Source organism: Lepisma saccharinum, chromosome 9, assembly GCF_977018435.1.
Source record: "Lepisma saccharinum chromosome 9, izLepSacc3.1, whole genome shotgun sequence".
NCBI lineage: Eukaryota > Metazoa > Arthropoda > Insecta > Zygentoma > Lepismatidae > Lepisma > Lepisma saccharinum.
The window spans coordinates 80699164-80771252 of NC_139237.1; positions in this window are offsets into that span (position 1 = coordinate 80699164).

A 72089-nucleotide genomic window follows, 5' to 3' on the forward strand; every position below is an offset into this window, starting at 1 on the left:
GTTGTTAAGCTGGTCTGTATATTTATGCTTGCGCGTGATTTGTTGAAGTTAAATGAGAATTTATACAAGAAGGTAAAAACAGCGCGCAGGTCGCGCGGGCCGTTGTTAACATATTGTTCGTAGAAATTGCTCCCAACTCTTGCATTTTGGGATTGTTTGTACTCATACAAATGTATCTAAGTGGAACCATGAATATATCTATTTGTTAATTGAATTGTGGGGTAACTTAATTTTTATTTGTTATATATTCTAAACAGTAAGACCCGCATGACCGAAAGTTGGTCGCAAGCTAAATTGAAGTTAACGTAAAAAAAGCGGATATTGAGAACATATGTTTATAATAGTTAGGGGAGGAGAAAGGAGATCACGTTGGTAGAATACCACCATTAAATTTTCGTTACAGTGGAGAAGGCATATATTGCTATTCATTGTCGGACCCTTCGAAACTTTTTGTGTACGTTTGCGTAATTTACAAGTTTCTTTATTTCAGGGCTTTTGTCTCGTGCTTCTTGTGCGTGCCGCCCGTAAACTCCTGCAGCACCGTGCAGGAAGTACGACACAAAAATACAACTTGTAACATAAAGTGTGTTAAATTTCCTTTTGCATATGTGATTGCCGTAGGCCGTTTCCAGTTAATTACTTCGTGCGATCACGTTTGACCTCACTGTTACGTTACACTCTGCTCACTCGATTTCCTTCCCTTCTCTGCCTCTATGCGCAGTGTTGCTTCAGAGATAGCCAAGACAGAGTATAGCTGTAGCAACCTTTTCTCCTCCATGCACTCGCGGGTCCGATTCCTGGTGTAGTCATATAATGGTTTGGATTCCACTTTCAATTGTACGTCCAGTCGTAAGTAACCTCTTGTGCATAAAGTGGCCTTAAAACAAAACCCCATGCACTCACTCCCCCCTCTCACGTGTGGTCGAGCCCTTTCGAGTCACTATACCCTGTCCCATATAACTGTGGAGCAAGGCCACGCATTGCGTCAGAGAAGAGAAGGAAATCTATTGGCCAAAGCAAAGCAGCAGACACTGATGGGCAGGCTGGTAACTTCAGTCGCTTTCCCCCACTCCACGTAGCCCCGTTCCTCTCACGTGTTTTCGTTTGACAGCTCCACGGTTAGCTGGGACGGAGTATACTTGCGCAGAGGACACTTATGCTTGCTGGCGACCTCCGTGGCTGATTGGTTTTCACAGTGCGCAGTGGTCCCGGGTTTGAATCCCTGTTTACGTATGGGTGTTCTTTGCGACTGTCCCGTCATACATGATAACAAGGGCTAGGATTTGTATGACCTAAATATCACCAAAATATGCAAAATAAAATATGCTCTTATGACCTAAAATTTTACAAAATATGCACCATAATTTGAAAAATATGCCCTCATAACTGGATTGTTTCAAACACGAATATCTAAATGCTGAGATATTTTCACATACGTACTATTTTTAGTTCACTGTAAGGGGCCCTGAATTGCAATGCACAATTAATACTTTCTCTAAAGATTTTGCTACAGTTTTAAAAAAAAACCTCTCGAGTAAACATGGGAGTAAGGACGAATCCACTTAGAAAATGACTGTTTCTTGAAAATGCAAAAATATGCTGAATATGACCGAAGAATGCTATAGGCATATCACGCAAAAATGGCCAAATATGCCAAAATATGCCCTTAAAAAGCGCCTTAACTTAATTAGTTTCTTCATAATATGAATTTCAATATGTTTGGGGAACACATCGCAGTTACAAAAAAAAAACATGCTAAGTCATGAAAATCATATCCCTAATGATAACTAATCCTCATCGTCGCGATTGCCCAAAAGTGGCACTAAAGCAAAGCAAAATAAACCAAATCGATCATTGACTCGAAAGAGTGTGGTGTTTTTCGTCCCAAGTGATTTCATGAAACGTAAAATGCACAGAGTGAATAAAAATGTGTATATTTGGAGTGTTGACGGATTCATATAGGTATGCTAAAATTGCATATTTGTATTGGTTTAGCTAAACCTTCAAATACTACCAGTCATCGCCTGGTAATCAACGGGTCCCGTGTTCGATATCAGAATGGGGAACATAGTGGTTAGGATCCCACTTTCAATTCTAGGTCCATTCCCGATTTGTCTTTCTGTGCATAAAGTGGACTTAGAAACAAAAACTCAAATCAAATCAAGTACCACTCGTAAGCAGGGTTGTTAAATGTTCAAATTCAATTCCGGTCCAGGAGAGAAAATCAGCAAGCGTTAATGGGTTCTGGACCGTAAAGAACCTTTTTATCTGTAACGTATTTCAACTCGGTCCAGGAACCTTTTTTCAGGATCAATTTAAATTCGGTCCTGGAACCTTTATTCCCGAATCAGTTTAAATAGGGTCCAAGTTCCGTATTGAAATGAAACAAATACGCAACTTGGATCGACTACGGACCTGACGATAAACAAATATCCACTTGTGAGCATGAAGGAATAATCCAGGTGCTGGCTGCCTCGAGAATCTAAGGTACAAGGTAGAAATGGGCGAAGCGCAAACGCTGCAGTCACGTTACCCCTCTCCATGTAGCCCCATTCTCTCGCGCGTGTTGCTTCACTTGGTTGTAGCAACACCTCTGGCAACACTACCTGTCCCTGTTGTGATATCTAATGGGCGGCTCCTATTGGCTGCAGTTCCTGGATCGGATGCCGGAGCAACACGTAACGGGTTGGTTTGAGATCAATGTGACGTCACGCTAATATAGTTCATTGCGTTATGTACAGCAACTCTTCGACAAGGGAGTTTTTGAACCTGGCCCACGAGAGAACAACAGCGTTATTATTTATTCCCTGTGCTACGCTTTCTACAGCAGCAGCGTGACATTACAATGTAAAACGTACTCGCGGACATTTTTAGAAGGCAACTTTTAATCGGTCAACCCTGGTCCAGGAATTGTAAATAAATTCAATCCCGGATTGGGTGACAAAATCAGCAAACGTAAATGAGTTCTAGACCGTGTATAACCTTTTCATATTTAAAGCATTTCAATTCGGTCCAGGAACCTTTTTTCCGGAATGAATTTCAATTCGGTCCAGGAACCTTTTTTCCGGAATGAATTTCAATTCGGTCCAGGAACCTTTTTTCCGGAATGAATTTCAATTCGGTCCAGGAACCTTTTTTCCGGAATGAATTTCAATTAGGTCCAGGAACCTTTTTTTCCGGAATGAATTTCAATTCGGTCCAGGAACCTTTTTTCCGGAATGAATTTCAATTAGGTCCAGGAACCTTTTTTTCCGGAATGAATTTCAATTAGGTCCAGGAACCTTTTTTTCCGGAATGAATTTCAATTCGGTCCAGGAACCTTTTTTCCGGAATGAATTTCAATTAGGTCCAGGAACCTTTTTTTCCGGAATGAATTTCAATTCGGTCCAGGAACCTTTTTTCCGGAATGAATTTCAATTAGGTCCAGGAACCTTTTTTTCCGGAATGAATTTCAATTAGGTCCAGGAACCTTTTTTTCCGGAATGAATTTCAATTCGGTCCAGGAACCTTTTTCCCGGAGTGAATTTCAATTCGGTCCAGGAACCTTTTTTTCCGGAATGAATTTCAATTCGGTCCAGGAACCTTTTTTCCGGAATGAATTTCAATTAGGTCCAGGAACCTTTTTTTCCGGAATGAATTTCAATTCGGTCCAGGAACCTTTTTTCCGGAATGAATTTCAATTCGGTCCAGGAACCTTTTTTCCGGAATGAATTTCAATTAGGTCCAGGAACCTTTTTTTCCGGAATGAATTTCAATTCGGTCCAGGAACCTTTTTTCCGGAATGAATTTCAATTAGGTCCAGGAACCTTTTTTTCCGGAATGAATTTCAATTCGGTCCAGGAACCTTTTTTCCGGAATGAATTTCAATTAGGTCCAGGAACCTTTTTTTCCGGAATGAATTTCAATTCGGTCCAGGAACCTTTTTTCCGGAATGAATTTCAATTAGGTCCAGGAACCTTTTTTTCCGGAATGAATTTCAATTCGGTCCAGGAACCTTTTTTCCGGAATGAATTTCAATTAGGTCCAGGAACCTTTTTTTCCGGAATGAATTTCAATTAGGTCCAGGAACCTTTTTTCCGGAATGAATTTCAATTAGGTCCAGGAACCTTTTTTTCCGGAATGAATTTCAATTCGGTCCAGGAACCTTTTTTCCGGAATGAATTTCAATTAGGTCCAGGAACCTTTTTTCCGGAATGAATTTCAATTAGGTCCAGGAACCTTTTTTCCGGAATGAATTTCAATTCGGTCCAGGAACCTTTTTTCCGGAATGAATTTCAATTAGGTCCAGGAACCTTTTTTTCCGGAATGAATTTCAATTCGGTCCAGGAACCTTTTTTCCGGAATGAATTTCAATTAGGTCCAGGAACCTTTTTTTCCGGAATGAATTTCAATTCGGTCCAGGAACCTTTTTTCCGGAATGAATTTCAATTCGGTCCAGGAACCTTTTTTCCGGAATGAATTTCAATTAGGTCCAGGAACCTTTTTTCCGGAATGAATTTCAATTCGGTCCAGGAACCTTTTTTCCGGAATGAATTTCAATTAGGTCCAGGAACCTTTTTTTCCGGAATGAATTTCAATTCGGTCCAGGAACCTTTTTTCCGGAATGAATTTCAATTAGGTCCAGGAACCTTTTTTCCGGAATGAATTTCAATTCGGTCCAGGAACCTTTTTCCCGGAGTGAATTTCAATTAGGTCCAGGAACGTTTTTTTCCGGAATGAATTTCAATTAGGTCCAGGAACCTTTTTTTCCGGAGTGAATTTCAATTCTGTCCAGGAACCTTTTTCACCACATCAATTTAAATACGGTCCAGGATCTTTTTTTCAATGTAACAATACGCAACTTGGACCGAATTTAAATTGTGTGCGAAAAAGAAGGTTCCGGTCCTGTACCGGAACCCAGTAGAACCCATTAGAATGTGTGGGTTGCTGGACGTGTAACTACCCTACTCGTAAGTCTCAAACGATACAGACAGCCTTGTAAACTACGTCTTGTCTCACATTGACAAGTCTCTTAGGCTCTGATCTGCTTCTCATCTCGACTCTCAGGAAGCTTTCGATCTAGTCTTGGTTACGACCCGCACATATTTCAGTTAGTGCATACAAAAAATGCAACAAGCCAGCCCCCGTGGCGTAGTGGTTAGCACATCGCGCTACGACGCCAGGGGTCCCGGTTTCGAATCTCGGCCTGGGCATGGATGTTTGTGAGTGTCCATTCATCAATTTCATCATATCATCATCACTCATCCCCATCTTCGCAAATTAGCCAAAAGTGGCACAAAAAGCGAAGTAAAATAAATCAAATACAAGTGTTAGAACTCACTGAGAGTGGTTAATACTATATCGTTTTCTAATCAGACTTTGAATCTCTTTTGCATTGTTTATATCCCACTTCAAACTCCGTTAAAATTTGGAGTATAAACTTCGGCATTGGTTTTTTTTAACTTTCATTGCAGAATAATGGCAAATAAGTTTTTCTTGTGAGAGTTAGAAATTCCAAAGAAACTTCGGATGGTTTCGAATTTTATAACGAATGCAGATCGTACTCTGGTTTTGAAATAAAGAGAAATAAAGCAGTTTCCGTGAGCTTTGCGACACAGATTCAGTCCTTGGCCTTCCTCGAGAGGCAAGATGGAGAAGGCTGTTTCCTTCAGCACTGAAATAAGTGCACGCGCCAGAACATAGTTCGTAGGCGTTATAATGTAAGATGCTCGCAGGCTGGACACAGGCGACTGCGCAACCGGGCAAATCTCCAAGCGTCTTTTGAAAATCTGGCATCATTTCAAAGGAACAAGTTTGTTCCTATTTTTCGTTTCCTAGAACTATTGCTGCCTTAATATAACGGTTGTGACTATTTTCTAGCACGTCATTTGTTCCGTTCCCCGCCGTTGGTCCGTCGGCTCGTCCGTATCTCCGAAACCAAAAGAAAGTCACAGTTTGAACAGTGGCGGAACGTATTACGTAGTATCTCCCTACAATACTAGAGATCTAAAGTGTGAATTCAAGATAAATCAGCGATTGCGTTTATTCTTACATTAGTACAGCGCGGATCGAATCCCACCGTGGGTATTCTTTGCGTTTTCATCAATTGCATCACTCATACTCATCTTCGAAATTACTCAATATTTACATGTGTTACGTTTGACTGATTGATTGTTATTTTACGTCGCTATTCTGCCACTTTTCGCTAATGGCGACGATGGGGAAGAATAGTAATATGATGGGATGGATGAAGGAACAACAACAAGCAATTCCTACAGAGGATTAACCTATGGTTGGAGATATAGCCACCAGAGCCTCGTTAGTCTGCAAAATGCAGTCCAGGGGATATTATGTGGAAGACAGGTTGACATTTGGGTGATTTGAAAAGGGACACCCCTTAAATCCCTTATAGTGGGGTCGGAACGCCGGAAAATATTTCACTTCCGGCGGAGAACGTGCCCTTTGGGGGCCGGATACTACATTAATTACCGAACCTTAAACGCCCCAGACACCAAGTTTTTAAGCCCTCGTTTGTCTGTAATAGCGTCTTCAAAATGGCGGCCATAACAAATATTCTATACCTGAAACCGTTAGTTTATTGCAGTTATTTATCAATATGTCCACGAAAAGTCTAAAAATAACCTTTTCAGCTATTTGATCATGCTTTGGATGTGCCAGAACTCAACGGTAGCATCCAAAATAGTGTCAGATTAAGACCATGAAATAATAATACTTCCATTTTTGACAATCTGTACATGTACAGGGTGTTTCAAAAGTCTAATACCATAGGACAACTGCGTTATTAGTGCAGATGGCGAGAAATGGAAAGAGGGGAAAGTTGTTGGAAATATGAGGTTTGCTTGCATTTTCAACGTAGCATGCACCGTTGAGGCTGTTCGCTAGTACGAACCTCAATGAGAAATGACATTGTCTTGTTGCCACATGCTTCGTAATTAAGGGGGCATTTACGTTATCGCAACACTGTATTGTTCTCGGTAAATTGAGAATGATGACGCAATATTAGAGGCAAAGTAAGGTGTGTGTGTGCAGACACGCACACACACGCACAAACATACAACTACAAAATTTGTAATTGTGGTTAATGTTATCTGAAATTGAGGTTGTTCATTAGGGGATAGTGATAGGAACAAAGGATAACATTTCGAAACGAAAGGGATTTTAATTTTTTCCTTTATAATCAGGGTAGATCATCACTAAAATATATTTGCGCTCAGACAACATCTTTTGTTGGCGCAAATCAGAAATGACAACAATAATGACGATTAAGAGGGTAACGGTTCACGCAGACTTCGCCTTCGGTGCCCTAGGTTCGCCGTATAGAGTAGCCTGTGTCTCTCAATGAATAAGAAAATATATCTGGTATCGTTCATCAAAAGGAAGGAAGCAGTGAAATGGACCAAAACCAGCAGGAAAAAATATTAAGAATGTAATTATTCGTGTGTTAGGGTTGCTTGCTGTCTTGCGTCATCACGCTGCTTCTCCTCCAGACGCCTCTGGCACACAGACAAAGGGCCAGTGGCACGCATGGAGGGCGTCGATGTCCATATCCAACTTTAGTCCCATTTTTTGAGATACTCTGGACAAATGGGGACCTTCACCTATGCTGGTTACACTGTCATTCCTTGTCACCGCACCTTGCTTCTCTGAACAACCTTCGAGGAGTCCTCTGCCCTCACTGTCTGGTGGTTCTGTAGGGCTGCTGTCACGACGGCTACTGTGGCTATGTTGCCGATGCAGTATATATATATATATGTATATATATATATATATACAGCGTGTCCACAATGAGACTCCAACATTTTGAAAGTCTATAACTTTTTCATTTTAAATTGTACAGCTGTGATTCCGGAAGCAGCAGAAGCAGAAACTCAAAAAGTTTATGTGGTAACGTTTTAGTGCGCGCAATAGCCGTAGTGGCGCTGCAGCACTGGATTGTTTGAAAATGGAGATTCCAAACGAGCGTGCACAGATTCATTCGAAAGGAGTCCACAGATGTCAGTAAGACAAGCAGTGAAGAACTGTGTGAACTGTCGACCGTTTCATACCAAGTTCTCTCGCTGCTTGTCTTACTGACGTCTGTGGACTCCTTTCGAATGACCTCCGCACATTTTCTACAACCTGTTCCTGGATTCTGGGTTTACCACCACAGTGTCCTTTCAAAACATTGCCGGTCGCCAAAAACTGATCACACCACTTCTTTATAGTCGTGAATGTCGGAGGATCCTTATTGTACACACGACGAAAGTTTCGTTGCACTTGAATAAGTGATTTCGTTTCTGCACACCACCACACAACCTGTGCACGCTCGTTTGGAATCTCAATTTTCAAACAATCGATTGCTGCAGCGCCACTACGGCTATTGCGCGCACTAAAACGTTACCACATAAACTTTTTGAGTTTCTGCTTCTGCTGCTTCCGGAATCATAGCTGTACAATTTAAAATGAAAAAGTTATAGACTTTCAAAATGTTGGAGTCTCATTGTGGACACGCTGTATATATAAGTGTGTGTGTGTGTGTGTGTGTGTGTGTGTGTGCGCGCGCGCGCCCTCAGCCATTTGTGGAGGAGATTTGATCAGCACCACGCCACAGGCTCCTTTACTCACCAGAATTGCCTTCAGATAACCATATTTCAATATAGTCTTTTTACCGCCATATTGCTTATTCATGGTGGAGGCACAATTGCTCCACTTACATACAGTCCTGATTTTGACTCCCTGATCATAAACTGGACATTAACTTTGGAATTATTGTCGCCGGCAACACTACAATCTATGTCCGGAACCTGTGGAGCAATTCCCCGAATAACGGCAGAGAAGAGGAGAAAGCGAATATGCGGAGCAAAGCAGTGCGCGCTGCTGCAAACTGCTGTTAGCTGCAGCCGTGTTTTCCCCATCCGCTCTCATGCCTTCGTTGATCGTGCCCCCTGACGTCTTAATTACGCAGAGGACTTGTTCTCATTCGGCAGCTCCGCAGATTCTCGGAACAGATTGTAGTCATGCTACTGAGCGAAGTCTCATCATCGAGCGGGCCAGGTTCGAATCCCGTTATTTTATCAATTTACTTTAATTTCACTTTCTTCAAAGCCTACTTTATGCACGGAAAGGATAATCAAGGCTGGACCTAGAGCTTAAAGTGAGATCGGAACCCCTATGTGCCTCCATCGGGTATCGAACCACAGACCTCTTGATTACAATTCGACGACTGTATCACTGTGCCATTGGAAAGGCCTCATTGTTGAAACTAACCTACAGGGAATGAAAAGCAACGTAGAATAATAACAAAATAAGTTATTCCTTATTCACCGTAAATATACATTTACACAAAATTATTCCGGATTTAACACAGTGACGTCATTTTCCAGAGTATCCCAGGCATGGCGGGCGACCCATTCTGCATTTCGTGAATTTTGTTCAAATCAAAATTTACGTCACTAACATCCAGCGGGTTACTGGAAACAATGATATGTTCCTGTATATATTATACATGGAAATATCCCTGTGTTCATCTACGAGTAAACAGTTATGCGCGTAAGCTGGTAAAACTCGTGGAAATGGACGAGAAATGCAAAGCTCTATAATTCCCCATTATTCGTTTGTTTGTTTGGCTCGACAACAATGCGTTTATTTCCTCCGGGACGGAATTCGAGAGAGAATTTCTATGTAAAATGATGTGCGTAATGGGAAACGGAATATATCCTGTGAATAATTCCTAGAAGCAAGAATAAAGGAGGGGGGATATTTTTCTATTTTTTTTTCTCACAAATAAAAATCAGGATAACTGATATCTGTACAGTGATATACCATCATAACGAATAAAATGATATGCGGATAGCCCTCAAAACGAATAAATGATAAAATTGTACTCTTTCGGATATGCGGATATTTTGGATAATCTAATTATCCGGATATCGGATATCTGGATAATTAGGATAATTCGTATATTTGATATTCGGATAATTTAGATATAGGATATTCGATTAATTCGGATATCAGAATATCCGGTTTCGACTTCGTGGCGGAGTGGTTAGAACATCGCGCTACGACGGCGGAGGTCCCGGATTAGAATCCCGGCCTGGGCATGGATGTTTGTGAGTGTCCATTCATCAATTTCATTGTATCGTTTCGTACCCAAGCTGTTGGGTAGAAGTGAAAAGTCTGCTATTATCCTTAACATAGCAGGAAGCAGAGAAAGAAATGCTGAATAAGTAATTAGGCAAATGTTAGGTTATTGACTTGAGAGGCTGCTGTTGAATGCTAGGTGGAATCGACAGAGAGGGGGACAGTTGGCGAGTGAACGAGATGGAGTAATGAGCAGGCATTCAGAGGGCAAGGAAGTGGGGGATGTGAACAGAGTCAATTCTGATAGGTAGGTCAGACATGTGACAATTGAGAGAACAATTTGTGAAAATATCCTTCATCCAATTGTGAGGCAAGTAATATCCTTTTCTTAACAATGTCCATATTAGTTCAGTCGTGGAGAGTACAAAAACCATTTATTGTACACGTACTGTATATTCTTTTGCCATTCCTTTGAACGTAACCTCTTGCATATCTCACATTTAGGCCAAGCGAGTGATAACTTTCAGGAGATGACTGATGAATAGCTACACCACACAAGAGGCAACTCAGGGTTTCAGGTTCGATCCAAACGCAGTATCAGTGGCGCAACCACAGGGGGGGCAGGGGCGCATTACCCCCCAAATTGGACTGAAATGAGTTCTAGGGGGGGAAGGGAGGCAAACATTGCCGGCCAAGTGTACCTGCAGGGTGCAATTACCGCCCGCAACTTAAATTTATGTAAATAAATATACTTTTCGTAAACTTTTGTTGCTCGCTTCGCTCGCAGTAACTCTTCTTCTTAGTCTTATCAAGTTCAGAACCGTACCTAGGGGGGGGGAGTCGGCCCTGTGTGCCGAAGAATCTAAATGAAAACAAGTTGTAAGATTGATTTTAAGTCCACTTTGCGCACTGAAAGGCTAATCGGGACTGGACCTACAGTTTAAAGTGGCATCCGAACCCCTGTGCCATGTGCCTCCACCGGGTATCGAACCCGGGACCCCTTCATTACAAGGCGACGATCTTACCACTTCATCATCGGCGAGGTACAAAAGTTGTACAAGGGTGAATCCATTGGCGTCTCGTGAAATTATTTGCGTCCTAGTAAATCAATATTGATTACATCCTGCAAAAAAATTGGATCCAAAAGTTTTCTTGCTCGCTTCGATCGCAATATATCATTCTTCTCTGTAATGCATTCTAAATTTCCATGTTGCATATATGTGAGACATATATCGTGCATGAAAGTTATACATGTTAATGTATTTGGAATGCATTTATCAAGCATTTTCTGTCTTTCAAAAATAGTTTGTGTGCTTGTTTTCCACTATTAATGTGAAATTGAACGTGTTAAAATAATATTTCAAATTGTTTGTTGGAACACAAATGCTTTAGTACAAACTTCTACCCCCTTTTTGCATAATTTACGAGGGTAATAACGTCTTTGATACTACTACTGCTACTACTAATAATAATGTTGGTCCCGGGTTCGAATCCCGGCTTGTTTGTGAGTGTCCATTCATCAATTTCATCATATCATCACTCATCCCCATCTTCGCAAATTAGCCAAAAGTAGCACAAGAAGTGAAGTAAACTAAAGCAAATCAATAATAATAACATTATTATTATTAAATTTTTATCATTATTACTCTTGTTGTTATTATTATTATTATTATTATTATTAGTGGTACGTCTATCCTGGTACTTGCTCCACCCCAGACAAACATTCGTGGTTGCTCCTCTGAGCAGTATTAACATTGCGTTACGGTATCATCACTCATCCCCATCTTCGCAAATTAGCCAAGAGTGGCACCGAAACGAGGTAAAATAAAGTAAATCAATCAATCAGAATATTCGGTATCTAGTTATTTGAAATCCAGATAAAAAATTAATCCTATCCAGGTTTAGAGCTCTTAGAATTTACTTTTGGCGTTCGGTGGAGGCTGGGTGTGCCCTACACCAGACCCGTTCGACTATTTAAGCCAATAACCTTTTTGCCATTTTCGAAATTAAGCTACGTTGAATAGTAGAATACAAACTGACATTTGGAAAAACTAAACATTTATTGTACATGTTTCAGACTCGAATCCTTCACTTCTCCCTTGAACGTCCTAGGGTTTCTGTTTGGAATGGAAGGGGGAAAGAAATGAAAAACATGATTCTCATTCGCTGAGAAAGAAGGAACCGCGCATTTGTGCCAGTTCCCAGACTCTGCTCCAGCGATTCGATTATCTTTGGTTCCTCTGGAACAAGTAGACCCCGCAAACAGTACAAACCTCATTCCATTCCGTAAGCGAAATCCACCCAGCGAGCCATTAATCTTCCGAGGCACCCGCGAGAACGAGCCTCTGTCTTAGCCAGGCAACGGAGCAGCGTCGCCATTGAAGACTTGTTCAGCCACGCGAGAGGACGCTTTCCATGCAGGCTCTTTGTTGCCGCCGGTGGAAAGAGATTCTTTGGGATACTTGAGGAGATATCAGACTTGTCTCGCGGTTTTGTCCTTGCAGATTAGTGGACGCTAAATATCGTCAACGGAATGAAAATATTTCTCAAGGATTCGTTAAAAAAAAAAAATTGAAAAATATTGTCAATATGTCTTAACGTTTTTTGGAAGGTTGTAGGTCGAGATCTTTGGGGGTAATTGAAAGTTGATCACTTGAGGGAGTTGGGAGATTGATCACTTGAGGGAGTTGGGAGATTGAGCACTTGAGGGAGTTGGAAGATTGAGGATTTGGTGGGGAGTTGGAAGATTGAGGATTTGGTGGGGAGTTGGAAGATTGAGTATTTGGTGGAGAGTTGGAAGATTGAGGATTTGGTGGAGAGTTGGAAGATTGAGGATTTGGTGGAGAGTTGGAAGATTGAGGATTTGGCAGGGAGTTGGAAGATTGAAGATTTGGTGGAGAGTTGGAAGATTGAAGATTTGGCGTGGAGTTGGACGATTGAGGACTTGGTGGGGAGTTGGAAGGCTGGAAACTTGGTGGGGGGAGTTGTAAGATTGAAGACTTGGTGCGGGGGGTTTGAGGACTTGGGGGAGTTGGCAGATTGAAGACGGAGTAACTTGGATGATTGATTGAGCACTAGAGCGGACTCTCAAGTTGAACTTATTCCAATAGGTATCATGCTTATATTCCAAAATGAAGAAAACCACAGTGTTACACTTAAAATAATGCCTGTCGGTTATTAAAGGAATTAAGTAGGAAAGGTAAAACTTTAAATGTTCCAATTATTGAAGTATGAAGACTTTCTAATAACATTTTGCTACTTCAGATCTTGTTTTGGCGTTACTAGCCCTCGAAAAACATTAATCGCTGCCACTGGCTTCTTTTTGTGTCATTAATAATACGTTAGTACCCTATGGAGTAGCCATGCTACCAGAGAAACCGAAACATCAATGTAGGCCAATTTCCTTTTTCATTCTAGTGTGATCAAGTTTGGACACGAAATGAATGTGTATAAAAGATTGGATAAGAGAACGGCTGGAAAAGAATGGCTATGAGGAGGATAGACTGGACATAAACAGAAGAAGGAAGAAAAGTGGCAGGGGAGAATTGGAAGAGAAAGATAGGAGGTTTGGAATATGGAATATGGGGAAGACCACAAAAAAGATACGCAAAGTGCTTAGGAAAGCGGGCATTAAAACGTACAGGAAGGGAGGGAGAAGCATCTTAGGAATAGCGAAGAATGCAAACAAGAAAATGGAAAACGGAGAAGAGGAAGAGGAAGGGATTATCTACGAAGTGAAATGTAAAAAATGCCAGAGTGTTTACATAGGAGAAACTAAAAAGAGGCTGAAAGACAGGTTGAAACAACATAGGGATGATGTACGGCTTAAGAGAGAGAGAAATGCGATATTTAAACACATGAGAGAAACAGGACATGACATAGAGTTGGATGAGGATAAGCAGATAGGAAGGGAGAAGAGAATACTAGTGAGAAAATGGAAGGAGGCCAAGGAAACAGAGAAGAAAGGTGAAGAAGATACAATGAACTGGAGTGAGGGACTGAAGTTAAATAAAGAATGGAAGAAGGTGTTAGAAAGAGTGGAAACGACAAGAAAGAAAGAGGAGACAAGAAGGAAGAAGAATGAAGGGAAAAGAGCGTGAGATAAAAGAGTCCAACCACATTCTAGATGGAAGTAAATATGTTTAGCCTTTTAGGTGAAAGTACAGTTGACAAGGAAAAGCCACCTGCTAGAATGTTCCAGAACAACTTCTAATAGTGTGGAGGGGAGCAATGTTTGTGTATATACACTATGTGGAAGAAAGTCATTGGACACCACATGTCAGCGGATACCATCAGTTTTCTTGCAATCAATAGGTGGTCGGTCCGCCTTTGGCAGCGATAACAGCAGCCACTTGTCGTGGTAAACTTGGCACAAAGTTTGTGTAGTACATCGAGTGGGATATTCCGCCATTACTCCTACAGTACAGTCACCAACCCTGGAAGTGTACAAGGGCGAGGCGATCGCGACCTCAATCGGCGCTCCAGTTCGTCCCATAGATCTTCGATAGGGTTGAGGTCAGGACACTGAGCAGGCCAATCCAGTCGGGTGACATTATTTTCTGCATACCACTCTATGTGTCCAATGACTTTCTTCCACATAGTGTATATCGTCCTGTTTTTGTACCTTGTTACATTCGTACTTGGTGCAGAGTCTGAAGAAGACCTTGCTAGAAGGTTGAAACGTTACGTTTAGTTTATGTCTTATAATAAAATAAATTACTGCCTTGATCAGCATATTGAGTTTTTCATATCATGGAAACAAGACTTAAGCCCCTATCACACGGAACTGGATTTCTAGTTGGAATGCCCTAGTTGGCGATGAACTGACTTTCTGGGTAGTAATCATGGCCGCCTGGCTGACTGCTTGACTGGTTTTGAGGAATAGGACATGTTCTAATTGCTACTAACTTCTTCGACTAGATTCTGTTGAACAGCCAATCAGAGCAAAGTTTGGCCACGTGAAGATATTCTGTGAATTTGTAAAGTAGCCTTTTTTTGTCTGTGGCTTCCGAGTGCATACAACACGAAAGGCAAGTTTACAATTGAAAAAGCTAAAATATTCTTCCATACGTGTATAGTAAACGTTGTAAAGTACGTATTTTATCAGCGCCGTTCTTCTCTACCTAAAACCATTTAATGCGATGCGATATTCCTCTCGGTTGGATAGTTATCGTATTTTAAAAGTATGAAGTGATACGTTGTTTACATCTCGCGCGGCCGCCATTATGGGAACGAAAGACTATCGACAAGTACGGTATAACAAGTCCCGTGTGAGGCGAAAACTAGCAAATGGGTAGCCAGTCCAGCGTCAACTAGAGCATTCCAAATAGAAATCCAGTTCCGTGTGATAGGGGCTTTAATGGTGTTATAATTGGATAATATTATATTTCGGAAAAGGCCTGTGCGGTGGTATTCGTCGCACGTCGCTAATGACTGATGGAAATCATAAATTGCAGTAAATAACGTCTTATGAAGTAATAAAACGCAGCTCCAAAAGAGCTCTTGGTAGCACTTCATTCTATCAATGATAAGGAATGGGTGAGAATGTTTGAGGGTACAGAAATCGAAGACTTCTTCCTTCCCCATTAGGTCCGCTGATCCCTCAACTCGGGAAAGGCTTCTCAGAAATCCTGGGTTGTTGTTGGGAGGAAAGCACTTTAATGGGTTTACCCAGAGGATTACACCGACCGGCTCTGTAAACACGTGCAACACAAGGAGAGTTAGTTGCCTTCCACCAAGAAGAGCCACACCGATATTTCTAACCACTCTTTTCAATTCTCTTGTGACACCATTTGCAGCAGGAGGGTGTTCTTCACTGTTGTGTTGCAAGCGCCCGCATAAGTGGTGACGTCGCAGCAGACGACAAAACAGGATTTGAGTCTAAGCAACGGACAAACGTGTTTTCTTCCTATCCAAATCAATGGGATTTCGGGTAGCTTTAATTATTGTGACAGCAGTTATGAAACAAAATTATGATGCGTATTGTACATCAATGTAAAGATGACAGTTCGGAGAATACGACTATATATCACACATATCTTACAGAGGATAAGGTAAAGAATAACCGGAAAAAGAAAATCATGCATTTTTAAACGAAAGTTGAACGTTCCAGTTCCGAGCACAGCCGAAGCCGACCCGAACTCACCCGATCTGAAGTCGGCCACGCTGCCGCTATGGATGCTGGGAAACCAGCAGCCTCAGGCGATTGAACCGACGACGCCCATTGGCTGAGATTTCTTTTGGAGCATTCGCTTTACTCTATTTCCTACTCCATTTATTCTTTACATTCTCACCTGTAAGGTATATATTATATATAGACGTATTCTCCGAAATCTCATCTTTATATTGATGTACGATGCGCATCACATGTTTATTTCGTAACTGCTGTCACTATTCTTAAAGTTACTCTTTGCAATGAGAAACTCAATGGAGTTGGATAGGGAAAAGAACACTTTTTTTTTGTTTAGACTCAGTTCCAGCTCGTCGTCTGCCGGGACGTCACATTAATACGGCAGCAGCGATCTCCATAAGAGGCATCAGAGGCGTGCCCAGAACGGCTCAACCACCTTCACCTCACTGATCTACCTCACCCTCGCATGCCCTTACGGCTCGACTTTACTCTCAGCCTCAGTGGCCCCTTCTCCACCTTGCCCTCATGTAGATGTGTTTACCATCCAGAGGGCGACCCTCATCAGGGAAAAACCTCACCCCTCATCCTCCGGAAGACTTGTGAGGGTAAGAGAGGTTGATTTAAAATGGCCACTACTGCCTTCATTATCACATGCCGACGTTGGCCTTGTCCTCGCACATCCGCACAGGTTAAAATCATTGAAAAGGTAACACAGTACGCCATCTTGGAGTGCCATTGAAAGTAAATTACTTTTTTGCTATACTTAACTTGGAAAGGGGGGTTATTGGATCTCATCCCTCTCTTAGCTGCCTACTGTAAAATTATTTTTCCCCCATCACCTCATGATCTATCAGTATTCACTGACATCACACAGTGTCGCGCCTTATTTTCCTAAATTAACATTGATGAATATTGTACTTGACAGGAGACCCTGATATTAAGCGACAGACCCTTATTTAAGTAACCTGTCCCGTGTCCCATGACAATCTTTCCAGGGACGTCACGAGTTACTTAACTGCTGTGTCGGTCAGTTTTATAATATTTACTTTTGTGTTGAAACAGTGACCCCCAGAAATTTGACCCGATACATACCCTTTGATATTGTTTAGATGAACTCTTTCGCTAGTATTCACGAGCAATAAAATCTCGCAGTTCAACTTAGTACATGTTTGTGGCACATGCAATCACCCTACGCAGTCAAACGACTACTTGTCGATTGCGTTTCAAGGTCATGGGTACAGTCTATTTCGTTGAGATGTATGGTAGTTCTGCTTTGACATAGGCTTTGTTCATGTTCAAATGGAACCATACAATAAATTTAAGAAATTATTGAGGAATCTTTTGGCTTCGTAGCGACATAATCAATCCAGAGAATAATTCATATTGCATTTATCGCTGTATTCAAAATATATCTACAAAGCCAGGTTCGAAATCTGGCGTGGGCATTTATTTGTAAGTGTCCCTTCATCAATTTATCATCATTGTCGCGTTTAGCTGCAAGTGCCAGAAGTGGGACGTAAAAAAAAACGTATAGAAATGCCAAGAATAGCATTTGACATGTTTGCCCTACGATAAAATGCCTCATTAAGGTTTATAACATGGCGACCTTGGTGTACACAAAATCTCGTGTTCATTTCAATACAATTACCATGTAAATTGGCCTCTTATGCATCGTTAGGCAAATGTGCGGATCCTTCGGTAGGAAATTAAGGGTCTTGCAGGTCGATGACGTAACGCTCCCGTCAAAAAACAGAAATATCTCATTCCACGAAATAATGAGGGAATCGCAAAAGGGGTAGCCATAAATGCATTAATTGTCCCTTCACGTGTAATTGGTAAGTACTATTTGAAAGTGGTGGATCTTTCGCATGTGCCTTGTTTAGGTCTTTACAAGCTGGTACTCAGTGGCGCGTTCAAGCGAAGTTCTATCGGGACTTGGCCAATGTTCCCCCAAATCATCTTGCGATACCTTTTTCTGTAAATAATACAAAAAAAAAACTTGTCTCAAAGTAGCAAATATTTATATCCAATTCTAATATTGAAGTTAAATTTAAGGAAAAGGGCATTTTAATTTTTGATAATGCCTTGTACAACATGTTTGGTGCAATTAGAAAATTATTTTTTAAACAGGCTTCCACATGTGGATTACATAAAGGTAGTTACATTAAAACAATTGAAAGTAATAAAATCGTAAAATGAAAATTCCCGTCATATCAAAATTCCCAATTCCTAATTTTTCATTTGTGCGGATCAAAATTGTGCAAGGGCGTAGCATAATGCCAGAAGAAACATGGAGGTAGTTTCGTGAGAAGGAAGCTGCCTTTCCCCTCAGCATTTCTTACCTATATAGGCAAGTGTGCCTCTCACTCCTGCCCTTGAGATAATGTGTACAGGCGCAGCACGAAGCGCTCGTTGGGATTCTACAAGTGCAAGCGACATGCTGTAGCCTGGTTTACATGATAGCGACAGACGTAATAGAAGTGGTTGAGGTTCCTCCAACCCCAACCCCCTCAATGAAATCGATGAAGCGACACTCTTAAACACCCATGCCCAGCCCGGAATTCGAACCTGGGACCCCTTGCGTCGTAGCGTGCTATGCTAAACACTCCGCCACCGAGACCGGTAGATGATGGTCTTTGGTTCTGAAGCAAGCCAGCAAGAAGGACGGCACAGGACGTACGCTACGGTTAAAACCGCTGCAGATACAAAAGTTGTATCAAAAGTTTCCTGTCAAAAATTTCCTGAGCTTTAATTATGGTCTGTTTCAATTTCCCCATGATTTCATTTCATTTCATTCACTTTTACTAGATGGAGTTTTGTGTTCCGTCCTTTGGGGACTTTCGTCTTCTTATGGGTGCAGCGACATTAATTGTGAGAGAATGTGTGAAGGTTCCTCTTCCTGCAACTGCTACAGGAAGGAGGGAAATGTGGGTGTCCCCGTACAATGGCTGGGGGAGAGGTGGTTGATGCGTAGTTGAAGTATTGATTGATTTGTGGTTTGAAGTGCACTTTATGCACAGAAAGGTTAATCAGGACTGGACCTACAGTTTAAAGTGGGATCCGAAACACCGGGTATCGAACCCGGGACCCCTTGATCACAAGGCGACGATGTTACCACTACACCATCGGGGAGGCACTTAGTAGTTGAAGTATTGAGAAATGGATTGTTTTCTTCCCAAGTGGTCAATCTTTAGTTGGCCGTGTGTGCGTGTGGTTTCCTCCTCAGGGGACAAGTTGGCAGTGCATTAGCTCTTGTGTTGTGTAGTAGAGAGTGGGCAAGTTAACGAGGTTTAAGATTGAGAAGTATTGAAAATGGAAGGGAAGAAGAAGAGTGAGAAGAAGAGAGGAGGAGGAGGGAGGGGGTTATTTGGTCCCAAGGTTGGCTATTTTTTGTTTCCCAGGTGATGCTGTATTTGAGTGAGGGTGGCGATCTGATGTGGTGGGTTAGTTAGCCCCCACGTGTCGGCCTCTTTTGTTTGCTGTACTGAAAGAGGAAGGTGTTTCAGAAAATGTCTTGGCGTTCTGCGGGTCCGCTGGCCTTGGGCCGTGTCCCAAAGGTGCAAGACCGTACTTGAAGCGAGCATCCTCCGAAGTATGGTCTTGGAGTGCGGTCTTGAAGTCGTGGACTGGAAGCGTTCTCTTTCGAATTGAACTTCGACTGCAGCGCCAAATACGATCAGTAGATAAAACTGAGTACTCGTTGTTTTCCCCACGTTTTAAACACTTGTTTTTCACCGTAGAAATCACGTTGCATTTTCATATGTTCGTACACATACATTTCCACACATTAGAAGCACTTTGACCAACAACTTGCTGATCCATAACGTATATTTAACCCGTGTTGCTGGCTTTCTACCTCCGCCATTTTAAACAAACGAACAACGAGTGTGGAAATCACGTGACCGAGTCAGCTTCCATCTGCACTGCGAGCTATGCACTTGCGTACTCCTGTTCTTGGCGCTTTCGAACTGCACTAGGTGACGTCACTTCCGCCAAAACCATGCTTCAAGTACGTACTTCGTACCTTTCGGACAGAGCCTTAGTGTCCGGTGGGTCCATCGCAGGATTGGTGCACGTCCAATGCTTCTCACTTCCTCGTTGGGATGCTGCTGTAGTTGGAACCACAATTCTGTTGGTGTATTGTTAATTTGGATGATTCTAGTTCTTCTGTGATGCGCCCTGAAGAGTCTGGCAGTCTGGCTGCATTGTTCTGTTGTATTTGCAGTCTGTGAAAGATGTTTTCGCCACTTAATGGCACGATGGTATGGCGTATAGCATGAGTGGTTGAATGCAGGTATAGTAGACGTGAATGTTGGTTTCCAAGGTAATTGGGCTCTGATGACTGGGTTAGTGCTATTGTCCTGGCTCTTGCTCTGCGTCTGATGTCATCTGCAAGGGGGACAAATGTTAATCTAATGTCCAGTAGTAGGCCAAGATATTTGGCACTCGTGGCGTGTGGGATTTGTTGTCCGTGCAGGATGAGGCGTCTTTGGTTTTGACTGCGCCTGGCTCTGAAGATTACTGTTGTGCTTTTGCTTGGATTGGGCTTTATCCTCCCCTGTTCGTATAGCTGGATGGGTTTGTATTCTGGTATAGCACCCATAGAGTTCCTTGTGCGAGCTGAGGAATGCTGTGTGGTCTGCGAATACTGCTGTGAAAGTCCTGGTTGTTGTTGGGACGTCCGCTGCGTACAGTGCATACAGAAGTGGTGCGAGGACGGAGCCTTGTGGGACTCCTGCTCTGATGGCTGTTGGGGAGCCCTGCTGCTCCTTTATGCCGAACTATAATTGTGCGTTGTCTTAGGTATCCGGCCATTAATTTAAGTTAGCAGTCCGGGAAGTGATATGCATGAATGTGGTATATGAGTCCTCTCTGCCATACCTTGTCAAAGGCATTTTGTATATACAGCGTGTAACAAAAGTCCGGAAACACTTGAAAGAATATATTGTAGCCAAACGAGTAGCATTACAAAGTAAGAAAGTACATCATTTCAAAGAGTAAAGTTGTAAGTGTTTTCTCATTGCAGGTGATACGTGTAGTTTCATATATCGTCGCTAGGTAGTGTCATAATCAAGATGGCACTTTCTGGAGCTGGTCTTTGTCTTTAGGATATAACTTTTGCACTAACTGTAGTCTGTACGGTTTCATGTTTAATTTTTTGCGCAAATCACGCCACACAGTCATTGTTGACATTTCCAACTCACGTGAAGCTCTGCGTATAGATTTTCTCGGACTCCTTGTGAAAGCTTCTCTCACTCGCTCAATGTCATTTTCACTCACACCTGGCCAACCACTTGTCTTCTTGACACACAAACACCCAGTTTCAACAAACTTTACATGCCAAATGTAGATTGCCTTCCTGGTTGGTGCTGCTTTCTTGTACTTCATCCTAAATTTTCGTTCGACATCCATTGCACTCTTTTTTTGTCAAATTCTAGCACGCAGAAAGTCTTCTCAGCTCCAGAGAGCGCCATCTTGATTATGACACCACCTAGCGACGATATATGGAACTATACGTAACACCTGCAATGAGAAAAAACTTACAACTTTACTCTTTGAAATGATGTACTTTGTCACTTTGTTGTGCTACTCGTTTGGCTACAATATATTTTTAAAGTGTTCCCGGACTTTTGTTACACGTTGACAGGAAAACTTCCAGAATGTAGTGTTTCCTGTTTAACTCGGTCGTGATGTGGTCCAATACCCTGGTCAGTTGAGAGATGGAGCTGTAACCAGAGCGGAATCCGAATTGATGTGATGGTAGTAGGTTACTGTCAAATGTAATGTCCTGTAGTCTTCGATGTAGTCCCCTTTCGCAAACCTTACTCATGTGAGTAAGGCTAATCGGACGGTAGCTGGCCGACAATCTGGGGTTTTTGCCTGGTTTTGGAATTAGGGTGACACTGTATGTTTTCTATTGCTCGGGAAAATACTGGTTGAGCATGATGGCGTTCGTGATGCGTCTGAGTAGGACCATTGCTTTCATTAGGGCACGTTTGAGAGTCATTCGTGGTAGTCCGTCGAGATCTGGTACTCGGTTTGGTGCTAGTTTGCGGATATATCCTACGATTTCGCGTGGGATTGCGAGGCGCGGATGTTCTGCTGCTGGTGAGCGTCGGATTTGCCAAAAGTGGCGTGAGGGGAGGTACGGAGGGTTAGATTGGAATACTTGCTTCAGGTGCTCGGTGAAGATGTTGGCCTGCTCTGTTCGGCCCACTTCCGGTCCGGTTGGTACGCACATTTAGCACTGTAGTGGTGGAGCTGGGTTGAGGTTTGGTGGCCATGCGGACTACTTTTCCAGAACTCACCGCTGGTGGGTGTTAGTTTTGCATTTTTGTTCTCCCAGTGTGCTGCTGCTGTTGTTCGAGTCTGCGTTCGACTCGTCTTGTCATGTCGTTTGTCATTGTTTTCCATTCTAGGTTTCTGGTGTTTTGCCACTGTGTACGGAACCTCCGTTTGGCAGCTAATAAATAGTTCAGGATGACATCATCTTCTTGGCGGCGGTTTGGTTGGTCAGCTGGATTGGTGGCGTATCTTAGTGCATCTTTTATCTGGCAGGTGAGGTCTGTGACTGCATTTTTTATATCTTGCGGATTGTTGAGAGGTGTCCTTGTGTTCACCATGCGATTTAAGCACGGTGTGTAGCTATACCAGTTGGTTGTGAGTGGGGGATCTGGTGGTCGTGTGCGAGTGATGACTCTGTGAGAGACCAGAGACCACCACTTGTATTGGAACGTGATCCGAGCTGAGAGAAATGTCTGCGTATGGTGGTGTTATGATGCCACATCCTGTGTTTAGTACATCTGGTGCTCCTCCATTCAGAGGGAAGAATGTTGGGTCTAGTGATGCATCTATTTGGAGGTTGGTGTTCATTAGTATTCGGTCCAGTTTTCTGCCTACGTTGTTGGGTTTCCTTGAGTTACAGCTTCATGTTTGGTGTTAAAGTCTCCTTCCAGAATAATGTGAGTTCCTAGGGCTTCTAGTGTGAGGATATCTTGTTGCAGCATGGCGTTGCTTGGGAGTTAATAGCATGAGACTAGTGGAGTTCCAGGTGTTAGCACTTTGATAACTACTGCTTCTATTTGTTGGGGGAGGGACTTGAATCTCTTCCGTTATGATGTCGTTTTTTCACTAGTATAGCTAGCCCTCGTTTTTGGACGATGAGTCTGTCTTTGCGATATACAGTGTAGTTGCGAAGTGTGAATTGATTGCGGGGTTTCAGGAAAGTTTCCCGAACATACATTATGTCAGTTTTGTTTGTGTTCAGGTAATTGAAGAGTTTCGTCCTTTGGTTTTGTATTCCGCTTGCGTTAAAAGTTGTTAAGCGGAGATGGTGGTTGATTTGTGTATGTCTAGAAGCAGCCATCATCGGCCATGTTCACTAACATGAGGGTAACCGCCGCTATTTTGGACAGGAGGTCCCTCGCTGCTCGAATGTCAGGTGCTGCTCTTCTCATATGGGGAAGCATCTTGTGCCGCTGAGGAAGGCTGTGTTGGCGTCGTGTTCTGGTGATGTGACTGTGTTACCGTGGGTTGTTGCTTGGTTGCGTCCACTGGTGCCTGGCTGTGGAGCTGGTGGGTTGTTTGGTGCTGCCCGAGGTTGTTTTGTGTTCATTGTTGCTAGGTTGTCGGTTGGTAATGGCTGCTGCTGGATGGCTGTTGCTGGTTTTTGAGTTGTTCTCGTGGGATTGGAACTTCTTTGCTAGTGGCTTGGTTCCTGTTTCTTTGCTGTTGCTCATTTGGCCCTTGGAATGATGTTATTGTTAAATCTTTGGTGTGTCTATCGTTGGCCGTCGGTTGTTGATTTGATTTGATTTAGTGTTTTTAAGTCCACTTTATGCACAGTAAGGCTAATCGGGACTGAACCTAGAGTTTAAAGTGGGATCCGAACCACCGGGTATCGAACCGGGGCCTCCTTGATTACAAAGCAGCGTCGGGCCGTCGGTTGTGTCGGCAAGTTGGCCGGCGGGTGTTGTTGATCTACATTTGTGGCGATTTCGCGACCGGCAGTTGCGTCAGAGAATAAGCGGTTGTCCAGTACATGCGTGAAGCCGCAGCACCCTCGGAAGTTGGCCGGTTGCGAACCTTTACAGTTAGCATTGATGGCTTTTGGGAATTCACTCGTTGCCATCGAAAGCATTGTAGCATCCCGCCGCCTCTGTACGTTTCTATGCTGATTTTATGGTCAAGGAGTGCTGTTTCTTAGTAGATGTTGTGAACTCCAGGTTGTAAGACTAGGTAGATTGGCATTGGGATCCGTTTTCCTCCCGACTTCCCCTTCTTAGTTACTTGTCGGACTGGATACTTTAGAGCTTGTAGTTCGTCTTATATTTTTGGTGTTGGTGTGTCGTTTGGAAAATTGCGGATGACGACGCGTAGTGGTTTTCGGCCTCTTGGTACTCCAGAGGAGCATTGCAGTTTTTGTTGTGCACAATAGGCTATTGTTTTTTCGTATGCTGTCATGGAGCGAAAGCCATGCGCAGTTCCTCAGAGGTTTGGCGCACTAGTGGTCGCTCTTGTACTTCAAGTGATACTGTTCTCACGATGGTGTACTTGTTCTTAATTTTGTATATTGTAGAGATATGGAGATTACGAATACGAGAAAACCTTGTCAAGAGAATATTTACGCTTGTTTATTTCCTGGAATTTTCCGACCAGCGGGCGATCCCAAGAATGCGCAAACTTTGTAACTTCCGTGAAGCAATGGCTGAAAGGCAAATGCGTGGATCTAAACAAGATCCAGCGTGTTCGAAAGGTGTAATAACCTTTCGAAGCCAAAGATTATAAAAGGAAGCTCGCTCCCCGAGCTCGCTCTCTTTTGGATCATTACTCTCATTTGACACTACTTAGTCTTGCATTACTCTTGGATTACTCTACGACACATTACAACTGACATAACTACGACGACGGTACACGAAGTTACGGCTGCATAAGCATGCAGCGAGTCGCGCGGGATCGCTCGGATCAGTGAGCCAAGGGTCACGGAATCGAACCTTGGCATCAGTCACAATTCGGTCTGCAAGAAGCATCTGGACAAGAACATCACTCGCCTACCAGGTATGAACAAGCGTAAATAACCTTTAAATTCAACCTTCCATGTCTCTTCCCTCTTAATCGGAGCAGGTTCAACTGACAAGTGTAATTAAGCTCTACCTAAAATGTATTATTGAAGCATCCCTGTGACCTCAGATCCCAGATAAGACGGGATTACAACAATATGTTGATTACCGATGGCCGGAAGGGAAGTGTCCCCCTCCACCCCCCCTCCCCGTGGGTGCTCTTGGTGGTGGTTCTGCAGTGTTGGTGTGGTTTTCTACGTCATCTTCGAGTGGTTCGTAGGTGTTGTTTATCGCTGTATCTGCTCTCTGCGGGGGGGGGGGGGGAGAATTGGTATTGCCCTTCATCTTCCATTTCGTCTGGAGTTTCTGGCGGTAGTGCAGTCTCGTGCGGTGGAACATAATACACAGCTTTGAGTAATCGTATCTGTTTGGCATTATTCTTGTTTTTACGGGACTTTCCGGGAATTCTCATGCACCGATTTTTGAATATATTTTTCCGGACTTTATGCTTTCCAATTAATTTTTTTCGGCTAGAGTACACGAAAACGTGGCATTATCCATCTTCTTCGGGATATCATGAAGCTTCATAAAAGGCTTCGGGGAGCTGTGTGGGGGAGGGGATACAATATTTTTACAGGAAATTTAACGTTAAGGCAATAATAGCATGGTAGAGAAACGCACTTACAAATTCACTCAATCCGAAACATGATTCTGCAGCATAAGAATCGCTCCAACGTGACTGAGGTTTGAATGCGGGCAAACGTAGGGATTTCTACATCCCCCCCTCCCCACTTTCCCTCGCCATCGCTGCTAAAACGGGTAAAATTGGGAGAAAAACCAATTTAGCACGCTCTGCTTGGCCATTTCAAACAGTATTTCGAACAACGTCTGTGTCCTTTGTGGGGTTACTGGCGGTGGAGGGTTGGAGGGTGGGCGGAAGGATTTCTCGGGGAAAATGAGGGGTGTGAGGGAGAAATCGGAAGTCGGTTTCTCCATCCTGTGTAAATCTCGCGGCACAATGAGCCTGAGTACCAATGAAGTGCGCGTTCGAGAGATTTCACAATAATTTACGGCTAAATGAACCGGGGATATTTATTAGAACGATGCCTCTAGCCCGGGGAATTCCCCCCCTTCCGAGGTCGATATTCTACCGGAAGTGGATATGTAATCGCTCGTCCGTTTCCCTGGAATTTGCTTTTAATTGTCCTGTCCCGTGCTATAATGAACGCTGCCTCAACAATATAAACGAATCGTCAGTTTTTAGCCTTGGGAGAATCCGTTCTGATTGGTCGATAAAGTAGTCCGACGAGAGAAAAACATAATTATCTCCTCTAGCAATCCTAGCCTTGGATTAACCGTATAGTTTATAGTGAGAATGTAAAATGTGAGGTCTGTCCCAAAATTAAAGGTACGTGTTCGATTGGAATTTCTATAAAAGGAAAAGCTTTAAGTCTATTTTATGCTCAGATAAAATGAAAAAATAAATATGCTGACCAAGGCAGTAATTTACTTTATTAAAAACATAAACTAAACGTAACGTTTCAACCTTACAGCAAGGTCTTCTTCAGACTCTGTATCAAGTACAAAAGTAACAAGATACAAAAGCAGGGCATTATCTATATACACACAAAACATTACTCTCTACAGACTATTAGAAAGTTGTTCTGGAACTTTCTAGCAGGTGGCTTTCACTTGTCACCCAGGATTCGAACCTGTGCTCTTTGGTTTCACGGCTTGTTACGCTGACCACTCCGCCACGAAATGACCAAATACATCGGTTCCAGCGGACCAGAGTCCGTTTGCTCAATCGTGGTACTTCACGACCCATGAATAATTCCGTTTCAGGCTGCGTTTGCCGAAATCGAATTACAACACCTGTCATATCACACCTCGCTGCACGTTACAACTGACTGACTGCCCGGATCATAGATTTCGCTGAGGGACTTCGAATATCTTCTCCAGCCGCGACGCCACGTCAGAGGCCGGATGTTTCTATCACATCAACCCATCAAACTATCAATAGTTCACGGTCTCTGCGGAAATTCTCTTTGATCAATAACAGACGGTCGGATTTTCACAGAGAAATGCACAATTGTGTTCAAATCACATCTGGATGCAAACTGAAATGTAGCAGAAGCTGCGCTAGTGACAATATCCTCTGCTGTTTGGGACAGGCAAAACCTGGATAACCATATTTTTGATCGGCATGAATAGAATACAGTTTGTTTGGAAGTATCTTGTAGAATACAGGGCAGACAGGGTGAATTTGCCAAAAGTTGGCAGCATGTTTTACGATCTGAGAAATTACTTGAGTGCGGAAATATATTATAACTGAGTTAAGAACTTGTCGAAGTACAGGCGGATTAAAGTAAACTCAGGATATATCAAAGAATTTAGGATCTGCAGAGATATGAGATCAGGAAACTACAGTGGAAGTGAATGTGTCAGTAAGGATTTACCTTGAAAAGCGTGAAAGGAAAGATAGTGAAATCTTCGAAGTGATTAGTAGTATCTAATAATCACGTAACAGAATACTCGTGAAAATGCTCACAGGAGTAAAACTGAACAGAATATCTGTTCATCGTAGTAAACGCGGAGGGAATATCCATGAAGGTCCGCAGGATATTTCCAGGGAAAGGCAAGGAAGATATTTTCTTACAACGGGAGCAAATGAGGCATATTTACCCCGACATTAGCGCTGTTCCCTCAAAATACAATCCTTCAGTTTGATGTTATATTTTCTGCAATGCCATCATACTAATTAACATAAATTACTGTGACTAAAGTGAAATTATATCTGTGAAATATATTAGACTTTACGTTGACAATAATTTTAGAGGTGATGTGGCCTTCCTGGGTCTCCTTCTGAACGCCCATGTTAATATGTGCTCAGCAGAGTAAAGGTGTACGGAATATTTGTCCAGTTGAGTAAACGTGGACGGGATATCTTTGAAGGAATATGTGAAAAACTTGCTAAGAATGGGAGTGACAAATGTCAAACGAAATAAGAATGGAAAGAATAATCATCCGCCGAAATTAATGTGAAGAGAGAAATCTCCCGACAACCTGGACTGTATTTTGCAGCCTAACAAGGCTGAGGCGCACGGACCTACTGCCAGTGTAATCCTCTGTTCGACTGTGTGTGTGTGTGTGTGTGTGTGTGTGAACCTGTGTTTTGTCCTTATGTGTGCTGAGTGCCCCTTTAGGGCCTCAGCGTTTAACCAAGTTAAGAATATTTTAGTCTTCGGACATTACAGGTATGTTTTTAGTTACGGCAAGGAGCTAGACCCCATATAATGTGACTGGTGCAAAATAGCGTAAGTATGACGCACCCAAAAATTCAAATTAAATCAATCAATAATCGCCTGACGAAATTAGTGTGGAAAGAATAATCACCCAACGAAATAAGAGTGGAATGAATAATCGCCGGACGAATAAGAGTGGAATGAATAATCGCCCGACGAAATAAGAGTGGATACAATAATCACCCGACGAAATAAGAGTGGAAACAATAATCGCCCGACGAAATAAGAGTGGAATGAATAATCGCCCGACGAAGTAAGAATGGAAAGAATAATCGCCCGACGAAATAAGAGTGGAATGAATAATCGCCCGACGAAATAAGAATGGAAAGAAAAATTGCCCGACGAAATAAGAGTGGAATGAATAATCGCCCGACGAAATAAGAATGGAAAGAAAAATTGCCCGACGAAATAAGAGTGGAGTGAATAATCGCCCGACGAAATAAGAGTGGAATGAATAATCACCCGACGAAATAAGAGTGGAATGAATAATCGCCCGACGAAATAAGAGTGGAATGAATAATCGCCCGACGAAATAAGAGTGGCTACAATAATCGCCCGACGAAATAAGAGTGGCTACAATAATCGCCCGACGAAATAAGAGTGGATACAATAATCGCCCGACGAAATAAGAATGGAAAGAATAATCGCCCGACGAAATAAGAGGGGAGTGAATAATCGCCCGACGAAATAAGAATGGAAAGAATAATCGCCCGAAGAAACAAGAATGGAAAGGATAATCGCCCGACGAAATAAGAATGGAGTGAATAATCGCTCGACGAAATAAGAATGGAGTGAATAATTGCCCGACGAAATAAGAGTGGAGTGAATAATCGGCCGACGAAATAAGAGCGGGATAAATAATCTCCACCGAAGTAAGAGTATAAGGAATTCCCGTCCAGCGAAACGAAAGTGAAAAGAATCACCATCCACCGACAGGAGAGTGCGAAGAAAAACCTCGTAACTGAATATCCACGAAAGTACGAGTAATAAATAACCTTGCTCATGCAGTAACCGCGAAAGAACCAGAAAGGGTGTAGTGCTGCGATAGAAAATAATGCTGGTGTAAGCTGAACAATCACATCACATTACATTTGATTTCAGCGACCAATCTGATATCAACCACCATCTCCGTTCTCGGATAACAAGAAAACCAAAGCATCGCAACTGCCATCAATAACACCTGAGCAGTCTCTCCATGGAAAGACCATAGCGAATCCACAGATTGCAAGATGATGATATTGCGGTTGTTTCCCCATTTCCGAACTTCACCGTGCCTGCAGATATAATAACTTGCATCGAGTTTCCAGAGGGAATGTTTGGTGTTGGCGAATGACATGGCAACAAGGTTACATTGTTGTTCGGAGGATAACAATGGAATTCTACATACCACAAAAGTCGTGTCTAATTAGGTTTTGCGGCCTACAGACGGCATGGTTACGACAAAAGGCAAACCATTGTCTGACGTTAGGTAATTAATTGGAAACGTGTGTAATTTTTTTTGGTACATGTTCATTTGGGAAGGGAGGGAGGATGTGGTACGTTATTGTCTACGTTATCACCACAGGCTTCGTTAGTGTGGGACAGGGGGACGGGTCCCAACAATATTTCTTAAAAATGTATAATGCAGATTAGAATGCAAGCTAAAACCTAAGGTGTCTCACTGGCAACCATGAGTCCTAGCTTCGATTCCAGAGGCGAGTTGGGCCTCCCCATTTAAAGCTGTAGGTCCAGACCCGATTAGCCTATCTGTACATAAAGAGGACTTAAAACACCAATTCAATCAATCAATCAATCAACCAGGGGCGAGTTATCTCAAAGAGGAATGTTTCCGGCGATTTCCCTGTATAAGGTGCTTCGGGATTCGACCAAGTAAAGGTGGCTGAAGCGTGGTGCTGATCATATCATCTCATAATGGCAGAGAGCGAAATTCTGCGCAACCCTACCTTCATAAAATCAAATGTTTTGTTGTGTGATGCAATGCACGGGGAACAACTTAACTTTATTACATAATTAACGAAAAAATATTGCATGGTTTATTAATGAATAAATTATTACCGTAATGAAGGATGGATATTTGGTTTATTTTACTTCGCTTTTCTGCGCAAAGCCACACATAACGGTAGATACGGGAAGAAGGCCAGTGGGCGAAGCAAAGCAGTGCACGCTGATACAAACATCTGTGAGCTGCAGTCGCGTTTTCTCCTACATGCACCCACTTCATCTTTCGCGCGTTCATTCTCAGAGTCACTTCTTGCGCAGATACAAGTTTTCGTTCGCCTGCTGCAGAGATACCCGGGACAGTGTTCCCACCTTAAGAGAGAAAAAAATGCTAGAAAGACTAACTCTGCATCATGCTTCCAGAATTCTCTTGCGTTTTTCAATAAAGAAGAGAGATCAGAATATTTGCCCACAGTGATCTAGCGAGATGGACCACCACACAGAACAGAGCCGCACTAGGCCATATATACACAGTTGTATTTCTCGAGTCTTGTGCATCTACCATACAAGAGATGGATTTCAAAGCGATATCTTCTGTATCCAACTCGAGAACTGAAGGGGGAAAATATTTTGGAAAGAATTCAGTCGAAGGTCACCCGTATGTCAACACTTGTCTTGCAGCTGCAGAATTGAAAGTAAACATCACCTTTAGATAAACTCTGTGTGGTTGAGGCCCAGATTATTTGGTCAGGAGATTGTAGGAAGTGCTCAAGAACTAAATCCACAAAGTCTGTGAACGTCTTCATTCCTTATCTACGCTTGGTTATAGAAACAGTACTTGCTAAGGGATATATTGAATATCGATTCAGATAGAAACGAATTGATAATTTCACTTTCTAGTGATACTTAAACAAGATGGACTGGATACACATTGATGAAATCGCCTTCATACAGTTGTTCTGTCTATTCTGAGACGTCTCGTGAACGCATGCGGTGAATGCTGCGCATGCGTCAATTGTGGGAAAAAGCACAGCTTGCTCTACGACGACATTCATGAGCATTTCTACATTCCAATATAATTATATAGGAGAAATATTTTTTTACACGAGAGCACTGAACTAAGCTTATATTACATTTCTTGGATCTGAAGTGACGCATGCGTCAATTGTTTGAAAAGAATTGTTACTTTCTTTCACTTCAGATCCAAGAAATGTAATATAATCTTAGTTCACCTCTCTCGTGTAAAATAAATACTTCTCCTATATGAAGAAATTAGAATGTAGAAATGCTCATGGATGTCGTCGCAGAGCAAGCTTTCACAGCATGCGTTCACGAGACGCCTCTGTAAGAAGTATATCTTGAGGAGCGTTTGAACTAGGCACTCTATGTGGCATATCTCGGTGTGAAAAGTTGCACCGACTCCAGGGGTATTGAGTTCGAATCTCGGCCTTGGCATGTGTGTTCATTGCGAATTCCTTTCATTAGTTTCATCACATATTCACCTTGTAATCAAGTGGTTCTGGATTCGATACCCGTTGGAGGTACAAGTAGTTTGGATCCCACTTTAAACTGCAAGTTCAGTCGCAATGGACTTTAAACCAAAACTCAAAGAAACTTATCGCTGATTCTCACCTTCGCGGTTAGCCAAAATTATAATAAAGCGAGCTAAAACAGAGCCAATTAATCAATCTTGAGGTTTTAAGTAAGTGCAGCTTTGACGCAAAATGATTTCTTGATGATATTCTGGCTCTGTTCGACACAAGTGATGTTAGGCGTGACCTTCTTCGACAGAGCTTAAAACTTGACCTCCTTGCCCTGGAAACTACTGTTTCAGGCTAACGAGACTCTGCCGCCTGGGCGCACAGCCAGTGTAATACTCTCGGCGCTGAGTGGTGATGGTCAAAAGAAGAGAACATTTTTGGCATTGTAGTTATTGTACAGGATCCTGAACAATAAGGAACCAAGATATTTATATGATCAAATTGCTCCGTACAGGAAGAAAGGAAAACAAATTAACCTTCGTCAAAAAAACAAAACAATTCACGATTCTTGTACACAGAACAACATTCTATGGAAATTCTTTCATAGTCACCGCAATAAAAGAATGGAATGACCTCCCCCCACCACTGACCTCAGGGGAGCTCCACCCTGCAACACACAAAATGAACCTAAAGAACTGTCCAAACAATAATGTCTGGATTTGTCTTTTCTGTAATGAATGGGAATGAGGTATTGGTTTTAGTTTTAGCTCTAATAATTGTATTCTAATTGTGGTTTTAGATTTAACTCTGTATCTTCAGTACATTTATTGTTTACATTATAAGTATGAATGTTTATTTTTTCTTTTATGATTTCTACTGCAACAAGGATTTTCAAGAAGTGTAAAGTGGCAATTGTAATATGTTTTTTTAAGGGTTTGTTGTAAGAACGGCACGCGAGGCCGAAACACGCCCTCTCAATAAAGACGATATTATTATTATTATTATTATTATTATATTATCCTTTATCTTCTTAGATATGTTTCAAATTGTATTTGGTAAGTAGTTCATAATATTTTCTTATAATAATATTTGTTCTCTTAACTCACTACCATCACTTTTCGCTAAGGGCTTCTTGTCACTGTATTAGAAGGCTGACGTACCAACTATAATTTTGAATTATTATCTTCGAAACTATATCTGCTGAAGACAGAGGACATCTGTTACGTTCCTGCAGCCTGGATGACCACGTTATCCAATGAAAAGTCGTCTTGCCATCCCTATTCTTGGAGTAATTTCTACCTGGTGGGGGAAATTTGAACTACTTTCTTCATCAGCTTTCGCTTGCTCGCGGTTTCAATACATAGCTTCTATACCATGTTTCACCGTAATCCGATGCTTCGAACGGAGCTGCAGAGCGTTCTTAATTGGGAAACTTTAATATGACCAACTGGTATACGTCAAAAAGTGTACGTAAGGAGTTTATCAGCTTTTACGTAGGCGACCTCTCCACCAAAAGAAACGTTATCTTATTTTGATTATTGTTTGTCGCCCTTCTGCTTCTTGGGTGGTGAATGATGAGAAGATTAAATTGATTGGTTTACGTTACTTCGCTTTGTGCTAATTTTTACTAATCACGAAGTTGCGAATAAAAATGATGAACGGACACTCGCAAAGAACCCTCATACCCAAGCCTGGATTCGAACTCGGGACCCCTGGCGTCGTAGCGCGCTGTGGTAACCATGGAGATGAACCGTGTGCCTCGTTTCGCAGCACCTCACGCTAACCACTCCGCTACAGAGACCGGCGTGGTTAAGATAATATCACGTATGACCGAGGTAGGCTATATTTAACTTCATTTCTACAAAAATACCAATTATGTTTTTCATTTTAACCTTGTTCTAGGAAATCAAATTGTTTTAATTGAAATCAAGAACCCGAATATAAAAACCTATGCTTTTTTGTTTACTAACGACCAGAAACAGAGCAGCACTTGTCACAAAGAAATTAAAAAGCAGTCAAGCTTATACCATTAAACACCTTAAAATTTACTGAGTGTATTACGGCATGAACTCCATCTACCAAAAAAGATAAAATTTGCGTTAATTAATTCAGGAGAGCCTACAAATTAGTTTTTGCTCGCAGCGGGGGAGAATTTTAAATTATGATCTTTTATGAGGTGGGACATGAATTATTCATAGTACCGATTTAATTAACCGACATACAACGATGAGCATATTCTAGCGCCTGGCGGCAAAGTCTATTCATTGCCGTGATATATGATTACTGATCAAAGTTTGTTTCGAAAATCTAGGAGTAAGTTTTACTCAACTCTGTGGGAGATGTGTAAATCATTCTGTTTTATTTTTGTTCGGTGGGAGATAGAGGTTAGGCTAAGGAACGAATTAAAAGTTCATTAATTATTTTGTTTTCAATTTGACTGCTTTCGGAATGCTGTATGCAGGTGTTTTGTTACATTTTATTAAGTGTGTGCATTGATAGAGTGAAACGAAGAAGATGAAGTAAAATAGGAAATAATCTGTGGTAGAGTGAGTTCACGTCATGTTGACATTTTGTTAAGATTATGAAGTATGTGCACCTGAAAAATCATTTCACTAATCGCTGCTTCAGTTACATATTGCCAAAGCGCTAGAACAATACGCCAAAAGGAAACGATTGGAAACTTGGTAGAAAGAATGGTCTTACGTTGGAAAACAATATTAATTGTAATTAAATATAGTTGTACCTCAACATTATTGGTATTAACATACACAATTCTCAACAAACCAAACCTCCTCTTAGATGTCGACCAGATTGTAACAGAGTTAGGGTTGTTTATGTTGATGGAACATTCGTCATATCAGTTTTGAATGTCGACTCTGGCGTGATTGTTTCTTACGAGACTTGTATTGGGTGAGCATAAGAACTCCATTAATATGATGTATTTCTAGGAACAGCTGGTTAACTACTAATCAGAATATTACAATCTGAAGCTTGATCTTGACATTCCTTTTTTGCATGTTTACCAAAGATTGGTAGTTGGTATAGACCAAATATGGTTTTATTAACGTTATGTTAATTGTAATATTTGTTATGTTGACCATCGAGTATAAACATGTTGAAAATTCTTTAAAAAGGGAAAGATTTGATTACGAATTGATAGCCAGGAGAATAAGTAATTGCCATTAAAAACTGTTAAATTCTGCTCTGTAAGAGCCAATACAAGCCAATAAAGTATTAAAAATTGTAGCTGATAATTATGTTACGTTTTCATGCACACGTAAAAGTCTGATTAGGGAAATTGATATCAAGTACCAAAAACCATAGAAGCTTTATACAGGGGGTAACAAATATTAAAAATGCAAAGCATATGGAGTCGTTATGGCACGGCATATATTGGTTTATTTGTTTAATGTGCGTAAAGCAAGTTGAATATGTAATAATATTCACAGGATTTGTGGTTTTGCCTAAGGGCCGGTTTTCAAATGTACGGCTAAAGTCCAGGTTGGCAAATATTCTGAGGTTACTGCAATTTTGAGTGTTTACATGTGCGGTTAGCTACTCGACTGGAGGTTGACTGGCAGTTAACTTAATCTGTTCTATATTGGGTGGTGAGCAATGTATCCGGGAGCTGCGAACAGGGCTACCTCATCGAAATATAATCTCCTCCAGACTATTTCTCAGTCAGCCTGAATGAGAAATAATTCCATAAAAAGTTAGAATGGTGTAATTCAACGTTGTGGTAACGTTCTTTTGAATTGGCAGAATCCAATTGATGTTCTAAGACAAAGGAGAATGGTCGCCAGATTTTTCTTTGTGAACTTGTACGGGAGACATCTGTCCTGTAGTGAAGCAAGCTCTCCAGTTGGTGTAGTGGCTACAGGAAGTAGCTTGGAGGCGTATTCCGTTCTCTGCTTTCCTGAGAATTAGAATCTCGCACATTAGCCGAACGAACGGAATAGCTCCCCGACAATTAAAACCAGTCGTCGTCGGCGTTCGTTCCCAAAGACCAGTTATTTTCGTTCGACTTTGGCCACGCTCCACAACTGCTACAATACACTCTTCTCCTGATGGTCTCTTCCCATTGCAATTGTAGGATAGTCCGTTGCCGTACCCTGCTGACCGTTCATAACGAGTTTCCAGCGTAAAATGAACTGAAACAAATAGCTTGTTGTTTTCAAGCGCTGCATCTATGCACTGTTATGCCTGAATCACATAAGGCTATTTCCAGTTGGACTTGGGCTACTTCTGTAGTATTCTTGCTTACCTCGCACTATACTCGTTGCCGTACTTGTCGGCATACGTTTGTTCTCACAAGGCATTGCACAGAGCAGACAAGCTAAAAAGATGAAAGAGACACTTTAGGAAGAATAGCTACTGCTATTACTATTTAAAATTAAAAGTACTCAACAAGATTTTTAATGAACTTGGATGGAAATATTCATAAATTGCAAGATTCATACATAAACAAAATATTTTGTTGAACGAAAAATGCCAAGCATTTAATACATTGGTCATAATAAGGATTTTCATTATTGTCTAATCACATCGCGCAAACTTTCGCTCTGATTGGCTGTTCCACAGAATCTAGCAGAGGAAGGCAGTTGCATTGAGAACACGGTCTAGTCGTTAAAACCAGTCTAGCAGCCAGCCTGGAAGCTAGCAACTAGGGCATTCCTTCTGGAATCCAGTTACGTGTGATTCGGGCTTTATTTTCACCAACGAGTGGTGTCTCTTGGAAACGACAGAGGTCGCTGACCTTCTTGGCAACCGAGGTTAGCCGACTTGATTGTGTTTTCACAGAGACGTCTGCAGCAGAGGCTCTAGTGGAGCCGCACGTACTTTACGGTCTGGCCGTTTTGATTCGATTGCCTCGGACACTTGGCAACCACGTTCAGGAAGCGAGATAGTTACATGGGGAGTGGGTTAGGTCAGTTACGTTTTCTTCCCCTTTAGAGTTTCTGGAAAATCATGATTTGACCTGATCAAGATCTTACCACTTCTATAGGTCGTCACTCTGCAAACCCTTACACAAGTAAAATGGAAATATGCATGGATAACTTGTAGACTTCATTTCACCTTCCTATGAAGGTCCAGAACCAATAAATACAAATCCTGTTCACTGGAATATTTACTTTTTCTAGAGGGAGCGTGGATGTTCCATAAAGTTTCGCTCTCTCGTTCTCATTCAATGGATTGCCAGCAATATATATTTTCCAGTAGAATTACTCGTAGTCCTGCTTGAACGGATACCAAGAAAGAGCATTCTACAACCAACGGCAGAGAAAGTAGTAGGCAAATTGTTTTGTTGCAAGGAATGGAATTTTGTTGATACAAAGTTGATGTTATTTTTGGCGTCTCTTTCAATTCTTGATCGTCACATTATTGAAAACACATTGAATTAAAATGGTGATGCCGTTAGGTTTATAGTTACCAGCAATATAAATTAGACACCCATCCCTCAAATTTTCGTTTCCCTGCATGACGTCATGTTTGTTGCATAACTCTATGGAGATGAGTAGGGTTAGGATTTTATGACCTAAAAAACACGATAATATGCAAAATGAAATGACCTAAAGTTTTACAAAATATGCACTATAATTTGAAAAATATGACTTTATAACTAGACTGTTTCAAACATCGATATCTAACTTATGCTGAAATATTTTCATATACATATTATTTTTAGTTCACTTTATGGGCCCTGATGAGTTGAGATGCACAATGAATACTTTCTGTAAATTTTCAATTGAAAATGAAAAAGAATTTGCTGCAGTCCAAAAAAAACAACCTCGAGTTAACATGGAAGTAAGAACGAATCCACTTCGAAAATGACTGTATGTTTCTTGAAAAAGCGAAAATATGCTGAATATGACCGAAAATCCATCAAAATATGCTTTATCACGTAGAAATGGACAAATATGCCAAAATATGCCCTTAAAAAGCACCTTAATTCAATTAGTTTCTTCATAATATGAATTTCTATATATTTAAGGAACACATCACCCTTACCAAAAAAAAAAAAAATATGCTAAGTTATAAAACTCCTACTCCTAGTGATGAGCTATTTTGCTATTGAAGTCGGGGCACAATCAATAACTTAACTCACTTTCAGTATTAAAATAAGTATCCAAACGGACTACGACGAACCCTCTACAGTTTTGTTCACTCAAAAGGAAACGTATGATATTAAATTTCTTATCTATTCAAATTGCATTTCTTATACACTATTAAATAAGGCAAATTAATCGATCACTGAGCATAAAAAATAACTCCACAATCCTCTTTCTGTCTCGGAAACTGAATCAAGACTCATTTCAGGGAAGATAAATCCGGGGAGATCCATATCCTAACAGACTATAACGATTGGCTCTCGCTCGTGATGTCATTAAGCAGTTACGACGTAGCGCACTAAACACACATCAACATTAACAAAAACGATCATAATTGTATCATCGGGAAATCACTGAACGGTAATCTATCCCAATAAACTACATGATTAAAGATATAACAACAAAAATAGTGACGCTCAGTTCTTCAATCGAGCAACAAGTTGCAATATTTTATTCATGCATTGTTTTTTTAGATGCAATTTAAATGCACATAAAAACAAATGCTATTTTTGTTTCATGTTTAATCATCACTCGCCGACAACCAGAAGCACGACCACCCACAGGATCGTTACCGAGATTTAATTGGTAAATAAATTACCTCTGTAATATGCAATTTGTCAAGCCCTCGGGCGCATTGGTTTATACGAATAACAAATGGAATGTTTAGCGGTAAACAATACAGCAGCGATAGTGTCTAAATTACATAATGTACCTGAAAGCCTTCAAGGTGATTTAAATATGAAATATGATACAGTTTGAGTGAAAATGTGGTTGTGTAGGAACGACTCTCATTTAATATATTTATAGGCAGAGTGGGTTGCATATCGTTTAAGGATGGGAATTTTTATAGTGATAGAATTTGCTTATTGCTTTGATTTTCATTCTCTGAAGTGTAATTAATGTTTTGGCTGACTTACTATCTATATAATCTTAATTATGTTTGCTATGCATTGTTTGGATTACTGCTAGTCAGTTGAAGAAGTGTTAGCCAAAGTTCGCCGTGTCAGAGGTAGAGAGAGATGAGGGAGAGAAAAAGAATGAAAAAAATGTGAGTGGAGGAGGATGGAGAGCAGAGAGAAGATAAGGGAAGGAAGAGAAGACAGGAAGGTGGAGACAATAGATGAATAGAAGAGGGGTAAATTAGATGGGGAGAAGACGGAGAGAAGAGATGTAGGAGAGAGAAAAGGGATGTAGAGAAGAGATGGAAAAGAGGGAAAAGGAATGGAAGGAGGGAAAAGGGATGGAGAGAAGATAGGGAAAAGGGATGGAGAGAAGAGAGGGAGGAGAGGGAAAAGGGATGGAGAGAAGGGAGGGAGGAGAGGGAAAAGGGATGGAGAGAAGGGAGGGAGGAGAGGGAAAAGGGATGGAGAGGAGAGATGGAGGAGAGGGAAAAGGGATGGAGAGGAGAGATGGAGGAGAGGGAAAAGAGATGGAGAGAAGAGAGGGAGGAGAGGGAAAAGGGATGGGAGAAGAGAGGGAGGAGAGGGAAAAGGTATGGAGAGAAGAGATGGAGGAGAGGGAAGCTGGATGGAGAGAAGAGATGGAGGAGGGGGAAGCTGGATGGAGAGAAGAGATGGAGGAGAGGAAAGCTGAATGGAGAGAAGCGATTGAGGAGAGGGAAACTGAATGGAGAGAAGAGATGGAGGAGGGGGGAGCTGGATGGAGAGAAGAGATGGAGGAGAGGGAAGCTGGATGGAGAGAAGAGATGGAGGAGGTGGAAGCTGGATGGAGAGAAGTGATGGAGGAGAGGAAAGCTGAATGGAGAGAAGATATGGAGGAGGGGGAAGCTTGATGGAGAGAAGAGATGAAGGAGGGGGGAGCTGGATGGAGAGAAGAGATGGAGGAGGGGGAGCTGGATGGAGAGAAGAGAGGGAGGAGAGGGAAGCTGGATGGAGAGAAGAGATGGAGGAGAGGGAAGCTGGATGGAGAGAAGAGAGGGAGGAGAGGGAAAAGGGATGGAGAGAAGATAGGGAGGAGAGGGAAGCTGGATGGAGAGAAGATATGGAGGAGAGGGAAGCTGGATGGAGAGAAGAGAGGGAGGAGAGGGAAGCTGGATGGAGAGAAAAGAAGGGAAAAGGGATGGAGAGAAAAGAAGGGAGGAGAGGGAAAAGGGATGGAGAGAAGGGAGGGAGGAGAGGGAAAAGGTATGGAGAGAAGAGAGGGAGGAGAGGGAAAAGGTATGGAGAGAAGAGAGGGGAAGGGTTGGAGAGAAGAGAGAGAGGAGAGAGTGAGGCATGAGGAGAAGAGTGAAGGAGTATGTGAGAGTGTAGGGAATGGAAACGTAAGAGAATGAGGAAAAATAGAAGAGGAGAGAGAGAGAGAAGGTGCAGAAAAGAGAAAAGGATGATGAAAAAAGAAGAGAAGGTTGAAATTGAGAAGCACAGAAAGTTGGAGGAGAGTTGAGAGTGAAATGAGAATGTGAGAAGTGAGGAGAGGTATGGGAATGAGGAAAGCAATGAATATAGTGTGAAATTGAATCTAATTGTGATAAAGAATAAAGTTCGATATTGGCTATTGTGAACAGAATATGTTAAAGAATAAACGAAGTACCAATCTTAATAAATGTTGTTTTTTTTTCATGGAGGCATTGTTGGGATGTTAGGAGCCTCATGAACCACGGTATATTAATGCGTTTTGAAATGTTAGCGATTTCGTCCTACAATTCCCTCTATATGTATTTTTGTGTGTCATATAATATATATAACCAGCGGAAGTTTCAATTTTGCATATTCTCCATCGAAATAGCGATTGAATACGAACTCATTGTAACTCAGTTCTCTGTCCCACGAGGGCCACTGTGTTGGCATTTTTTTTAGTCAAACTATTTCTGTCTTCCTTCAGACCATAAATCGGATTCCTTTGTAATGTAGATGAAACCGCACGCCGAGGGGAACAATGGCCTGGAATGGCAAATGCCCCTCCCCTACACCACGACGAGATTCAATTTAAATGAAGAGGGGGTAAAAATGTTTCAACTCGGTACATGTTTCATTACGTTGTGGGGGCGGGAGTGAAAGTTAGCCTTTGAATTTCTGTTTGGACATTATTTTTCTCAGAAATATAGAACATTTTCATATTATTTGTAATAAATTATTGTGTAAAAATTATTTTTTAATATTTAAGATAGCTATTGGAAATTATTGAGAAATGTGTAGCTGTTTTTTCAAGATGGAGCTTTTAGGCCGAAGTGACACGCTACAGGCTACAAGCGGAATATGCCTGTCTCTTGGAAACCAACAATCGGAAATAACTTTTCGAAGCGAAGAGATACAAACTGCACGTCGCTCGGACGGGCCCGCTTTCTCAATACCGTGCATCGTAAGCATTGTTCGCGCATGCGCTGTAAATGTTTTGCTATAGACGGAAGGAGCTCGTGTCGCTTGTCGCTTCGGTGTGAAATCCCTTTTCGTCTGTCTTCTGTCTCTTGTTGCTTCGATCTGAAATCCCCCTTAGTTGTCTTTCAGACCGAAGTAACAAGCTACGAACGACACGTATATCTTGCAAACTAACTTTGAGAAATACATTGAACCCTTCAATTAAAGCACTTCATGTATAGATACGATAATCGGGACTAGACCTAAAGTTCAAAGTGGGGTCCGAATTATTATGTGCCTCCACCGGGTATCGAACCTAGTACTCCTTGATTACAAGTCGACGACGTTACCACATGCATCGTGTTTATATCGACGAAAACAACATTTATTTAGAAATTCTTACCACACCTGGCCATTTCTCTTTGGTAATTTTGTCTCAAATATATCTAATCTTTTAAGTACTATGCTTATGATTACTAAAAACCAATGAACCTCATATTCATTCCAATAAACAGTTTTATGTACAAATATGTATAATTTTGTGAAAATACATATGTCACACACAAATTCATGTTTTTACTCGGGATAAAGTTCTTGAAATGAAAGAAAGGCAAGGAAGCAAATAATACTTACTGTAAATACATGGCTTCGATTCAATTTTTATTTGCTGATGTATGTCTTTTTGAATTCTAGAACTTCACCTAGATTAAAATTGAATGAGCATATATTATGTAAAAGGAAAAGTGCTGGGCAATGTACATACTATTTTCTTTGTACATAAGTGTACAATAACCTTGAAACTGTATAATTGAAATTTAAATTTGAAACAAGCATTTGTTAGTTGTTTGTGTGCCAGGGCGGAACACTGAGACTAGAAGTGACTTTGAAACAGTATCGTTGAAATTTAAATTTAAATCAAGGATTTGTCGTAGTAAGTCCTGAAGCTTTACTGGCGACGAATGATGAATACATTTTCTCGGGCTATGGACCAGATCAATTCTGGAAAAGTTTCCGAGCTTTCGAGAGCTAACGTCACTTTCGTCTCAGGGTACAAGTGCAGTGCTTATAAAGCTTATAAAACCTTTTTCGAGCAGGCCTCATCTCTAGGAAGATATCAACTAGAGCAAGCTCCTGCACCTATCGACCTGTTGGGTGAGATAAGTGAAGTGAAGTGCCTAACATCTGGATCGTGGCGGGTGCTATGTCGTGGAGTTCCAGTCTTGAGACTTTGCGTCCGTATATGCGTTAGTCGTTTTTCGTTGTCTTTTGTCATGTCTTGAGTCAGATAATGTCACTTGCAACTGTCGCAAGTGACTTAGGTAAAGGGACTTTTCTATGCTTGGCTAAGGTCTAGGTAGCAAAATTTTACTTAGAGGAGTTCAGGTCGAAGGTGGCAACGGGTGTGTTGCGAAAAGATGTATCTATTGGTGGTGATGCCCATGAGGGGAATTGGGAAGGGCATGATTTGTCTTTCACTGAGTTAGGTAGGTAAAGTTTGATGAAGATTTGTTGAAATCTGGGTGGTAGGTAGGGTAAAAGTTGAGATTTAGACGATCTTGAAGTTCTAGAAGGGTTGACAATTATTATGTTGAGGATTGAAGTTCAATGGTGTCTTCATGTGTGGAGCGGTCACCCATCCAAGTAGTGACCAAGCGCGACACTGCTTGACTTAGAAGATCGTCTTTCATTGAAATCTTGGCCTTCTGTATGTTCTTCTGGCTAATTACATTTGGCCAATGAAGTTGATTGTAGGGTTCTGGTGATGAGGCTGGGCGGTACAGAACTTTCATCTTTCCCTCAGCATGAATTCGAACAGAGTTTCCATGCCAAGGTCGTCTAGGATTTGAGTGTTTCTGGTGTATCTGTCGCCGCCGTAGATGATTCTAGGAGCTCTCTTCTGGCCTGATTGTAGTCTGTTGATGTTGTAGTTCGCCGCGTGTCCACACACTACACATGCGTAGGTAAGAAGGGTGCGTATGAGGATATTGTAGAGAGATATTCTGATTTGCGGCGGTATCACCTGGCTTCAAAATAGTGGATAGAGGCTTCTCAGCCGCTGAGATCCTTTGTTGGCTATGTCGTGGGTGTGTTGGGTGAATGTAAGTATCTTTTCCAAGAGGACTCCGAGGTATCGTGCGGAGGTTTCTAATGGTATTGTTCGTTGGTTGAGTCGTAACGTTTGGCGGAAAACTTTGTTTCTTCTGGTGAAAAGCACTGCGTTGTCCACTCCTCGTATAGCTGTAGATATATCTGCATGTACATTTCGCACTATCTGGCGTTGACACTTGTGGTGAAGATCGCTGTGTCGTCAACGTGGACAGCTGTCATGGCCGCATGTGAAGTAGGCATGTCTTCTGTGTAGGGGGCGTACAGCAACGGCGATAGTATGAAGCCCTGTGGAATACCCGCTGTTATGGGCTTCGGCGATGAAGTGGCACCGTTGAATCTGACTACCAGATGTCGATGTTGCAGGAAGGGGTGTACCAGTCTCAGGTCCCTCTCTTGAGAGCCTTGTCGGTGTAGTTTATAAAGACCTCCGTCGTGCCATACACGATCGAAAGCTTACCCAGTGTGAATGCTCGACGGTTAAAGTTGACAGTTGTGGCGTCCACCGCTCGTAGTAGCTGCGTGACGGTACTGTGCTGAGGGCGAAAGCTATGTTGAAAATGTGGTATGAAGTGAGCTTGCAGTGCGAAGTGCTTGAAGTGTGTGAGGAGGCGTTCGAAGGCTTTTCCTAAGATGGCTGGAGAGACTGATCGGTCGGTAATTTGCAGGAAAAAGAGTCGATTTTCCACCTTTCGGTATTGGGCAGACAGTTGCAAACTTTCACTGAGTGGGGAAGTATGAGTTGCATATGCTTTGGCGAAGCTCTGCGGGAGGTATTCTGCTGCAAACTTGACACAGCGTGGAGATGCTTGGCATGTTTCTGAGGAGTGTTTCAGCCTCTGGCATTGCAGGAGAACAGTTGTGCGATACGGCTCGACGGTAATTTTGCAGTATCCTAGGATCTGCATACTAGCGAATTTTTTCCACTTCACTTCTCTTGCTACGACGACGAGAAAAAGTGGAATTTGTTTACGGGTGTTTGCTGGTCCTCTTTTTGTGAGAATGCTAACTCGTTTGACAGAGTATTTCAGTGTACTCAGTTCTGCTTGAAGATCTGGAATTGGTATGTCCGTCTGTAATTCCCTTAGGACGGCTTTGTACGGGCGTTCATTCTTGGGTAGACCATATGACATCTGTATGTTCTTGGTATCGCAATAGGCTTTTACCGCGTTGAAGTCTTGACATTGAATTGTTACGCACGCAGCTGTATGCTTGATTAGTGGTATCTCCTTAAGATGATGTACTATCTGGGCCAACGTTGTGTATTTGCTTTCTACATCATACATACAGGTGGCAGTTTGATACTGGAAGGTGTAGATGTCTCCCCATCTTTGGAGGTTGTTTCATGGCGTTTTCCTCCATTTCTGCGTTCTTGGGGCCATCTGTCGTGTGGAAGACTGTATTATCTGCCCTGTTTACGGATCGTTGGTTGCTCTTCCCTCTATATGTCTTCTTGGGATATTGAAATCCATGGGTGCTGGGGATCGCATCCCCATCAGACGAACTGGAGTATGGGTGGTTTCTCTTCGATGGTAGAGAGGAGTTGTCAGTCATATCTGCTTCGTTCTTATGGCTGTTTATATCTCCAGTCGGAGGAATTGGCTGTTTGAACTCTTTGGTGGCGGTAGTCTGTTTTTCCTTGTACATGAAACACATACTTGACGTAGTTTTTCTTTCATGGTTGACGAGCAATCAATCTCGTCATCTTCGCGGTCCGCGTTCCGTAAGCCAATAGGGTTTGAGATGAAAGAGCGTCAACCCGGTTGCATGTGGCTATTTCCTCTATTTCATTGGCGGACCAATCGGGAGCAGCATTTGTTGCGTTCCCGCTGCCGGCTGACTAAAGATAGCCAGGCTGGATCCAGTTCCAGCCCTGCGTCGCGATTCAGATTCTGATTTTTCCCGTGGATGGAAACAGTCACATGCAGATACGAAACCGCGTTGACGTTCAGCACTGCACTTCTACCCTGAATATGAGAGTGACGTTAGCTCTCGAAAGCTCGGAAACTTTTCCAGAATTAACTTGGTCGATAGCCCGAGAGAATTTATTAAAGGATTTGTCAGTTTGTGTGCAAGGCAAAACGCTGCGATAGAAATAACTTTGAAACAAGAGTCGTTGAGATCTAAATTTAAACAACCATTTTTCAGTTATTGTGCAAGGGCAAGACACAGTGACTAAAAATACCTTTGAAACAAGAGTCGTTGAAATCTAAATTTAAACAACCATTTGTCAGTTATTGTGCAAGGAAAAAACCCTGTGACTAAAACTAACTTCGAAACAGAGTGGTTGAAATCTAAATTTAAAACAAGCATTTGTCAGTTTGTGGGCAAGACACTGTGACTAGAAACAAGGTAATTCATATTTGATGCGACAGACTTAAGATTGTTTGCTCTAAGTGACGTTAATGTTATCTGGCACACACCTCAATTCGACAGATCATATTGTTAAATATTCCACAGAGCTTACCAGCTATGGTTCTGAATATGGACACATCTACAAAGCGGGAAAGAATTTGTCCGCATACATTCCCAGCACTCCCATTCGACGAGCACGTCCTATACACAGCTGGTTATTACGTATGACCCATGCGTAACGTACGAAATGTATATCATCAGAAAAGGGAGCTTTGGTAGATGGTTGTAATGCGTGCACATCGTCCATGTTGCTATCGTCAGCATAGAGTTCAACAATAGCACTGGCTTTTGATATTTGTTAATTAAACCGTGTGTTCGCCAGGGGAAGGGGGGAGGGGTTCGCGAACAATATGGCCGCTTTGAATAACATCGTTCTCATTGCAGGGCCGCTGTGCAAATATTAATGTAGGGCGTATTACAATTAGTCCGGAATAGTGCGCTCATTTCGCAAATACACGAACCGTCATCTACCTAAAAGAAATCATGTTCGCCCACGAAGCCATTTCCCAAAATGGTCCGAAAATTCTCAAAATAACTCTCCATTTGCGTTCAGAAATTTATCACTGCGGTAATATACCCGCATTGTGAATATCTCCATTGTAATTGTGTGGCGATTGCGTTTGCGAATCTCTTAAATTAAATTTTGCTTATGTTATCGAGTGTGTGCTCCAGCGGTTACAGTGGAACAATAAGCCTGGATTCTTACACAGTGTCAGAAGTTACATAATATTTGCAATATTCTAAAATTAAAATTTAACAGTCTACATGTTAGTATACAAAACGGGACGAGACTGTTTATGAAAATTTAAATTCCAATATCTTATTTTTCGTAAACATAGGTTTTTATGAATCGCAGTTGCGGTCACCATAAATATACTTTTCAAAAGCAATCATTAAAATTATACAGGGTGGCCCAAAAAAGATGACCGCAATTGATTAGTTACCTTATATTTCGGTTACCTTTTTTGGGCCCCCTCTGTATTAATTGGGTTAACTGTGTAATGGCCATACTTTCCAAATGGTCATATTTTTTTTAATGCTAGTTGGATGGCAGCGGAAATTGACGGTCTCAGACAGTTATTTCTTCTATCAACTTTTTAGTGTCCAGGGCGATTCTCTCGCTAGAAACCCAATATATTTTTCAATAACTTTTCCTATTTGGTTCCCTGTAGAAATGAACATGTAAAATGACATTTGGTAATGTTTATAACGTATAAAACACTTTACATATGTTTCAAACACATGAAGTGATTTTCACTATTTTTATCTTTCGATATGTATCGATATTGATACATACGTACATACATACATTATACGTATATAATAGCAAGCAAGCAACTTTTTAAATTACGGTTCCGGTCTTCCTATTCTTTTCTTGTTAATAAACAAACAAAAGAACACGAAACGATTGCCATGAAACTTAAACACTTTCGGTGAGAACAGGCGGTACGAAAGTGAAATATTCCTCTGGTCCTGCAACATTGTGGGATGTGTAAATATATATATACAGGGTGACTGGTAATTAGATGTATTCCCTGAAACGGGTTAAAGTAGAGACAATTTGCAATAAATTTGACCATATCATACCCCGTCCGAAAATTAGTAGTTTTCTAATTAATCGAGTTTCAATTGTTTTTTTTAAAAAATGACAATTTTCCACATAAAAAGATGAATTGAGAAAAAACTGCTCATTGTATGGAACTTATTTCAGCGTTTTCTGATAGCTAACAAATAAGTGGTTCGTTGAAAAAAAAGTTTTTCCCAAATAACAATCACATGTAAGTAACGGGTGGGTCTAAACTTACAAGTGATGACAAAAAAATGCACTCTTAGTTTACTTGGCAACGTATTAATAACAAAAATGGTATGACACGAAGCGTACAAATTATGTAAATTACTTCCTTGTGTCATCAGCTATCCAACAAGGTACAAATGTTGCTAACATTCACATTTGTGTACAAGAAATAATACTTCATTCATCTTCATGTGAATGGAATCAATGAACAATACAATTAAAGAACATTACACGTCTTGCTCAAAATGGGCACCTCCGTTACGAATGCGGGCACGCAGGTTTTTACGGACATTTGTTCTCTTAACTCGTGATGTGATGGTGTTCTTTGTGTGTTGACCAGCTGTTAAGATCCTCTCCCTGAGCTCTTCTTGCGAGTTTACCGGTGTCTTGTCATGTGGCTCCAAATGTAAAAGTCGCAAGGCTTCAAATCGGGGGATTGAGCCGATCAGGGAATCGAGCCGCCTCGGCCAATCCATTTCTTTAGGTAATTTTCATCCAGCCACTGTCGCACGCCCAGGCAGAAGTATGGATGGGCGTAATCAACAATCATTTGATCGAGCCATTTTTCCTGCTCCAAATCTTAAATGGCATCACTTATGAACATTTTTTGAGGAACGGGATGGCAATGTTGTTGGAGGATGTGCCTCTAGCTACAAGACGTGACATGATTTATCATCATGATGACTGCCCAGCTCGATCCCCCGATCGATTTGACGCCTTGCGACATTTACATTTGGAGCCACATGACAAGACACCTGTAAACTCGCAAGAGGTGCCACCTTTGAGCAAGACGTGTAATGTTCTTTAATTGTATTGTTCATTGATTCCATTCACATGAAGATGAATGAAGTATTATTTCTTGTACATAAATGTGTATGTTAGCAACATTTGCACCTTGTTGGATAGCTGATGACACAAGGAAGTAATTTACATAATTTGTACGCTTCGTGTCATACCATTTTTGTTATTAATACGTTGCCAAGTAAACTAAGAGTGCATTTTTTTGTCATCACTTGTAAGTTTAGACCCACCCGTTACTTACATGTGATTGTTATTTGGGATAAACCTTTTTTCAACGAACCACTTATTTGTTAGCTATCAGAAAACGCTGAAATAAGTTCCATACAATGAGCAGTTTTTTCTCAATTCATCTTTTTATGTGGAAAATTGTCATTTTTTTAAAAAAAACAATTGAAACTCGATTATCACGGAAACTACTAATTTTCGGACGGGGTATGATATGGTCAAATTTATTGCAAATTGTCTCTACTTTAACCCGTTTCAGGGAATACATCTAATTACCAGTCACCCTGTATATATATATATATATATATATATATATATATATATATATATATATATATATACACACATGCATACACACATACATACAAATGGTCGTATATATAGTTTACGTAAGGGAGGGGGTTCAACTTTTGGTATGATTAGAGTTGCTTTATTTCATAAGTGAAAAATCCAGGGCACTGCTGACTGGAAGCTTGTTGGGAGCGGGGGAGGGGGAGGGTATTGAACCCGACAAAGTTGTGTGTATGTAGTTACTGTCACGCTACTTAGTATTGATACTCTTCTGTTCATCTTGTGTCAAACAACTTGAGGATGTTACGATGTTTCCCTGTTTTTTTTTGCACTGCGTTTTTAAAAACCAAATTTCTTTAAGAAGACTCGAGGGGGGAAAAATGGTAACTCATTTGACAGTCCCAATTTAGTTTCTTATCGCAGAAATCCCGAAACGTTCAGAAAATTGGAGACATTTGGTCTGCAGTCCCATCTGGTATGTGGAATTACGTAATTTGCTTCTCATCCGTATCTCGTCCTATACGTCTCGAATTTAGGAAAATAGAATAAGTCCGAAGAAATTTTTATGAACAACCAGATAGAACAGGCAATTTTGTAATTTTACTGGACCAAAAGGAGGGGAGGTTTGAACCCGTTGAACCCTCTCCTTAAATACATCCATGTACGTATATGTGTGTGTGTGTGTGTGTGTGTGTGTGTGTGTGTGTGTGTGTGTGTGTGTGTGTGTATATATATATATATATATATATATATATATATATGTGTGTGTGTGTGTGTTATATATTTTAATATTTATGATAATTAAAATTGTTGAAAAATATATACTACATACGTATATTGTAGGGTGTTTTTGTCAATAAACATATAAATGGTATAGACGAGAATTCAAGAGTTAATATACTACATAGGTTGTAGTCTGTGCAAAGCTGCACTATCGATGTTCAACTGTTTTGGTTATCGAATATTTTCTTTTGTACTTGTAGCACTTGTGTTCGTCCGAGTGAGAAGCACAATAAACTTCTCGGAATAAACTGTAGATGTTCTTTTATTAAACCAACATATATTTCCACTCCTTAATTGCCAACTTTTATTGTAACTTTTGTGGGCAGTAGTGTGTAAATTGGGACGGGGCGGGGGTGGGGTGGGGGTATTAATCCAGGCCCTCCTCTGACATCGTGGCTTGTGTGTTCGCTCTCAGTTTTATCACTATTCACGCGGAAATTGAACGCTTCATACTCAATTGCTGAACTGGGAGATAATATATCTGGGTCTGTGCAAATTTGCCAAGACATTAGTGTTTACGCTGGGGTGTACATTTGTATTGTTGCATTCAAAGGACGTTATTGCAGTTTCCATCGAATGTTTGTTCAATGCATTGTTGTCCTTACAATGGGAAATGTGCTCTATGACATGTGCATATTAAATGTGTCCTCCTGCGCAGAGGCAAAAATGGATTTTTTTACTGCTTATGATTGACATACGAAGGATCCACATTTTTCACTGACGTTTCATCAATATAATTAAAAGCAATTTATCATCGTCACGATTGGCGAACAAAAAAGAGACATACAAATACGAGCTCGTGGTTAACTTTGTGTACTTGTAATGAACCATGGAATATTCTTGTACGTTCAGGTGCGATAAGTACATGAATAAGTAGTAGTATTTGTGGGGAAACCAGGACCACTTACCAAGTGTAGAAAGGAAGAGCCCCCCTCAAGCAGATTTGGCTATACTTAAAACTAGCTCAACATGTCCATATGAGTTTTTTACTCAAGTGTGGAACCCTGCCTAATCCAAGATTTTTGTAAAAAAGCCCCATGGATTCCATCAGAAAGGAAGAGCCCCCTCGGATTGATGTGCCTATACTTACAAAAGGCACTTCTGAGAGATTGTTGTCCATAAACTTGTCAATTTGATGCCCATACCTAAAATTATGCCAAACGTATTAATACGCACATACACACCCCCATCCACCCACATCCACCCACACCCACCCACGCCCACATATTTACTTCCGGTCCACTTCCGGTCCACTTCCGGTCCACTTCCGGTTCACTTCCGGTCCACTTCCGGTCCACTTCCGGTTTAAGTTCAATTGGCACCAGGCCCAACTTGCATATCTAGTACTAAGACAATGTAATATGCAGAGACCCTCTAGAATTGCTCCGTGACTCTCTCGTTTCTTACATCATAAACATATGATTTTTCTCCTATGAGAATAACACTACATATGGTGTCATCGGGGAGTGCCTCGTGGAATTCGCAGATAATTTTAATGTTCGTCCTGTCATTCACCACAACTTGTTTTCTTTTCGAGGTGTTAATGACAAACATGGGTCTCTGTGCTTTGAATTCATCTGGTGTGTAATACATGTCAGTATTGCCTGTAGTGACCCTTTTGAATGATGTAAATGCCTCATATAATTTGAGGAAATCATTCTTGGACATGTCTAAATTGTAATTTTCTCTGGGAAAGACCTCGTTTCTGCCATTTTTAAGATATATGTTCTTGATGTTGCAGCTATCAAATTTGCTTGAATTTTTTTCCTGATTGTTGTGTCTCCCAGTCTGAAACAATACCACTACAAAATCAGGCATGTCATATTGTATACTGGAGAATGAATTTGTAGCATCAAACTCATAATATGTACCAGTTGCAGGCTTCTGTACACATTGATATGTATAAAATTGCAGAGGAATCTGTGGATTTTTTATTATATCAGCTTTGTGTTTAAGAGCATAACTGGCCTCATATTCAACAACAGGGATTCTTAACTCCATAGTCTGAATAATGCATTTCCCTGCATCAGGTAGGGTATTAGGCAGAGCATCCCCTGTAGAGTTTAATGTACTGTACCTCATCAAAGCATTATTATCATTTGCAGCTCTTCTAAATGTAATTCTTAACCCACCCTTCCACATAATGTCTTTGTAATCCGAGAAGAACCCAGGCAATAGGCGCATGGGGAACAGCACTGTGTGGTTCTTAGATAATATCTTATCGCCAGCTTCAAATCCGCCTATTTTGTAGTATGAAGCCTCGGTTTTGGATAATTTTAATGTGGCCAAAGCTGTGGAGGTAATGCCGGGATAATCTATTCTGTTTATAACAACGCCATGTTTTCTGACCTCAATTTCAGAGAATAGATGCGGCACAAAATTGTCTACCAATCTTATATTTGAATTTGCCGGATAATCTGTTCCATCGAGCTTTACAACATCAAATTTGATGTATAGATCTGCTCTGTGAGGGTGTATAAATCCGTCCCCCACGTCAAGGTCTATCTCAATCTCTGTGTTGGGTTGATTTAAATTTGCAAATGTCCTCCTGTTTGGGGGGAATGACTGTAGCTCATAACTCTCAATATTTTCCATTGTATGTATTTTTATTTAAATGTTAATCTCTATGATTGCAGTTGTTGTGGCTCCAGCAAAATCAACTAATTCTTCTTTTTCGTTAGTGACCATCAATTCGATGTAATCTATTCTGTTATGAGACACAGGAAAATATAATGTAGGGGATGGATTGTAGATGATGGGCTCCATGAATTCAGAATTAGGTTTGAATGTTGCAATGATCCCGGTTTGTTTGTGACTGCCTATGCCATTTGATTTGGTGATCATACCCTCAGCCACATTACAGTGAATATTCAGAGTCTCTATAGCTAAGAATTTAGGTATATTCATAGCAGTATGTTTGATGCCTGCTTCAAGTTTTGTGTTGTTCTCAAAGCCCAACAGCTCTCCTATAGTACCCAGATGCACTGTCTCCGTGGCAGATACAATTTCTACTCTGTGAGTGACAGAATTTTGACTCAGCACTATACCTCTGGGTAACTGAGGATTTAGAGTGGAGAGATTATATTGCCCTGGAGTGATGACAATATTTTCATCCCCAACTGCAATTGTGTTGTTGTGGTGTGTAATATTAGGGATCAGGTACATGCCATAAAATGCTCTGAGAGCTATTGTTTTGGGATACACTATGTCATCATGCAATTTGAGTTTCAATATTGAATTTTGGCTGGTGAGATGGAATACCCCCATGATGTTTCAGATACCACAAGGCTTTTTGAAAATTTTCAATTGATGGTTTATTTATTTGAGACATATATCTAAGAACAGATAAACACAGATGTCCGCAATTAACATCTTTGAAGTTTTGAACACGGGCATTATTGTAATAAAGATTAACTGAATTTAGATATTTTACTAAATTTTCAGGTGGAACACCTCCAAATGAATCAAACACAAATGCCTCATTTTTTAAATATTTAAGATAACAAATCCAGTGAGTGCCCTGATTTTTGTACTTATCCAAATTAACAATGCCACACTCTTTGTTGAGTGGTTGTTCTGGTAAAGAATCAGACATGTACACACCTCTAAAATTTTTGATGCCCAGTGGCCTGATTAAAGCTTCAATATCTTGGTTTGTAAGCGGTTCTTGTTTTTTTTAAACTTATTCATGGCTCTCTTAACACCTTTGCCTTGTTTCTCCATTGCCAGGTTATGGCGCCTCTGTTCATCTAATTCTGCCTTATTCTTCTTGGCATCTATTACTGTTTTTGCTATGGCAGCTGATCCCCCAGCCAAGCTCCCAACAGCCCCGAGAGCAGCTAAGATGGCAGGGATGGTAAATATGAATCCACCCACATGTGATTTTTTTCTAGATTGTTGTAATTTTTTTAATTGGGGGGTACTAAGCAACAATTTCATACCATGCCCCTTGGCAATACAAGAGCTTTTTCTCTTGCGCTGCTTTTTGGTCAAAAGGCTGTCAATAGGCCCAAGAGATTTGAGACCTGCATAAGGTATTTGATACATAACACCCTTGGCCTTCATTGTAGGTTTATTATATACATATTCACAACCCCCACCCCAGTTTTTGTTTGGTGCTCATAGCTATGGTGGTTCCCAATGCTGAAATTCTCTCACTCAAAGAAGCATCTTTGCTTACAAATCTACCAAATGCAGCCTCTTCTAATTTCTTGTCTGCAACATGTCTCTTGTCAAGATCAGAATGTGTGTTGTATGCTATGTCATGGTCTCTGCAAGCAGCATCTAGGGGATTAACACCAGGATCCCCTCTGTTTAATCTATGCTCTAATTTCGTGCCTGGACCACAATACTGATAGCCTGGAATGTGTAGTTCAAATGGCAGCTTGTTTATGATGTCATTAACAAGGCCCCGACCCTCAGAGACATTCCAAAATTTAGGTGGTAGAGTATTAATAATTTTTATGAGATATCCAATCCCCTTAGTGTCATTCACTATAAAATTAGACAATTTTGTGCTTATCATGTCCATAATTCCAACCTTTTCATTGTAAAAATTGTGGTTCCCAGCATTTTCCTCCCCAGCTATCACCAATAACCTATCTACAAGTTTCCTGACATCATCAACCCACACAAATTCTTTGGGCAGGGTGTTGTATTGTTTGATCCCACTGCCAGTCTTCATTTGTGACCATATGGGCTTGATTAAATTATTGTATTTTGCTCCACTGCTAGACTTAACTCTTTTTTGTGTGGGATCATTGTTCTGGTATAGAGGATCTGATTTTATTAATATCTCTTTGTAATCCTCATAATCCTGATCGGTATAGCTGCCAGGTCTTTTCCTAGTCATCAGTTCCCATAATCCAGGTGTGCCGGCATATTTAACAAAAGCACCTTTTTCTCCAAGTCGAGATTCTGAATATACAATTATATCATCTCCCATAAATGTTACTCTGAAATTGCCAATTCTATGAATGATGCTACCATCAAGCTCTGTGTCGGCATATAAGCCAAAAACCTCATCTTTATTGTCTTTAGGTGTTGTTAAATATTTTTGAGCAAGAAGACCCAATTCAATAGGATCCTGACTAGCCTCAATTCTTCTAGGAGCAACAGGACTAGGTGTATGAATACTGGAAAGTGGGGTCAATGGATAATCTAATATGTTCCTTGCAGCTACAGGTACAAGCTCTGTGATCAAACTTTGATTTTGCTCTGTAACAGTTTTGATATTCTTACCTAAATTATTAATAGCGTCAATCACAGGCTGTTCTGCTTGTTTGTGTTTTTCATAAATTCCACGGTTCTCTGATTTCCATCCCTTAAATCTTTTTATAAGATAATCTCTTAACTTAAGATCATCAATGATTGGTCGTTTCATGGTTGTTTATATACGTCTCAACGTCTAGAAAATCGTTGATTTTATTTCTGTATTTGCCACTATCAGGTGTTCTTGTCATATCAATTGTGACAAACCCATAACTGTCCTGGTTCCAGCACCTACTGCAAAACTTAGAAAAATCATTGTAGCTCAGGTCCCCACCTACATATTCATCATGTATGTGCCTGAGGTTTGTATGATCTTGATGAAACACACATATAAAATTGCTATTGTCCCGGATCAGTTGCTTCGGTATTTTAGAAAAAGTCTGTGCAAGGTAGAAGCAATCAATGTTTTTGTGCCGGCCCTGTGTAAAGAAATTTCTAACCTTGTTTTGATTATCCAATATAACATCATCAAACACAACAACAGAATTATCGAGACATTCATCAAGTGGCTTAACATCTGGTTCAAAAGTGGCTATATCCAGTCCATCATATAATTTTATCAACTGCTGATATTTTAATTGTTCCAAGCTCTTAGAGAAGACATACAAGTGCCTGTTTTTCCAGTCTAACCAGTTGGGTGCCAATCAACCATTAGTGTAGTTTTACCACAAGCAGATGGCCCAACGATAAGACACCTAATATTATCAGGTAGCAAGTTGCCATTTCTCTTATTTTGGTGTTCAGGTTCTGGCAGCCTTTTTATAACATCCCAGGTGCTCATATTATCACTTTGTCTGCATCGATCCAGCTGTTTTCCGGATGACCCAGCCATTTGACAAGTAACTTGTTGCCTTTTCTGCGGATGATTTTTTCTATGAGATAAGTGTCAGGCTGTTTAGTTTTGCTGAGTTCTTGTTCATAGAACCTGCCTTTGAGAATTTCTCCTCGGTGATCTTTTATTATATATGTGTTACGGGTCCCAGGTTTAACTTGAACCACTGTAAATAATTCAGTGCTCCAGTTTCTCGTAAAGCCTCTTTTGAATAAGTGCTTATATTTGCTGATTCTTACTTGATCCCCCACCCTGTATTTGGCCTTTCTTTTTGTTGGCTGGTATCTAGGATAATAAACAGTGCTCATCAATTTTTGCTCATCAGATGAAGTTACTTCGGAGGGTTTCATGTTGATTGTAGAATGGACAGAATTGTTATATTTATGTAGAAGTTCTGGAAGAATATTAAGCCATTTATAATTACCTTGAAGTGTAAATTGTTTATACATAAGATTTTTTAAGGTTCTGTTGAATCTCTCTACAATTGAGGCCTTGAGATCACTGTAACTCGAATAATGTTTTATTGACTGGCTTTTAATAAATTGTTGAAACACTGAATTATGCCATTATCTGTTTGCAAATAGCGCGGTGATCTTCCACTCTGATTTATGATTGTCCTGAGGGCTTCTGTAACACATTTTCCAGTCTTGGATTTAAGTGGTAAAGCCCAGGCAAATTTTGAAAATGTGTCTATCACAGTGAGTAGATACTTGTAGCCCTTGTTGATTTTGTCTAAGTTTTTCAACTGTCCACTTGCCATTTCAATCAAGTCGCTCTGCCATAAATCATCTATGCCCTTTGTGACTACTGGGAGCCTCTTAAAATTATGTCTGGCCTGTCTGTGTAATTCATCAACAACTAGACATAACATGTAAACAAGAATATTGCAACTATGGGGTGTTCAGCAGCTGAAACTGCAGGATTTTCTAAATATAATTTGTCTCCAATATGTATTTTAAATTCCAGAGTGCCATCATCTTCAGTATAAGATGTTTCTAATGTATTGGGATCTGTAAAATCCTCCAATTCTACACTGGTTATTTTCACTTTGTTCTCAGCATTTGTTATTGATAAGGTGGGGTAGTGGTGTGCCTGTGGTTGATGCCAATATTTGATCTTGATTGGTCTCAGTGTGCCCCCAACAAAAAATTGGTAATAAAATTGTGCAGGGGACAGCATATATATTTTGCCACCTGGTGTAAATGGAGAATCATATTCTTTGTTGGGGATGCTGTACAATTCAAGAATTACTGAATGTTTTGGATTCTCGATTATGCCTGTTATTTCCTTTTCCGCTGTGAGCAATCTGCTTGTTACAGATTCAAGGTGCTCATTGATGGTCCTAACAATCTCTTCGTGCCCCGGCTTGATTCTTATGTCAATAGCAAGTTTCTTGTATTGTTGCACAATTTCTTGTAGCTGGGTGGCAAAAACAGACAGGGCATTTGCTTGATTGGATTCCATGGTCCCTAGCTGTTGCTTGATATTAGCTACAATTTGCTGTAAATTTTCAACAATTGCCAATTTTGAATTTTGAGCTGTAAGATCATGGACCTGTCTTCTGATATCCTCAAACAGGGCATGCAGTTCATTAATATGTTGATTTGTTGGTAGAGTGGCTACTGTCTGTGTGAGTTGTTTGATCTCTGCCTGGATATTCTTGATATCTTCTGATTTCAATATCCTATTCACTGCCCTCTTTATATTTTTAAGTTCCTGTGATGTAGGCAAATTTGACACAGTATTTTGCAAAGATTCAAGTGCCAATTTCACATTGTGTAATTCAGAAGCATCAGCCACACCACGCATAGCATCTTGGAGCAGGGCTATATCTGCCTGAGAGGGTGTGGATTGTTGTAAAATTTCAAGCTTTGTTTGGATATCATCTATCAAGTGATGGAAATGAGACAGTTCAGATTCAGTGTTGAGGTTTTCAAGCTTTGTGATTTGGTGCTGGACACTAACAAGGGTATCTACAATCCCAGGCAATCGGGATTCTAGTACATTTGCCAAATCACTTTGCACTGCTGCTATTGTACCTTCAAGGTGGGTTATGGAACTTTGAATTTTTCCAAAATCTTCATATGTTTCAAGTTGCAGCTTAATATTTGCAACACTCCGAGTTATTGCATTCAAAGCCTCAGAAGATGGCAAGTTGTTCATAAAATTTTCAAGTGTCTCAATTTTTTCTTTAACCTCGGCTATGGCATTGTTCAGAGGGTCCAGATTAGGTATTTGGAGTGACTGAATCTGTTCCTTTAGAGTGGAAATCACTAGATCAAAATCTTCTTGTGATTTTATGCTTTTGACAATTGTTTGGAGCTGGGTCTGGACATTATTTATCTGCTCTTCCAATTGCTGTTTCAATTGCTCAGAGTTGGTGGCCTGGGTCTTAAATTTGGCTTGAAGAGCTGCTACAGCTTCTTCCAAACTTTGAAAATTATCCAATGTGGCCAGGTCAGTATATTTCTGAAGCAGCAACTTGAGTTCAGAATCAATTTTAAGAAGAGGGTCCATGCATTGTGATTGCAAATTTGTAATTTCTAATTGAAGACTGGCATTGAGTGTGGTTTGTAAAGCTTGTAAATCACTTCTTAATTTCTTGACTCTGACATCAAGCATCAGAATCTCGTCACTGTGATCTTCATGCCTTGTATGGCCAAATATATCATTAGGCATTTTGTTTAGTGGTTATTTATTATTGAATATCTGATTCTTAATTCTATAAAAAAGGGTATAAGCTTATCATAAGTTCCCGGGACCTCAATATATAAGCAGTCACCAGCAGAAACAGTATATACAGTGCCAGAAATCATGTTTGAGTGCTTAATTCTGTAAATATTTCTCCCTACTGAAATTTTAACATCACCCTCAGGGGTTGTAATAAATTGCAATTGCCCACCTACGGGTAATTGGTAATGATTTAAATTATTGTTAAATATGTACAATATTTTGCCTGTTTCATCTTCAAAATCTGTAAGTATGCTGTTCAGATGAATAATTAACAAGCCACTCAGTTTAGACATTACAGATTGTAAATCAGGAGAGGGTTGTGGTGTTGGCAGGTCCATAATAGCCTGTTTTTTGAACCCAAATAAGTTCATGGGCATGTTTATTTATTCCAAATCATGCTCTGTAATTGGGCATTGTTTCCCATTTTTCAAATAACAATGACCCCACGGTAGAGTATGTATGCCACATGATAAAATGCATCTCTTATCATCATGTGGGTCCAGGGCCACTTTTCTTACAATATTGCTGGTCAATAAGTGATCCGCACTCTGAATTCTGGATTCTGATGTTTTGATTGAACTCTGGGATTTGAGGCAATTTTCATAATCTTCAATTTGGAGATCTTTGTCAACAGTCACTCTGCCAACGCCCTTGGCCTTTTTGGCAACGGCACCACTACATGTCTCAAAACTATACACCTTGGCACTTAACCCAGCAAATTTCACAATAGCATCACCAAGTGTCTCATCTTTTAACATGCCGGGCACCTTTTTGTTGTGGGGTTGAATCCTTGTATGCTCGCTGGTATCAAAATATTGAAGCAATTCAGGTTGTGCCATATCTTGATAAACATCTTCTGTCTGAATATCAAGGATAAAACTATCCGTGTCCATGTACAACAGTTTTACACGATCACCATAAAAAGGTTTCAGCACATCATAATACAATGTTAACATGTGTAATTTGGCCAATTCCAATATCGCAGCCCCTACATAAATAGGCTTATCAAACTTAATCTTTGTTTTTTTCATGTTGAAAAGTGCCATGTGCTCATCATAAATTCTTCTGTAATTGAAGTTGGGCTTTGCAACCAATTTTTTGCTCCGGCTGGGGTCAGTAATTATTTTAACATCGGTATGTTTTCTGACATTTTCTATTGTTTTGCCATAGACAGAATTAACCATCAATTTAAAGAAGGCCTTATCAAATTGGCTCTTTGCAGATGTTCGAAGCTCTGTGTTTGTATCAATATAAGATTTCATCCATCTTGAGTGCCTGAACCTCAAAACTTTTCCAACTTTGGTTACTTGAACACCGTGACGCATCAGGAACTGGAGGTTCTTGTAATATATGACATAGCCTTGTTTTGGCTCCAGGGTCATCATGAGCTTCTTCTGTTTAGAGCCAGGTGAGCACTGAACCTCGGGAATTGGGGGCAGATCAGAAAATTTGTTATGTAAATCATCAGGAATTGTCAGATCAACCTCTAAGAAGAGGCCATAGTCACTGTCATCAAAGTCCTGAAGATCCTCAATATTGAAATCTTCAACCCATTCAAGCCCTGCATATGGCAGTTTTTGCATCATAGCATGACCATAGAGGCTGTTTGCATCTACATACACTATATGATTTGATGGCCGTGCTGGATCATAATCAGGCATATATTTGTTATTTGCTCTGGCATATCTCTGGGAACATTGCACCATCCCTCCTCTTATACCTTTCTCTATAAACAGATACGTATCTTGATCTTGGATCAGATCCAATTGCATTTTGGTGTTGAAAAACATTGCAGCCCATGCTAGGCCCGGGGCACTGTAAAAATACACTGGGTCCAATCCATAATTTTGCATAGAAGATTTTCTGATTACCTGCATTACATCAGCTAAGAGGGTCACATCAAGTTTCAAATAAGCCATGTGATAATCACCAAATGTCTGGCATTTTAAATTGTTCCACATCAATTGGGCATGGTGATAATCTTCATCAGTGATTCCAGATCTTCTGATTTTGCTGTAAAATGCTTCTTGTGGTGGCAGAGAACACTCATCAAATTTAGAAAAATCTGTAACATAGTCATACGGATATACACCCTTCCGCCTAATTAATTTCAGGTCCAGATTTGGAAACATGGCACGTGTGATTATGAATTGCTCATCAGATAATTGAGAGGCCAGTGTGGCCAGGCTAGCAGGTAAAATTCTGTAAGAATCAAGAAATCTCATTTGAATAGGAACACCATTAACTTCAATTTTCTTGCTAATGGCAATATATTTCTCGTCATTTTCAGCTAAAATATTTAAATTCTGCTTGTCAAACCCCTCGTACCTGATCAGATGATGGAAATCATAATTGGATGCTCCATGGCAGAATATGGGGATAAATTTTGGTCTCTTGATCTTAATATTACAGCTACTACACAGGGCCTTTAAGAATTTACCATCTGTATGAGAATGGTGTTTCACCTTGATATTTGTATCTGAAAATTCACAATCACATACCGGGCATTTTTCTGCATTGTTGAAATCTTCAATCTGATCCTCTGTTAAAGGCAACATAGGCTTTGATTTTAATAAGATGTTAGATGCTATGTCGCGACACTCATTTTCTATTCTATGTGCAAATATTTTGATGGCATTTGGTCCCAAGTATGAGCGTGGCTCACTAGCTACACCGTCCCGTATAACTATATAACAAAAACTGGAAGGTTCATGTAACTGGTATGGCGTAATTGAGGAATCTTCAGGATCTGGATTGCAGAATGCAATAGGTTTGAGGTTCGATTCAAAATCACAGACAATATATGATGGGTGTTCCAACGAGGCTTCAAACTTTTTGAATTTGCAATTTTCACTTGGATTAGGCATCACCATATGAACAGGTTTATGATTTTTACAGTATTTCAGATGCTCAATTAACTTGTTTTTGGCAATTTCTGCACTCTCTTCACAAATCCCATTCACCATTTTCCTGCCATCAAATTCAGTCATGCATCGTCTGCACAACCTGAATACATTGGATTTATGTAGTTGTGTTCTCACCAAAGCTTCAAGATTTTTTATCAGAGTGTAATGGCATGTGTCATCCCCTTCAATTAAGAGCAGATCAATCGGAACGGCGGAATCATCGTCAATTGTACTGATTCTGAGAGGTGCTATCGGGCAATTGTCACGACCAGTGGAACAAATAAATACGTTAATAGATAATTGTTTGATATGTTTGGTCCTTTTTTCAAATTTATCGATATTCTGAATAGACATTGGATATTCTAAGCCCTCCATAGCATCATCAAATTGATGTTCATATTGTTTGTAATAATTTATTCTCTCGGGATGATCTAAAACTGGATACAAAGCAGCTAAAATACACCACAGAAAACATTTCTGGTCGGTATTTTTTATATTGACCACGGCTTGTTTGTTTTTGATATTGGCGGGTAATGGCAGATATGTAGATCCTTGTAATGGGCTGAATTCGGAAATGTTGACATATAACTTGTGTGGGGAGCCGCATAGGCTCCAGCCACTCTCTTTTGCAGCAAATTCAGAGTGCTTGATTTTCAATTGATCCATCAAACTGCCTATTATTGTGTCTGAATTTGTATTTGAATATACAGGTACAGTTTCTGTTATGTGGGGCTGTGTAAATTTTGTGCCGTTTGCTTTCTTATATTGTGTAAACAATTTGAGGGACAGCTTATAAGAGCCATTTTGTGCATTGAGAATTGCCTGCAGATCAGGATTTACACTGTTCAAAAAATTCTCAATGCCACATCTTGGCTCTGATACAAACTGGTAATCCTTAAGTTGGGCATTAAAACTGCTATGGATGGGTGCATGGCGTGGCTGCTTTGCTGCTCTGGCATTAAGAGGTGCTTCGTGCTTTCTCTTCTGATCAGATGTTGATGGTTGTGTTGATGACTGTGCAGAGCAAGTATCTCTATGTATATTTATGAAGTATTTCATGTTGTATTTTCTATGGCATTTGGGGCATATTATTCTGGGAGTTTTGTATTTGTCCGGGTTGCAAATCTTTTGGTGTCTGGCCCAATTAGAGCTAAATATATTTTTTTTGCATTGATTACAATATTTTTGACTTGGCATTTTTGTTGTTGTTTATTATATACAATTTCCTGGGTTTCAATTCAAAACTTTATACTGGATAAAAAATATTAACTGGGTTCAGCAGTGTGATTTGTATGTGTGTGTGTGTGTGTATGTGTGTACACACTTAATATTTTTGGCATTGGTATTTATATAAAATTTCTTGGGGTTCAAATCAAAACTCTATGCTGGATCAGTTGGGTTCAGCAGTGTGTGTGTGTGTGTGTGTGTGTGTGTGTGTGTGTGTGTGTGTGTGTGTGTGTGTGTGTGTGTGTGTGTTTTGGCTTTGGTATTTATATAAAATTTCTTGGGGTTCAATTCAAAACTCTATGCTAGATAAAAATTTGTTGCACAGCATAATGCAATATAAATAAACCAGAAATAGGCCACAACTTGGCCACAAGTGGTCAAACCGGAAGTGGTCAAACCGGAAGTGAACCGGAAGTGGACCGGAAGTGGTCAAACCGGAAGTGGTCAAACCGGAAGTGGACCGGAAGTGGACCGGAAGTGGACCGGAAGTAAATATGTGTGTGTGGGTGGGCGTGGGTGGGTGTGGGTGGATGGGGGTGTGTATGTGCGTATTAATACGTTTGGCATAATTTTAGGTATGGGCATCAAATTGACAAGTTTATGGACAACAATCTCTCAGAAGTGCCTTTTGTAAGTATAGGCACATCAATCCGAGGGGGCTCTTCCTTTCTGATGGAATCCATGGGGCTTTTTTACAAAAATCTTGGATTAGGCAGGGTTCCACACTTGAGTAAAAAACTCATATGGACATGTTGAGCTAGTTTTAAGTATAGCCAAATCTGCTTGAGGGGGGCTCTTCCTTTCTACACTTGGTAAGTGGTCCTGGTTTCCCCACAAATACTACTACCCAATATTAAGCCTCACGAAAATAAGGATTGTGTTCGAGTTATTGAAACACACCCTAACAATGTATAACATTTTCCATAGCTATTCAGGCACTTTTGGCCACTCGTGACCATGGGGATGTGTAATGATTAGATGAAAAATTATGAAGGGAAACTCACATCTCGCAACCATGCCCAGGCCGAGACTCAAACCGGGGAACTTTGATGGCGAGATCGAAAGTTATCAATCAAGCCAGCACACTACACTCTGTCTCGGTAATCTGTGGAGTAAGGCCGCGGATAACGGTAGGGAAGGGGAGAAAGGGAGTGTGGAGCAAAGCAGGACGCGCCGCTGCAAGCGGCTGGTAGCTGCAGCCGCGTTTCCCCCTCCATGCATTCACTTCCCCCTCACGTCTTCATTGGTCTAGCCTTCTCAAGTCACTACTTGCGCAGAGGACTTGCTTTCGTTCGCTTACTCCAGAGTTTCACAGGACAGATTGTACGATAGGAATTTCAGCATGTTTTCTTGAACTTTTCAAAACCGTTATTTTTTTCTGGTTGTACATGTTATCTAACACATAAAGGTTGGAATATTGTTATATTAGACAGAACAAGTTTGAAATAATATTATATTAGGCAATCGACACGGTGGCATGTGTTGCCGAAAAACGTCCACCAGACAGATACCATGCGTTGTTGAATTGAATTGAATTGAATTGAATTGAAAAGTCTTTTTATTTACTACAGAGCGAGATTCAGCCCTGGGCTGCTCTACCACCTAACTCTGGTGAATAAAAGTTACAATACATACATTTATAATACTGAATAATACTGAAATCAGATAACATAACATGAATGAATTTGACATAAATGAAAAATAATAAAATTATAAGAGAATACAATGACAGATACATTAACACACACACACATACACACGTGTACATACGCAATTTCCAAATCGATACTAAAATAGCATGCACACAGGATGAAATAAATATTCGTTGTGTCAGATAAGTGTTTCCGAAATACATGGTTTTACTTTACTTGATTCCTGTTGCTTAGCCGTACGAGCTAATGCTCAATTGTTGTCTTTGCAATAAAAATAATACGACTTGTTCTTTGAAGTTTTTGGGTGTTGTAGCAAAAGAAACATAATCGGGAAGGGCATTCCAAACCTTTGCAGACCAGAGGGAGAAGGAGCCTTCGAAACTGACAGCAGAGTGGCGGGGAATGTCTATTTTTCGCCGACCTCTAGTATTGTATGGATGTATGGAATTTCTAAATATCAATTTCTCGTGGAGATAGCTAGGTGTTTGCAATTTTAATACGTTATATATTGTAGAACACTGATGCAGGAGGCGTCGCCTAGACATGTTAAGGATTTTGTATGTATTGAGCAAGGGTAGGATGTGCTGATTTCTCCTGATCGAGAGAACGTAACGAATGCAAGAATTCTGTATTTTTTGTATTCTGTTCGATATTTTACGTTGTAAATTCGTGCCGTACACCACATCACAGTAATCGAAAATAGGATATATTAGAGTTTCGATGAGATATAATTTCGTTTCTTTAGTGAAAAAGTCTCTCCTCCTGTAGAGTGATCTCATTATTGTTAGCGCTTTTGTGCATTGCGCTGAAATATGCCCTGCCCAGGAAAGTTTGGGATCGAAAGTAAGGCCTAGATTTTTAACGGTTGGTGCATAAATTATGTTTTGGTTTTTAATTTTGATGTTAATTGTATCATAATTTACTTTTTCAAGATAATACTTAGAGCCTAAAATTGTGTATACGCATTTATTCTGGTTAATTGCGAGCCCATTTGCAGTGAGCCACTTGTTAAGGGTATGTAGATCATTGTTTAGATTATCTATCTTGTTTAACAAATCCGATGGTGATGACGATATCATCAACTGCGTATCATCCGCGTAACAATGTATATTACAATGGCTGATGGTCTTTGATATATCAGCGACGTATAAGGTGTATAAAAGGGGGGCCAGAATGGAACCTTGCGGGACTCCTCCATTTAATGTTATCGGTGATGATCCGGTGTCGGCAGGGTAAAAAACCCTTTGTCTTCTTTCGTGTAGATATGATTGGAACCAGTTTATTACAGGCTTCGAAAAACTGTAGTATTTCATTTTTGCTAGGAGAAGGTTATGATTGACAAGATCGAAAGCTTTAGAAAGGTCTAATAATACTAGTATAGTTAGTTTTTTATCGTTAATCGAACGTAAAATATTGTCCGTGACAGATAATAATGCCGTGTTTGTACTATGAGAAGTTCGGAAACCTGATTGAGAATCAGGTAAGATTTTATATTTTGCAATGTACTCTTTTAATTGTATAGATACTATCTTTTCTGTGACTTTTGAAAATATTGATAGAATGCTGACTGGTCTTAAATCGCTTAGAGAGGTTAACGTCTGCTTTTTGGGGAGCGGAATAACTCGAGCTTCTTTCCATGCATTTGGAAATTGGCTGGTTTTCAGAGGAAAATTTATGGTATGCGTGAATGCCGTAAGTATGAAGGGAAGGGCCAGTTTAAGCATTTTGCACGTAATGTTGTCCACTCCTGCAGCATTTGATCGAATACTGTACACTGCCTTTTCAACCTCAGAATCTTGAACCTGGCGAAAGGATAATTCTTTTGCATCGTTTTGAAAGCAGTTCTCTAAGAAATACTTGCACTCCTTTGCAATAATGGCGTTATCTCGAGGAACACTGTCGTAGACATTTGCAAAATGTTTATTAATTTCAGAGGGACTGCTCAGGTGAGGCGGAAGTTCTCCCGCGTTCCGTTTGCCACCGATACCAATTGTTTTCAGGCTATTCCACATATTTTTTGAATTTCTCTTATTGTTATTTACAATAAAAGAAAAATAAGCTTTCTTCTCTTGCCTCGTAACAGAGGTGGTAAAATTTCTTAATCTTTTATATTCGTCCCAACGTAAAATTAATTTGCTTCGCTTGTATTTACGCAGCGCACCATCCCTCAATTTCATAAGCAGCTTAAGATTATCCGTTAGCCACGGCGCTGGCTCTTTCGTCACCCTAACCGTTCGTAATGGGGCGTGAACGTTAAACAGGTCGACGAGATTTTTCTCAAGAAATTCTATTTTAGAATCGATGTTTCCAAGTTTAAACGTTTCATTCCAATTGATGTTTACAGCATCTAGACAAAAATTTTCATATTCAAATTTCTTAAAATCTCGGTACGTAACGTACTTGGCTTTATCCCTGGGTTTTGCGCAATGCAGTGACACGCTCGTCAAGCAGTGGTCTGAAGTTCCGATTGGACTCGCGATTTCGAAAGAAGATACAAGGTTGGGGTTGTCAACAATTATTAAATCTAACAATGTTTCGGAAGATTCTGTTATTCTAGTGGGTTTATCAATCAATTGTGTTAAACTATACGATTTTATAATATCTTTAAGAAACAGGGTCTCCGCTTTTTGTGTGCTGAGCATGTCGCAATTAAAATCGCCTAGCATAAGGAAAGTGTCTACACTGGCATAGTTATCTGAAATAATTTCTTCTATGACGGCGAGATTTGTATAGGGTACATTTGGTGGACGGTAAAACGCGCAAATGCCAAGTTTTAAGTCACTTACACTAACTATCATGCTAATATATTCAATATCATTGTCTTCGGATGGTCGGAAGTCTACGAATTTTACTGCCAGCGCCGAGCGGATAAATATGGCAATGCCCCCGCCTTCTTTCTTGTTTCTGTCGTTACGGAAAACCGAGTAACCGGGGATGTTGATTTCGTTCGTCCCGTCTGCGCTACAGAGCCACGTTTCTGTTATTATTACGATATCGTAAGCACGTTGGCGTACCACGAACCTCAGTTCGTCTATTTTCGGGATTAAAGAACGAACGTTTGCGTGTGCTATGCTGAGGTCGGATAAATTTGGCAACCTCTGCTTCCGAACCAGGGTGTCGTGGGTCTTTGACCGAGTAACGGGGGTTGAGACTGTTTGATGGTCAGGCGGGTAGGGGTCGCTCCCTCTCATGACGTTTTCACCCATTCTTGAAAGAAAAAGGCGCTTCTGTTTCTCCTTCCCTCCCCTCTCTCTGCGGCCGATCGGAATACGTAACTGTGGGGACATTCTTTGATCGAAAAAGCGAACAATATATCAAGGCAAGCACTTACCTGACTTACACGAAAATTTCTAAGACACATATCCAGGTTATTTCTTCTCTTCATCGGGTGGAAACGAGTACACAAACAACGACACACAATCACACACACATTTACACACACTATTGCTTGAGACGAAGACACAAACACATAATATTTTAATGGCAAAATAGAATTAAACATATTTAGATTATTAGTTTTCATGGCTCTTGTAGAATACACTTCCTACGAGCGACATAGGAGGCACTTGCTGCTATCCCAGAGTTTTTTCTTGTTTTTTTCGCGTATTACGGCTAGATTGTTTTACAGGTTTGACAGTTGTCTACACGATGTGACATAGTGTTTCGTGTTACCTTTCCTGACCACTATTTTCCCATCTTCCGTGTACACCTGTTTGAGACCGAACTTCTCGATGGCCTTCCTGAGAAGCTGCAGCCGTGCACTGCAGAGATCTTCTCTTATGGAGATTCCAGAGTTTTTTAGTTTCCTTTTGTTCCTGAAAACCAGCGACCTTGCCCTGTAATTAGTAAATTTCACGATGATGCCTCTGTGCGACCCGGGAGACTTCGGACCTACCCTGTGGGTGCGGCACAAATCACCGTTGCTTACGTGAACCCCTAAATGCTCCTCAAAAAGAGACAGGGCGATGTTGTCGGTACTTTCCCCTTCGGTCTCTGGAATTCCGAAGATACGTATGCTATTTCTTCTTTGGTATTGTTCCAGATCCTCTGTTTTTTCCTGCAAATTTCGAATATTTTCGTCTCTGTCCGCCAGTTCCGCGCGAAGGGAGTTGACTTCTTCCGAATTGAACTTCATCGTTTCTGTCAAACGATCCACCACAGCTTTTGTGATCGATTCAATTATGGAATCTGTGATCAGTTTTAGCACTTCTGGGGTTTGCACCGCTGATTTCACTTGCTCGCAGATCTCCCTGACGAAGGCCGCTGTGTCCTGCAGGGGTGACTGACCTCCAGCTGCTGCTGATGCTCCGCGTTTTCTAGGCGCCATGGCTGCTGGCTGTTTTGTTCGCGTTCACAAGCGAGAGAAACTATTCAATATTTCTATAGAGTGACTGGGGTGGGAAAGTATCTCTATACAGAAATCGTTCACACTATCACTTACGAAACAGTTTCTATGAAACAACACCGCTTATCCTCTTTACACCTGCCTTTGTATAACGAAATTCTGGGAGCGCAACTTACACACGTTCACTCGGCCATGCGTTCGAGTTGCATTCCAAAGCCGTTTCTATCACCTGTTGTCTAACATAACAATATTCCAATCTTTTTGTGAGGAGTGTATACAATATTGCACCAAAAATCAGTTTCCTTAAATAATTATCGTAAAAAACTTAATCGAAATGTACTGGCAACAGTGGTGCGATTCTTATCTCTTTATTGAGAATTACCCAGTGTGCGTGCGTACTTTCAACCGAATTTATTCTGTACGTTACAATTTGCTTTGTTCGTGGATGCAAATGGAATTGCAAAAGCAGTTTTCTTTAATGATCCGTGCTTTATTCTGGGGGCACTTTGCATCTGCCTCCCTCCGTATCAAACACCCATTTTGTAAAGACAAATGAGGCCGTTCTGTTCGTGGCCAAATTGTAGATCTTCACAGCAATGTAGAGTCCGCTGCTATTCCAAAACCACACACCATTGCAGTTGTTACTGCGATGGTAACAGTAACTGTAGAAACCAATAACGTTATTGCCTCGTTGCTTTCTCTGCTCATTCTGTCGATGCTTCTGGGTTTCTGTACAACAATATGGGGAGTAATTGTTGTAAGTGTTGCACGACCGTTGATAAGCTCGGTTTCAAATTCCGAAGAGATGGGTTTCCAATGACAAAACACTGTGCTGCAAGGGAAACACACAAGTATTGTTGCCAGAAGTAATTTCGCAGATTGAAGTGGATTTCAAAAGGGGAAAAAAAAACGTTGATTTCTCCGAACGGTTGTGCTTTGTTTCTCCATCGGGCATCGAACACGGGAGAATTTTGTTCTGGTTGGAGCTCTGGTTCGGTCATCATTCTTTCTTCTTTGTTTCTCTATCTTTTTGTTCTCTCTTCCTTCTGTTTCTTCCCATTTTGCTTTCACTTTCTTCCTTTCAGTTGCTTTCTTTCTTCCTCTTCTATATATTATTTTCTTTCTCTTACTTTTCCTGATTCTTTTTTTCCTTCTTTTTTCATTAGTTTATCTTTATTTCATCCTCTCTCTTTGCCAATTTCTGCTCCTCGTGTTTCTTTTTGTAGCGCAGTTGCTTCAACGTCAGTCGGGTCTACTATATTTGGTACAACGACAGTGAAATTGAAAATGTTGTTCGCGAATACACGTACACTCACAGGCAATAAAAATTGGACACCTGTATCCCGAAATACTCGCGTTATGTATGTTGCCTAACTAAATCGTCGTAGCAGAAGTTGCCATTGAAAATTTATTATTGCAATTCGCTTGCAGGGAAACGAGCTTTTCAGGATCTGGATGTCCCATGTTTTCCGTTGAATATATCATTGGTTGATTTTTCTATACCATATCTGCAAGGCTTAGATATTAATATTGAAGAATCAGAAATTCTACCCAGTAATGAAAAGAATAGAGAAAAGTTTATCATACGCAATGGTTCAATTTTGTTCGTAACCCACATATGCATATCTGCAATTGGCAAAAATATTTTTTTATTACTTTTCATTCTTTACGAGAAGAATTTTCAGTCTATACTATTGGTTTTCCAGAAAAATAAGAAAACAATAAAATTTGATTTCGTTTCGAGTTATTACGAATGCCACTTCCTGAAAACATGATTCCTGAGGGGGGGGGGTTGTTCGCATTTTGGGGTTACCAACCCCCTGCTAACCTAATTTGCAAGGGAGGAAGAATAACATTCTTGAAGAGTCAAAGTTGAAATGAGTTTTTTTCCCCGCTCCGCAGGATTGGTTCAGTAGGAAAATCAACCACCCCCGGGTTTATTGGTCTTATCGATTACTCGAAAGGTGAAGCCTAGAATTGGCGGTGTCTTTGTCGATGCACTGGGTGGGGGGAAGGCGAGTAGCTGGAAGTTCCTTTGTGAGACGGAAGCGGGGCGCAGGAAATCAATTACAAGGTTGAATAGGTCAGTTCTAACTACGTTTAAAAGGAAGGAAATATGATATTTAATATTCATGGCTCTGGGCCGGCATAAAAGGCATAAATATCTACGGAAAATTAAATAAGAGGAAGAGAAGAAGAAGTCCTGAGTAAGTTTTTCTGGAAAAGCTTCTTGTCTCAGGTTGCTTTTCTCCTACGTCTGTTACGGCTTTCTTTTCTATTAGTCTTTGCTCTTTATTTCTGTCTTTTCATATATTAGACATTCTATTTTAAATAAAATATTGGTCTAGAAAGGGATATAATCTGGTGAACGCCCCCTTCCAGTGTGGCACCAGCTTCGATCGACAAAGCAGTGCTTACGGTACTCCCAAAATTAACTCAAGCGGGTGCAGAGTACATTTCTCCCAATATTGACCATCAGCTCAAACGTACGCACTTGTTAACGTCACGAGTGAACTTTCTCGGTTCAAACGTACATGCTTCTTAACGCCACGAGTGCTCTTTCTCTGTTCAAACGCACATGCTTCTTAACGTCACGAGTGCTCTTTCGCGGTTCAAACGCACAGGCTTCTTAACGTCACGAGTGCTTTTTCTCTGTTCAAACGTACATGCTTCTTAATGTCAAAAGTGATCTTCGGTTCAAACGCACATGCTTCTTAACGTCACGAGTGCTCTTTCGCGGTTCAAACGCACAGGCTTCTTAACGCCACGAGTGAACTTTCTCGGTTCAAACGTACATGCTTCTTAACGTCACGAGTGCTTTTTCTCTGTTCAAACGTAATGCTTCTTAATGTCAAAAGTGATCTTCGGTTCAAACGCACATGCTTCTTAACGTCACGAGTGCTCTTTCGCGGTTCAAACGCACAGGATTCTTAACGCCACGAGTGAACTTTCTCGGTTCAAACGTACATGCTTCTTAACGTCACGAGTGTTCTTTCTCTGTTCAAACGTACATGCTTCTTAACGTCACGAGTGATCTTTCTCGGTTCAAACGTACATGCTTCTTAATGTCACGAGTGCTTTTTCTCTGTTCAAACGTACATGCTTCTTAATGTCAAAAGTGATCTTCGGTTCAAACGCACATGCTTCTTAACGCCACGAGTGAACTTTCTCGGTTCAAACGTACATGCTTCTTAACGTCACGAGTGCTTTTTCTCTGTTCAAACGTACATGCTTCTTAATGTCAAAAGTGATCTTCGGTTCAAACGCACATGCTTCTTAACGTCACGAGTGCTCTTTCGCGGTTCAAACGC